A 72,089-nucleotide genomic window follows, 5' to 3' on the forward strand; every position below is an offset into this window, starting at 1 on the left:
TGTTTTTCTGGCTATGGAATTCTAGGTTGAGTTTTCAATTTTTCTTTCAATAATCTAAAATGTCACTCCACAGCATTCTGGCTTTCATTGTTTCTGATGATAAGTCTGCTACAATTCTTAGTTGTGTTCCTCTGTGTATATCTTTTTTCCTGACTGCTTTTAAGATTTTCTCTTTTTCATTATTTTTGGCCATTGGGTTATGACATGCTCTGGCATTTGTTTTCTTCATGTGTGTCCTGCTTGGCTTCCATTGAGCTACTTTGGTCTGTTTCCAGTATTCGTTTGAAAAATATTCTGAAGTTATTGTTTCAAACATTTTTTTCTCCCCACTCCTTTTCTGGTATTCAAATTACATGCATTTAGGCTACTCGACATTGTTCCGTAGTTCCCTGATGCTCTTCATTCATTGTTTTTAGTCTTTGTCTTTTATTTTGGGTAGTTTTTATTGCTATAGATGCGCCAACTTTTCCTCTTCTGTATCTAATCTCCTGCTAATCCCATACAGGATATTTTTTATTTCGGTTGTTGCATTTATCTTTAAAAGTTCGATTTGGGTCTTTTTTATATCTTCTATTTCTCTCCTTAGCACACGGGCAGATCTTCTTGAGCCTATGTGGTGTTTTTTGTTTGTTTGTTTGTTTGTTTTTTGAGATGCAGTCTCGCACTGTCGCCCAGGCTGGAGTACAATGGCCTAGTCTCGGTTCACCACAACTTCCACCTCCCCGGTTCAAGCGATTCTCTTGCCTCCGCCTCCCGAGTAGCTGCCATTACAGGCACCCACCACCACGCCCGGCTAGTTTTTTGTATTTTTAGTAGACACGGGGTCTCACTATGTTGGCCAGGCTGGTCTCTAACTCCTGACCTCAAAGTGATCTGCCCGCCTCAGCCTCCCAAAGTGCTGGGATTACAGGCGTGAGCCACCAGGCCCGGCCATATTTCTAATAACTGTTTCAATGTGTTTGTCTACTGATTCTATCATCTGTGTCAATTCTGGGTCTGTTTCTATTGGTTGAGACTGAGTTCTCCTCTGGGTACAAGTCACATTTCATGCTTGGTAATTTTTTATTAGATGCCAGGCATGACGACTTTTTACTTTGGGGACTAGATTTTGTGGCATTCTTTTAAATATTGTTCGGCCATTTTGGGGATGCAGTGAAGTTATTTGTAATCAGTTTTATCCATTCACATTTTGTTTCTAAGCTTTGTTATAGCAGATCCACAACAGCTTTTCAGCTAGGGCTAACATGACCCCAACTCCTGAGACACTATTCTTTTATGATGCTTGCCAATGCCATGTCTATTAGGAAGTCTTTCCACTCTAACTGATGGGAATGAAAACTGTCCTTGGCCTCATGTGAGCTATGGAAATTTTTCTTCCTCTTTCTTTCCGGTGTTTTTTTCCCCCAGTCCCAGTAGTTTCTTCACGTGTTGCAGATCAGTGCTCAAAGACTCCAGGGGACACATCAGAAGGTCTTTGGAGCACTCTCTCTTTTCAGTTGCCTTTCTAGGATTTTCCTCCATAAATTCTAGCTACCTTAGCTTTTCTGAACATCAATGGAGCCAGGCTGATGGACTCTGGATTACCCTTCCTTGTGTTTTGGCCTGAAAATGGTGGCACTTTAAGGGGACACCTAGTTTTTCTCCTTGCTCTCAGGGATCCCTGTACCATGATCTCTATTCTCCAAATACCTGAGAACTCTCATTACATTTTTACTATGACCCATGTTCAAGTATTAAGATGGAAGAGTAAATCTAGTTCCTTTTGTTCCATCATTCATCTAACATGCCAAATTTTAAATGGATGTAAAAAAGCAAAAGACCAGGAGGAACCGAATAGACTTCACTACTAGATATCAAGACTTACCATAAATAAATCCTAATTATGACAGGGATTTTAGTGAGTGGATGGAAAATAGACCAATTAAAAGCTAAGAAACAGACCCACACATTTATGAAATTGGACATATCTCTGGGGAAAGAAGGGATTATTTAATAAATAGTGTTAGGATTTATTTTTAATCTGAGAAAAAGATTGAATTTATCCCTGCATTATGCCACATAAAAATGTAAAATCCAGGTATGGTGTTGACTCTGGCACTTACGACCAGGTAGATGTGTCAAAGAATATTAAGTAGTAGCAGTGTTCATAATGGCAAGGTGGGAATAACCCAGGTACCCATCGATAATGAACAGATAATTGTGGTGTACTCAAAGAGAATACTATGTAGAGATACAAATAAATGAATTATAACTACACACATGAAGAGAGATGAATCTATAAAGTATGATCTGAGTTAAAAAAAATACAAGCCATATGATGCCATTTTATACAAAGTACAAAACAAGAAAAAAATGAAATAAAGATATTAAACACAAATACTTAAGTGATAAAACTATAATGAGAGCAATGGAATAATAAATTTCAGAATATTGGTTACTATATTTGGTGGGGCAGGACAGGTGATGGAGGGTTTTGGAGTGGATAGGGAGAGAGAATTGAGAAAATATGCAGAAAGTGTGAATAGTTTCTGTAATGCTCTATTTTTTTAAGTTGGGCAGTGGGGTTATGAGTGTCTGATTATTATACTTTATAACATAATACATAATTTTTTAGCATAGTAAACTTCATAGAAGCCAAGAAAACAGACACCCTCTATGGTCATATTCTCAAGTGCTCTGCAACTTCTAGGAGCCCTCCACACAGCTGGCTCTGGAGAAGTCCTCTTGTGTCACATGAGACCTTCACCCTCCTGCCCCCACTTAATTCTACTACCCCCTCTTTTCATAATGGGCTCAGAACACATCAAGTCCCCCCAGTCCTTAACACTACCACTGCAGAAAGTAATTCATCTGCAGTTTGCCTGCTTTTCTTTCACAAATGTGCCCATTCTATCTTCAGAGGGGTAGAGTGGCTCTCTAGTGATTTTAGAACAGCTGAAATAGCACAGATAGAATGCTGTGTTGGGCAGCAGGATGGGAATGGCTCAAAGCATCTATGTTAGTAATTGTGTAGCCAACGGTCTTCTGGAGGAAACTGGGGGTTCGGGAAGGGCTTCAAGCGGAAGACAGCAACAGAACTGGAATTTGAAAAGCAGGAAGAATTTTGATAGATGGGAGAAAGAAAATTCCCTGCAGAGGGAAATGTCATCACAAGAGAAAACTGCAAAGCTTTTGAAACACTGAGTCTTTCGGTTTGACTCGTTCACAGGGGAAAGGAATAGGTGGCAAAAATGGGATTGAGGTCACATCAAGGCGTTGGTATGGCATGTCAGGGAGTTAGATCCTGATTCTTTAGAACATGAGAAGGCATTCGAGATTGTCGAATAAATAGCGACATAACCAGAACTCTCTATGAAGATTTAAATAGGTATTCACGTATTTACTGTGGATAAGTCACTGTATATACACATAGTATGTGGGGCGGCGGCGGAGGGGGGTAGGTTAGGGGTGGGAAACAAACCCAAACCAGAAGCCCTCAGGACACAATGCTTGCCCTAGTGGCTCAGAATCCAGCTGCAGTTAGGGAACACAATCTAGAGGGGAGGAAAAAGCAACAGGACAGTTTACCAACTTCCCTGAAGCAGGTCTTTAGATTGTGGTTGCCTTATCTGGTGGCAATCAGTGTGAATAACCAGAGTGTCTGAATTAGAGCACAAAGGCAAATACTACCTTTCTGCCTTGCTCAGCACACTGTAAATAGAATTGGGTGGTAATCAGGTGATATAATGCTAGGAGAGTGTTCATTATGGATTCTCAGCAAATGCACATCCCCTTTCTGAGGAATAACAACGGGATCTGTGTCCATGAGTCCCATAGACCTCATTTTTAAAAGTCCAGGCCACTGAGACTTGCACAGACACACGGTGTGTGGGTCAGTGTGCTGCCCATTAGAGGAGGGGTTGGCCTTTGTTGGGCAGTAAGCTCTGAGGAAGGAATGTACCAACCTCTTTCCCAGACAAGCAGCGAGTTATTGATGCCAACCGTGTCCGATGGAATCCTCCTCTGCATTTCTTTAGCTTGGTGTTGCAATTGCCTGTATTGTGAACCCCCTCGGTTATCAGTCCGGATAAATGCACCAGTCTGCCTCGGGGGTGGCGAGATGATCTATTTATGTTTATCACTGAATACTGACTGAGCTCTTGATGACACGAAGCAAGCTGGGCCTCTCTTTCTCTCCACTTATCCATCATCCCCCGACCGCCAACACACCCTATCAAAAAGGAAGGGGCTGCCAAGACATATGCTAAAATTATATTGTATTTCATCTTACTTTGGAAGTAATGAGATCGTTTAACATGAAATGTAATTTACAAGTGCAGTGGGGCTTTTTTCCCCCTCCCCTCCCTTGGTAATAGCTTTAGACGCTGCATGCAGCTGACTGACACATCAGTAACAGGTAGAGAATGAAACCTATTCCTTTCAGAAAATGAGTGTTTGCTGAGAGAGCAGGACAGAAAGCAGTGATGACATGGGTCTTTCAGGACTTTGGCTGTTCCTCCAGCTCACCTCCCAGGAGGTTGGGATCCATTACTCCAGGCTCTGCACAAAACCACAACAGCAGACAGGAGGCTTCGAACACATGCACATTAAGCTAACTCCAGAATGAGACACTAAGAAGCAGCTGCAACTGCATTTTCCTCTGACCACCCCCTTTAGAAAATGATATGCTTTACATCCACACAGAAATATAGCAGCTGATTCTAATCAAAAGATGCCTAAGCCACTAACAGTTTCAGGTGTGTTTATTACCCCTGGAGGGGAATAATAGAGGACTCGGCAGCACTGGGCAAAGCTGGAAATGTAATCTTCTGGAAAAATGTCATGTTCAAGATAAAGTCACACTTCATAAGACAACTAATAGCTTTAGATTCACATATTTAAAGAGAATGTGGTAATTGTATGATAAAATATTAGCAAACCTCAAAAAATAGAGATAAAAATGCTAAGCATGTTAAGAGAATAGAAGATTATGGCACCAGCAGATTGGATTTTGATTTGCTTTTTAGTCACCCAAAAGTTATCACCTTTGAATGTGTTTTAAATTCAATCAACGTTCAAAATCATGCAGTAGAAGTCGAGTTGTAGCAGTGAAGAGTCACATACCTGTGTGCGTGGCTCCAGCAGGAATAGCTGTGCAACCTCAGGGAAGTCACTGTACATCTCTCTGTCTCATTTTTCTCATCCAGAAAGGAAGCTATGACCAGCACATAACTTATAAGATGCTTACGTGTAGTACCTGGTCCTTTTTTAAAAGCTCAGGTTCATGCATTTTGTAAAAGTATTAAATCACCCAACACATACTTGTTATTCCTAGTGTAGTCCGCAAACCGACCAGCATCCACATCGCCTAAGCGCTCATTAGAAATGAGCAGACTCTCAGGCCATACTCCAAACTCACCTATTTAGAATCTGAATTACAACAAGATTCAGGTGATTCATATTGCGCTTAAAATGTAGCGTTGGGGCTGGGCGGGGTGGCTCACGCCTGTAATCTCAGCACTTTGGGAAGCTGAGGTGGGCAGATCACCTGAGGTCAGGAGTACGAGACCAGCCTGGCCGACATGGTGAAACCCCGTCTCTACTAAAAATACAAAAAAAAAAATTAGCTGGGCATGGTGGCAGATGCCTGTAATCTCAGCTACTCAGGAGGCTGAGGCAGAAGACTCTCTTGAACCTGGGAGGCAGAGGTTGCGGTGAGCCGAGAGGGCACCATTGCACTCCAGCCTGGGCAACAAAAGCAAAACTCCGTCTCAAAAAAAAAAAAAAAAATTGCAGATTTTGGTTCAGCAGGTCTGGGAAGGGCCTGAGGTTCTGAATTTCTAATAAGCTCCCAGGCGATACTGTGCCACTGCTCCAAGGACCCCACTTTGGGTAGCAAGTGTTAAAAGAATGTCTGGCACATTGGAGGTGCTTAATACGACAGCCTACAGCTGTGATTCTTACACTGGATTCATCACACCACCTGGAGAGCTTGATAAACACAGATGGATAGGCCCCGCCCCTAAAGCTGCTGGTTCAGTAGGTCTGAAGGGGAACCAGTTTTGCAATTTCTAACAAGTTCCCAACTGATCCTGATGCTCCTGGCCCAGGGACCACATTTTGAGAGTCATTGGTCTACAGACTGGAGTGGAAAACAGTAAAACAAGATTAACTGTGAAAGCATAAGGAAAAACAGGATAATAGCACAGTATGATTTTTAGTTACAAATAATCTACATGTTAAGAAACCTAGAAGGAAACGTACAAGGGAGATTGTTTTATGGAATTGGAACTATGGGTGAATTTGAGGGTATTCTATTTGCCAAATTTAATTGAAAGTAAAAGGTCATTTTCTATCAAACCACTCCTTTCTTCATACGTTATTGCTCCAGATGCAGCAGCTCTCCTGAGCTCTGACCTGTCTCACTTATGTAATACAATGAGGCTACTGGCTTTTAGACATAAACAGGTTGATTCAGATTGAAAACAGGAGGAAATTAAGCATGAGAGAGTCAATGATGAAAACCGTAGGTATAAATCAACAAGTGGGTAAGCATATGAAAGGCTGCTTATCCTCACAGATTCTGCAGGGTGGATGTGTCCATAGTATTCAATGGGATAATTTGTTTACTTGTTTTATTATTTATGTCCTATTGCATTCTGAAAAGGTTTTAAAATGTTTTAAAAATGCATCCTGGCTTTATCAACCTCAAGTTGGTGAACTTTTGAATATTAAGTTTCCATGGCACAGGATGTGCAGTACTAAGAGTCACCATCATTGCCCTTAGCAGTGGAGCTGTGGCCAGGCACTGTCCTTTGCCAAGAGGCAGCCATCTCCACTGAGCATGGATTGTACAAGGCCTGGCTCATGTCCAGTCCCAAGGGCCCTAGCATTTCAATGCAAACTTCCCCTCAGATTTCAAAAGGCTCTTACACCCAGTAACTGCAATCCAGTTGATGCTCAATAAAGGTTTGCTGTTCTTAAAGGGTAGCTATCCCATTTGCTGAAGAAAGAGCTGATGCCTCAGAATTGGGGGCCCAAACAAAAGCAAACGATAATAACCATCATCATCACTAAAAACAACCTACATTGGTATTGGAAGTCATTACAAGAAAACAAGGAAGAGAGATATTTATTGTAGTGATGCTTGGAAAAGTGACAGATTGTCAACAATTTAATGCCCAGCATTAAGTCAATAGAATATTACATGGCCATTAAAAATTATGTCTGTGAAGACCAATGAATAATTATGGTATTAGCCGGCTGCGGTGGCTCATGTCTGTAATCCCAGCACGTTGGGAGGCTGAGGTGGGCGGATCACAAGGTCAGGAGATCGAGACCATCCTGGCTAACATGGTGAGACCCCGTCTCTACTAAAAATACAAAAAATTAGCGGGGCGTGGTGGTGGGCACCTATAGTCCCAGCTACTAGGGAGGCTGAGGTAGGAGAATCGCTTGAACCCAGGGGGCGGAGGTTGCAGTGAGCCGAGATTGCGCCACTGCACTCCAGCCTGGGTGACAGAGTGAGACTCCATTTCAAAAAATAATAATAACTATTATTATTATGGTATTATAACAAAAATATTTTCTAGGCTAAGTTTTTAATAAAGGCTACAGACTGCACCTAGAGCTTGATTACAGCTGTATTTTAAAAATGTCCTACCCAGGAACACCTGGAAGAAAACTTTGCAAAATGTAGGCATTAGTCATGTTTGCAACTCTTTCAAATTTTGCTCATTTATCCAAAATTTTTGTTTAATAATTATGCATTAAATTGAAAATAAAAATGAGCCTTTTTAAAGATCATGGTTTTAAAAATGTTATTTTCATCCTGATAACATTAACAGGAAATAGGAAGATAAGAAATCATTACTCTATAATTACCATTATGCTAAAACATCTACATGTTTGAAAAATAGAAATGCATTAACACTGATTGCTTCTTTTGGGACTCAGAGCAATTGGGAGAGGGGTAGGATCCTCTAGTTACCAAATTTATTCACTGTGGTTTGAGAATGAAATACAAAATATGAATGTATGAGTAGATTTGCAGCTCGTATGCACAGATTTCTCAAAGATGCACCTGAAATTTTGGGAATTAATCTTTATTTAAAATAAAATAAACAACAGCTTGTACTTTGGCTTACTGCTCCTGTTGAGGTGTTCTCAGGCTGTATCCTTGCCTCTCTGAACCACCCCAGTACTGGAGACTGTGCTCCCACGTGAGGTAGCATGAACAGGGGTTCATTGGTTTTCTCACCTGGAAGTGAACCCAGCCAAGGAGTATGACTCACTCCTCAGAGCCTCAGGAATAGTCATAATGGCTGTGAACCAGAATCTTGTCTCCTAGAAGCTCCACTCCTATAGCTGTTGGCTAATGTGTCTTTGTGGCCATCAGCTCTGTAACATACAAACTTCATGGGACCATGAGTGACCCCATATTTGGGGCTTAGGATAGGTACATGCAGAGAACAGAAAATATCATTGTTTTAAACATTTAAGCCAAAGTAGTGTTACATACTTCATCAGTCAAGGTTGATGGTGAATCTTTGGAGGGCCTTACTCAAAAACAAAAGTTTCATCCTGAGCATTGAGGCCCTAGGAATTTTGCAAGCAGACTTAGGAAAATTGAACTCATTCATGTTGTAAGGCCCACAGAGATGCGAAAACCTGCTCATGCCAGTCCACAAATAACTTCCTCTAATAGTTCCCATTACCACACAGCAAGCCATTCACTGAAAATATGCAGGACAATGCAGAAATTCATTAATTAATTCATTCACCCATCAAATATTCCTTGAGTCCCTTCTGTGTGCAGATGCCAGGTGCTAGAAATAAAGTGGTGCTTAAAACACGGTAGCTGCCTTAAAGCAGTGCAAGATCTAGATTCAGAGACAGAAAAGGTAGTTTCAGTGGAGTGTCACAAGGCCTTCCATGAGGACAACATAAGAGTTAAGGAAGGACAGAGGGCTTGCTGGAGGACGTGGTGCTTCAGCTGAGAGGGGAAGCCCGAATAGATTTTAACCTGACAAAAGAGAGTAAGAGTGGGGAAGTAAAGAGGGGAAGAATTTTCTAGGAGGAAGAGGAGCAGAGTCAAAGCCTGAGAAGAAAGCGAACATGATGGATGCTCAGCATTGCAGCATTGCAGCAAAGTAGGGTGCAAGAGCAGTGTCAAGAGATGACTCATAAAAGACTTGATAAGCTGTGTTGCCCTGGTAGCACATTTCAAAGCTTCCTGCCTCCCCTACCTACTGGGGATGAGAAAGGGAGCTGATGTTGACAAAGCCCAGGACAAAATTGGGCCAGCATAATTGGTATGGAGCTTCCCCTGTAAATGCAATGAGCTTGAGAATTCCAGCCTGTTGGTGCATTCCCTTTGCTGGACTATTTGTGTTCCCTTCATTGGCCTCTTCCTTGGAATTTGCTGTCTTCTATCACTTTCTTATCAGAGCATCTGGTGTCTAAGGGGTGCTTAGAGCTGTCTTTTATTCCAGATGGGCCCTACCCTGTGGAGGCTAAGTGGCAACTGCACTGGAGCCCAAGGAAAAGGAGGCAACCTCCAGAGCCTGATATCTACCTGGTCTCTGCTTAGGGTCTTTTGGCTGGTGGCAATGATCTCACATGATAAGCACAAATTTCTGTTCACTGGGTAACATATAAACTGGACACAGAAGAGGCAGCTAAGGGTGTCAACATACCAAAGGACAGGTTGTATGGAATTTGAATGTATAAAAGTTGAAGGGTTGCTTAGATCTTTCTTGGAGAGTGGGTATGACAATGATATCATATTAGGATCTGGCACAAAGTAGGTGCTCAGTAAATGCATGCTTTCTTTCCTGCCCTTCACGGCTAGCTGAGCTCTAAAGTTCACAAAAACTTAGCCAAATTAACAAGTCAGCTGTGACAATCAGTTGCAAGACACAAAACGGGCCCTAAAGAGGATAACAGGTTGGAAACATTTTAGGGGAAAAAACAGATCATTGCACCCTAAACACACATTTAGGACCTACACTTTCTCAGGCATTGTACAAGGGATTGTGAACCAGGTGAGTAGTTTGCCCTTGGGAAGCTATCGGTCTTATGGTGAGCCAAGTCCACACAAAGGATATTATTATTTGACATCCATGCACATAAAGAGCCAAGAGATGGGATGACTTGAAGAGGCATCCTCTCTCTCCCAGCTGGGAAAGGTATGGAAGGCTTTGTGGAGGAGGGGACATTTGAGGAGGGAGAGGTAGGATTTGGATTCTAGGGCATAGTATCACTGGAATAGCTTCCAGGGCAAAGGGAATAGAATGAGTCAAGGCAGACATGAAGGAAACATGGGGAAGAGCAAGCAGTTCAGTTGTTATAGCACATGAGATATGCCAGATGTCAGAACCAGGGGAAGGCAGGTTGGCAAGTCCCATTGGGATTAGATGGCGGCAGGTCTACAGGGCCAGCCTTCACGCTTACTCCAGGAATCCATCCTGCTCTGGCTGGAGCACCCCAAGGACACTGTGGCAGGACTGGATGTAGTGGATGTACATGGCTGAAGATAAATGCTTGTGACCACCGGCTCTGCACATGTTTGCTGCATAATGATGGAGCACCAACCCAGGCTTCTTCCTACCAACTGCATTGAAGGAGCAGTTGCACTATTCCCAGCTCTGATAACTGCCTGCCTGGCCCCTTTTCCCTTTATCACATTCCAGAAAACTGCTGTCGCACTCTCTAGGGTCAACCTGTCCCAGGCAATGTGGTCAAAAGACACAATCAAGACCCAGGACACAGAACTGCAAGCAGACCTGCAGCAGAGCCCGCCTGGGATGATTAATTACAAGAAGCAGCTGCATCCCTGACCGCTGCTTGGCAGACTCGGGGTCACAGCTGTGCAAAAGTAGCACCTGCTTTGCTTCAAGAACTTCTTCATGCCCGTCAAGCAGCCTTTTACAAGAAGACAGCAGAGTACCTAAATATGTGCCTCCCTTGAACAAGCCACGTTCCATGTATTAATCTTGCCAAAGGACTTTTTATTCCAGCATGTTTCCACATCTCAATTTTTACTGTTCTTACATCCTAACTAGCCTGTGGCCAACAGCTGTCATATTCATCCATTTAGATAACACTCAGGTATTTCCTCTTCTTCCTTAGCCTGGAACATTCCTGATTGATGGTCATTATATTTGCCCTCTTTCAATCCTCTTCACATCTGTATTCCATATGGTAAGAGGAAGGCCCTCCTACCAGGGGTGGTGATCGACAATTAAAATTACAAGATATATTTCCAACTGAATGCCTTGTTAAACAGCTATAAGAAACCTCAAATAAAATGACATGCTGCTGATAAAAAACTATTGGCCCCAAAGGGATGATCCCAGGGAGAAACATACATTCCTGGCTAACACGGTGAAACCCCATCTCTACTAAAAATACAGAAAATTAGCCAGGCGTGGTGGCTGGCACCTGTAGTCCCAGCTACTTGGGAAGCTGAGGCAGGAGAATGGTGTGAACCCGGGAGGCAGAGCTTGCAGTGAGCCGAGATTGCACCACCGCACTCCAGCCTGGGCGACAGAGCAAGACTCCGTCTCAAAAAAAACAAAAACAAAAACAAAACAAAATATTCCGTGACCAAATCTTCAACATAAGCAATAAGGAGGCACCTGCTTTAAAAATTACCTCATGAAATCCAACAGCAAGTGGCGCGTTAAAGAAAGTCAGCATTATTATCATTGGCAGATTAAACTGTGCTCACAAAAGACTCAAAGATGATATAAAAAGGCCTTCACTGCTAAAGACGTTTTCACTTCAAAGTGCATTGTCTAAAAGATTAGAACATTTCTTTTTCATAGAAACAATGATGGTGAAGGTCCCAGGCTATTCAATAAAATTCTGTTAATCCACAATTATAATGAAGAACAACATTGCCAAGCCACACCACTTCCTATTCTCCAACACATTCTGCTCCCCCATCTGGGTGCCCTTTGCTTGTGTATACCTGTCAAATCATACCTAATTGTGGAGACACGGAACAGGTACCTCCTCCTCCAGGAAGCCTTCCTTACAACCTCAGACAAAAGAAAGCCCTCTCCATTGCATGTTTCCGGAGTCCTCTCCTTTATCATTTTCTATAACAGTTCTTACATTGTGTGTTATACAGGCATCTTATTTGTCCTCTTCAGCTGGGAGTTCCTTGTGGGAAGAGATTATATCTTAATAATCTTGGACATCCTACAGCCTCAATGATGATGTCTTAAGAAGGCTAGCTCTTTCGTAAAAGTGTTTAAACTGAAAAACAAATGGCTGCTGTTAAACCAAACAGAATAATGAAGACTAAATGGAACTTTAAAAAAGTGACTGATCATGCCTGATCTATAGTTAGGTGCACAGGAAAGGCTAATTGTAAACTGAAAAACAACAAAGAATTTTTTTAACACAGCATTCCATTGTATGTTTATGCTATACTTTATTACATTAACCTTTAATTATTGAACACATCCAGCATTTTTTTCATTCATGAAGAATCCTGCAATGAACATAAATGTACTATCAATTCTGTGAATGAGTATTATTTTAGAATAAATTATTGGAAGACATACATGGGCATATGCACTGTTAAGAGTTTATGCAAATTGATGCTTCTAAATGGAAATTCTTTTAAAGTTCCACCAATAGGTATAAGTTTTGCTGTTGTTTTCTGGTAGATTATTTGGCCCCAGTTAGGGACATTTTTTAAATCCACAGTTTGTTAATAGTTTGCTCTTGAATGGGTGCTGAATCATATCTAGGGCTTTATCCAGGGCAGATAAAGCACCTGCCCTGGATGTTCTTCTCGGTTCAACCCTCAAATCCACACTGTCCACCTTTTCTAACCCGCTCTGTGTGAGAAGGGTGGCTTTTTTGCCCTCTGGCTATTGGTTGCGGTCAGCCAATGGGAAGGACCTTCAGGAAATCTAAAGGGGTATGGGTGGGGGAAGAGGGAGAAATTCAGCAAATACGCTTTCCCGGCATCCTCCTTAGTAACTCATCAGTAGCTTCATTTCTCTACCAAAGACCACAGATTCTACTAGATGTTCCCACACCACCATTTCTGAAAACCATCCATCTCCTTGCCTTTCAGGCCTTGGGGGTCAGGGGATGTGCAGGTGGCAGCTCCCTACTTTTCCTGGGCCTGGGATGCTTCACCATGTCTTATTGGGTTCCCTTAACCCAACAGCACCTCTGCAAAGGGTTCCTTTGTTAGACTCTCCCCATTCACCCTTCTGAAATTTCCATCTATTTTTTGACAAGATTAGACTAACATTGTAATTGGTACCAGGAGTAGCTCCAGGAGCAGAGTGGAAGCCCTTAACCATGAGCAACAACATAGACACAATTTCTAAAATGAGCAGGGGTGTCTTTTGTGGCAATGGAAGTATTTTGACCCACAGCATCTATGACTAATTGAATTGTAGGGTCCCTAGAAATGAAATCGATGGGTAGACTTACTCAAGTGTACTTGACTCATGTGGAAAGAAACTTTCTGGTTCTGGTGAGCAGAATCCTAATACAATGAATCCTAATACATGGAATCACTGTAATGGGATTCCATGGCCTCTTGCCCACTTTCCAGACCTAGGCCAGTACACAGAACCAGAGTAGGCTGGATTCTTTGAGGAAGAACTCTATAGTGCGACCACATGTATACAGTGTGCATCTACCTCCAGGCCTTCCTCAGAGGGCCCTGCATTTATTTCCAGGGTGACTATGCAGTAAGGAAAAAGAAATATCCAGACTTTCCAAGGGCTATAAGAGTCATCTCTGAGCCGATGTCAAGCCCTAGAAATTGAATTAATTTCTCAGTGGGTCTGGTGGGACCCACCCTGATTCATTTGTCCAGTTCCAGCATGTAGAAGGCCATCATCAAAGATCTGAGAAAGACAGGGGTCCTGGGTCTTACCATAGTGGCCATTTATTTAGCTTGTTGGGCCTGTACAAAACTCAGATAAGTCTGGAGAATAACTGTACATTATCACCTACTTAATCAGGTGAGGATGACAACTGTAGCTTTGGTTCCAGATGTGGTAATTTACTGAGAAAATCAGTACAGCCACTGGCTACAGGTATGCAACTATTAACACAGCAAATGCCATTTCTTCGATTTCTGTTGAAAAAGATAACCGGAAGAGATTTGTCTCCACATGTTTTCCCTTGAGACCATGATAACTCCCCTGCTTCTTTGTCATAATATAATGCACAGGGATCTTGATTATTTTGATATCCCATAGAACATCATGTGTGGGCACTCCCTCAGTAACAGTGTGCTCATTGTACACGGTAAGGAAAACTTCCCATCATGAACTGGGTAGCATCTGAGTCACCAGATCATAGAGGTGGGCACAGCACCTGTAGTTACATGGAAAAGATCTAAATGAGACTGACTCAAACAAGTACAGAAGGTACAAGTAAATGGCATGAGCACGTAGCTTTCTCCCCGTCAAGGTGCCTCTTCCTTATGCTTCACTACTTCTCCCTCTACCCACACTGATGACCTCATAGGGAATTCCTGCTCACCAGTCTCCAGTTTATGGAGGGGTTTTCAGGGTGTAAAATCCACTAGGAGTGGCCTTCAAAGAGTGGTGAAGGGAAATCCTCATTTGGGCAGACTTTGGGTAGTACAGTCAGATGGCTGCCTATTTCACCTGGAAGAGAAGAGCAGGAGTAAGGCTCAACATTGTCATTGGCAGAGGTTAACAGGTAAGTGACTGGCTAGAAACTTGGAAAGACCAATACTGGAAAATTGGTGATAGGGAAGCCTGGGCTAGAGATGTGTGGGTGGGTCTCTCAGAATGAGCACAGAGAAGACAATCATTTCTTACAAAAATGCCCACCAGAGGGCATCCACTCCAGTGCCAGCTCTCAGTAATGACTAAGTGTGGATGCCAGTTAGCCTCTTTCCCCAGCCACCCCAGTGCTTGCTCAGGCTCTTATCCCAAGTGGCCCTGAAGGTATGGCTGGGGTCAAGAAGCCTGGACTTTCCCCAGCGAGGCTTATTTGGTTCCTGACACCACTGAGTTCCCTATGAGCCAATGGCAAGTATGGCCCTAATCCCTGAGTATACCAAGCAGCCACATAGGACACATTGATTCCATTGCTCCTTTCATCATGGAGGGGGCAACAAATTTGGCCTCACCATGATAAATGCCTATTCTGTTAATAGACTTACTTTTCTTGCCTATTGTGCTTCCACATGCATCATGATTGGTGCCTTATCAGCTGCCACGTTACCCCAAACAACATAGTCTCCAGCAAAGCAGTTGTTCTATAGCAAAAAAGTATAGCCTTGGCTGGGCACGGTGGCTCACGCCTGTAATCCCAGCACTTTGGGAGGCTGAGGCGGGCGGATCACGAGGTCAGGAGATCGAGACCATCCTGGCTAACACGTGAAACCCTGTCTCTACTAAAAATCAAAAAAAAAAAAAAAAATTAGCTGGGCGTGGTGGCAGGCGCCTGTAGTCCCAGTACTTGGGAGGCTGAAGCAGGAGAATGGCATGAACCCGGGAGGCGGAGCTTGCGGTGAGCCCAGATCGCACCACTGAACTCCATCCTGGGCGACAGAGTGAGACTCTGTCTCAAAAAAAAAAAAAAAAAAAAAAGTATAGCCTTGAGATTTACTATGTGCCCCATCACCTAGAAGCAACTGCCTTAATAAAATGGCAAAGGTTTGATTACAAGAACTGGGGGGAAACAACATTCTGCAAGGTTGGGGAGCTACCCTACAGGACGTAGTAGATGCCTTTAATTAGCAGCCAATATGCAGGGCCACTACAATAGCCAGAATGCATGAGTCTGGGAGGTAAAGTGTGGATGTGGGAGTTGTCTCTCTCCCTATTTTACCAAACAATCCACTGAAGAATTGCTTTCCCTTGTTATGACCTTGAGTTTGATGGGGTTGGAGTGTCTGGTGCCTAAGGTAAGAAAACTCCCGCTAGAGATCACAGCGATATATCAATAAAATTATAGCTTGACACTGAACCCCAACCACATTATTTCTCATACCACCAAACTAACAGGCGGAGGAGTCACTCTACTGACTGGGGTAATTAATCCCAATGGCTACGGGGAAACTGGGTTGCTGTCGTGCAATAGAAGCAAGTGAGACTGTCTGGTAGACAACGGTTCACCGTATTGGCGGAAAATTGCAGAAATCCAGTAAAGACAGGACCACCCAGAGCTTGGATCCTGTGGAAATGAAGGCTGGCATCATTTCACCAGGAAGGAAACTCATTCATCAGAGTTGCTGGCAGAAGGTAAGGGGAACAGGAAAAAGGTGGTGAAAAATAGAGCTAGGATGATCAGCTTAGGCTTTTGACCAGTTAGCTGCTGTGACTTACGTTCCAAAATTGTTTCCTGCCCTCCACCTTTTGGGCCTGAACTTACACTAAAAAAAAAACAGGCGAGGTTTCACATGGTGATACTATTGAAGTCATATCAGCTCAGATAATTTCTTTAATTTTCTCTTCTTCATCTTCTTCTGTTTCTCCTCCTGGAACTTCTATTCTGCTGACTGAGTCCTAGCTCTATTCTTGATTATCTTTATCTTTTTATTATTATGGCTCTATTGATTGTTTTTATCTTTTATCTCTATTAATCGCTTGATTAATTTATCTTTTCATTTGTAATTCTCATCTCTGACTTTTGCTTTTGCATTCCAAGAGAATAACATTAGTTGGTCTGATTTCTAAGACTTTTTCTGAAGTATCCATTGTGATATTTAGGCTATTTTTTCTTTTGGAAATTATGTGTTTTTCCAAGATCTGTTTTTTCTCAGCATTGCCCTTTCCCATGGCTGTCTGCTCCTGTTTTATAAACATGATCTCTTTCCCAATCTCACTGCAAATATGAATTCAGTGTGTTTGAATTCCTGTTTTCTGGCACTCTGCTTGATCCACCTCTTCAAGCTGCTAATTTTTGTTCATTTTTATGAAGAAAAGTTGAGATCAGTGGTTTGAGGAGTAACATATCATAGTCCCTTGGAAAATGTTTTTTCAAAATACATATACCCAGTTTCCCTTTTTTTCTTCCAGTGCCCCATTTCCCCACTCCCAATAAAAGTATAACAATCTCCAGTAAAAGCTGTCTAGATAAAGATATTAATAAAAAACATAATCTATCTACATAATTCTGATATGCTTCCTTCCTCCACATGGAGAATCAGCAGGCTAGTGTGCACAGCACACTTAAATGATGTGAACTCTGGGAACTCAGGCCATTATTTGATTAACACGTTGGTTTACTGTGATAGTAGGTATGTAGGTGCTCTGTGTGTTGGCAGTGGTAGCTCATAAGATAAACTTCCTTCCAGGGACAGCAAGCCAGGAATGTTGTTGGAGTCTTAGAACAACCTGGTTATTCCCCAGTCTCTCTTTCTTTGTAGCATTAACTAAAAGGGCCACATATCTCAAACGCTGGAGCCCCAAGATGGTAGAGCACAATCAGTTGAGAATCCATAGTGACTGCTGATCCCTATGAATCATAAGCTTTTGCTGTGTTAAAACACCAAGACTATGAAATTCTTGTTTTAACACAGAATAACTTAGTGTATTCTGATTATTTAGTATCTTGAGTGTTGTTTTCCACATGACACATCAGAATTTTCCTATACCCTTAAAGACTATACAAGAATGAGACTTTGAATGGCTCCACAATATTTCATCGTAAGTTTATGTACTGTAAATTTACTGACCTAATCCTCTACTGTTGAACATTTGGTTGAAAACAGTTTTAGAAACTATAAACAATGTTGTAACAAACTCCATTGTGTTTGGCATTCGTTCATTGTCAAAATTTCACTAGTGCTACTCACATGATTAGAAATGATTACATACTGCTACAAATAACAAAATATTAGTGTACCATAGATTTAAGAACTATAATGTTTTTATTTGAAGATGACATGATTGTTTACATGGAAAATTCTTGAGAATCTACAAAACAAGTAAAACTAATACATTTATTTAATAAGATCAGACCATGTAAAATATGCATGCAAAAATCAATTGTATGTTATGTACTAGTGACAAACAGTTGAAAATGGAATTAAATAAAAACAATTAAACAGAGAATACCACAAAAAACATAAAAATTTTAGGATTTAATTTGTAAATACATGCAATATCTCTACATTGAAAATTACGAAACATAACTGAGAGAAATAAAAAATAGCTAAATAAATAAACATACCATTTTCATGGATCAAATACTCAACATTTTTAATATGGCAGTTCTCTCCAAAGTGATATATAGATTCAACTAATCACAAGCATAATCTTACCTGGGTTTTTATAGAAACTGACAAGTTGATTCTAAAATTTATATGGTAATTCTTGCCTCCCTGACAGTAGCTCAGCCTCCAGGACTCTCTTCCAGCATGGCTGAAGACACCTCTTCACATAAGATGGTGACAACAAATCACAGGCGCAGTCTCACCAAAATCACAGATCAGTTGAAAATCCTCATCAATACCTTCAATCAAAAACCTTACCCAGGTTATGCTACCAAACAAAAACTTGCTTTAGAAATCAATACGGAAGAGTCCAGAATCCAGATTTGGTTTCAGAATTGAAGAGCTGGATTCCAGAAAAGACCAGAACCTGGGACTTTAGAATCAAGCCAGAGCCATGGGCAAGATCGACCTGATGCAGAGTTTCAAAGTAGAGAAGCCAGATGGTGTTGTACCACCTACAGCGCCTCTCAATTAAGCACTCTCATCAAGGCATCTATGAAAAGCCCATACCCTGGGATTGATTCCAGAGAACAAGTTGCTGAAGAAATTGGTGTTCCAGAGTTAAGAGTCCAAATCTGGTTCCAAAACTGAAGATCTAGATTTCATCTCCAGAGAAACAGGGAACCTGTTGTGTCCTTAGAACAAGAAGACCAGGGGCAAGATTTCTGAGGGACATCAAGGTACAGAAGATACACAAAATGGCACCAACCTCACTAGCAATTCTCATTTCTATAGAGCCAGAAGGTGGTGGACACAGTCAAGTTCAGTGTATTTGATATTATCAACTTGGGCCCCAAATCTCTCTCACAGTCTTCCTGGGAGTCTATCCTTCTGCTGAAACTGCAAGCTAAGCCCTCTGAAGATGGTAAAGGACACGGCCAGGTGCGGTGGCTCATGCTTGTAATCCCAGCACTTTGGGACACCGAGGCAGAAAGACTGCCTGAGCCCAGGAGTTCAAAACCAGCCTGGGCAGCATAGCAAGACCCTGTCTCTATTATAAAAAATGAAATAAAATAAATAAAAAGGACTGTAGGAGGCAGAGACAGGTACAGGAGGCACCACACTACCCTATTGACACAGCCTGGATCCAGAGTTCAGCGGACCTTGAGACAATGAAAATAAACTTATTAATAATCAAAATAAATAAATAAAAATAAAATGTATATGGTAATTCAAAAGACTTAAATATCAAAGTCAATCTTGAAAAAGAAGAGAAAAGTTAGAAGACAAACAATCTAAATCAAAACTTACTATAATGCTATAATGATCAACAAACTCGTCCTGGTATGAAGATCAACAAATAGATCAACAGAACAGACTGGAGTTCAGAAATAGGCCTATAGTTACAGAACGTGATTTTTACAAAGGTGTCAAATCTTTTCAACTAATAGGGTTGGAGTAACTAAAATCCATATGGAAAACAACAAACCTTGACCCCTTACCTCATACCACACTCAAACACTAATTCAAGATAAATCAGAGACCTAATTATGAAAGGTAAAATTATAGGGCTTCTTGGAGAAATCACGGAACATCTTTGCAAGCTGGGGGTAGGCAGAGTTTCTTTAGACAGGTTACAGGAAGGCAGTGACCATAAATGGGAAAATTTTTATAAATTAGACTATCAAAATTAAATACTTTTGATTAAAAGACATCATGAAGAAAATATATACTAGACTACAGATAGGAAAACAATATTTACTAAAAACAACTCAATACAAACTCAATAATAAAAGCCAAACAATCGAATCAATAACTGGAGGAAAAAAAAAAAACATGTGAATAAGAAGATACGTGCATGGCCAATAAACATGGAAAAAGGTTCTGAAAAGCATTTGCTATTGAAAATGCAAATTTAAACCACAATAGGACACCAATCAACACTCACTAGCATGGATAAAATTAAAACGAGTAACATCAAATGGCGGGAAAGGTGTGGAGCAACTGAAATCTGTGTACGTTGTTGGTAGAAACGTAAAATGGTGTGACCACTCTGAAAAATATCTGCTCAGTTCTTTATTTTTTTATATTTTATTTTTATTTTTTAGATGGAGTCTCACTCTTGTCGCCCAGGCTGGAGTGCAGTGGAGCGAACTCGGCTCACTGCAGCCTCCGCCTCTCGGGTTCAAGCGATTCTCCCTCCTCAGCCTCCCAAGTAGCTGGGATTACAGGCGGGTGCCACCACACCCTGCTAATTTTTGTATTTTTAGTAGAGACAGGGTTTCACCATGTTGGCCAGGCTGGCCTTCAGCTCCTGAGGTCAGGTGATGCTGGGATTACAGGTGTGAGCCACTGTGCCTGGCCTGATCGTTTCTTTAATAACTAAGCATATATGTGTCAAGTTGGCTAGGCCATGGTACCCAGATACGTGGTCAAACACCAATTTAGATATTGCTGTGAAGTTATTTTTTGGAGGAGATTAACATTTCAATCAGTAGACTGTGAATAAGGCAGATGACCCTCTGTAATGTGGATGGGCCTCATTCAATCTGTTGAAGGCCTTAAGAGAAATGACTGATGTTCCCCCAAACAGAGGAAAGCCTCCAGATTGTCTTTGGATTTGGGCTACACCTTTAATATTTCCCTGGCCAACCCTGCTGGCCTACCCTGCCGATATTAAACTTGCCAACCCCAGAGTCATGTGAAGCAATTCCTTAAAATAAACACACACACTCTCTCTCTCTCTCACTCTCTCTCCTCACACATACACTCAAACATACACACACACACACACTATTGATTCTGTCTTTAGAAAACCCTGACAAATACACTATTACTTGACCCAGCAATTCTATACAAGAAAATGAAGTCAAATGTCCCTAAAACTAATTGTACAAGACTGTTCGTGTGGGTTTATTCACAATAGGCAGAAACTGGAAACAGATCAGGTGACCACTGATAGCAGAATGGATAAACAAACCATATTATATTCATACAGTGGAATACTGCTTAGCAGCAGAAAGCCATGAATTACTGATAAATACAACAACATGGCTTAATCGGAAAAACATTTTATCTGAGTGAAAAAGCCTTACACAAAAGAGTATTTATGATGTGATTCCATTTATCTAAAGAATAGGGAAAACTAATCAATGATGAAAAAGGAAATCAGAATAGCAGTTGCCTCTGGGGATGGGATGGAGGCCGGGGCTTACTGGAAACAGGAATGAAGGAGCTTTCTGGAGTAAGGGTATTGTTCCATGTGTTAATGGAGGTTGGGTTATACAGGTGCATGCATCTTTCAAAGTTCATCAAATAGTACAGTAAAATTAGATCATTTCATTTTAGGTAAATTTTATCTTAAAGAAAAAAGAAATATAACTAGATATTAAACTCTAGGTAGCAGTATACATGGTGAAGTGTTTAGGGGTGAAATATGCTGATGTTTGAATCTCACTTTGAAATGCACTAAAAATAAGAGAAATTAATGGATAGAGAGATGGATAGGTATATCAGAATAAGTGTAGAGAGATGTTAATTGTAGAAACCAGATGGCAGGTGTTTGCTATACAGTTATTCCCAGTTTCCTACATGTTTGAAATTTCTCCTAATAACATGTTGGAAAAAAAGAGAAGTTTATTTCTCTTCAAGAAATAAAGATCCAGAAGCAGGCAATCCTGGACTTAGATGGCAACTCCATCATGACTAGCAATTCAGCCTCCTTCAGTTTTCTTCTACTTTCCTTAGCATGCCACCTCATAGCTGGATCTCTCAGCAACTATTCCACTCTGCAGCCAGCAAGACACTCACAGCATCCAAGCAATTCTTTCCTGTCTCTCCTGCCTCATCATTATTTCTCTCTCTACTGGATTGCTGTCATCAGCATACAAAACTGTAGTTATTTTTCTCATCTGAAAAAGATTCTTCTCTTGGCCAGGCATAGTGGCTCATGCCTGTAATCTCAGCACTTTGGGAGGTTGAAGCAGGAGGATCACCTGAGGTCAGGAGTTCGAGACCAGTGCGGCCAACATGGCAAAACTCTGTCTCAACTATAAATATAAAAATTAGCCGGGTATGGTGGTGCATACCTGTAATCCCAGCTACTCAGGAGGCTGAGGCAGGAGAATCACTTGAACCCCAGGAGGTCACAGTGAGACGAGATTGTGCCACTGAACTCCAGTTTGCGCGACAGAGCAAGACTCCATCTCTCTCTATATATATATATGTATATATATTCTATATATATGTGTATATATATATGTGTATATATTCTATATATGTATATATATTCTACATATATGTGTATATATGTATATATATTCTATGTATGTGTATATATACACATATATATATGTATACCCAACTTCCTCTTCTTTTAGCTGCTGTCCTGTTTCTTTGCCCTCCTCTATGCAAAAAAAAAAAAAAAAAAATCCTCAAAAAAATAAAGATGCTTCCCCTGTGTGATTCCGTCCTGCGCAGCTGTTCTCTTGAGCAGTGGTTGTTTATATCCATCCACCTTCTCTCCCATCTAAGTGTGTGCCGCCACCTGATGGAAGATTCGATGGGCATGTATGTGGACATGAGCCCCCTGAGGCCCCAGAACTATCTTTTCGGTTGTGAACTAAAGGCCGACAAAGATTACCACTTTAAGGTGGATAATGATGAAAATGGACACCAGTTATTTTTAAGAACAGTCAGTTTAGGGGCGGGTGCAAAGGATGAATTGGACATTGTCGAAGAGAGGCAATGAATTACGAAGGCAGTCCAATTAAAGTAACACTGGCAACTTTGAAAATGTCTGTACAGCCAACGGTTTCCCTTGGGGACTCTGAAATAACACCACCAGTGATCTTACGGTTGAAGTGTGGTTCAGGGCCAGTGCATATTAGTGGACAGCACTTAGTAGCTGTGGAGGAAGACGCAGAGTCAGAAGACGAAGAGGAGGAGGATGTGAGACTCTTAAGTATATCTGGAAAGCGGTCTGCCACTGGAGGTGGTAGCAAGGTTCCACAGAAACAAGTAAAACTTGCTGCTGATGAAGATGATGGTGATGATGATTTTGATGATGAGGAAACTGAAGGAAAAGCACCAGTGAAGAAATCTATACAAGATACTCCAGCCAAAAAATGCACAAAAGTCAAATCAGAATAGAAAAGACAAAACCATCATTAACACCAAGAACAAAAGGACAAGAATTTTTCAAAAAACAGGAAAAAACTCCTAAAACACCAAAAGGACCTAGCTCTGTAGAAGACATTAAAGCAAAAATGCAAGCAAATGTAGAAAAAGGTCTTTCTTTTCCCAAAGTGGAAGCCAAGTTCTTCAATTATGTGAAGAACTGCTTCCGGAGGATTTACCAGGAGGCTATTCAAGATCTCTGGCAGTGGAGGAAGTCTCTTTAAGAAAATAGTTTAACAGTCCCCGGTATGTGATGTTCCCCTTCCTGTGTCCATGTGTTCTCATTGTTGTGGGGTGGGGGGAGGGGGGAGGGATAGCATTAGGAGACATACCTAATGCTAAATGACGAGTTAATGGGTGCAGCACACCATCATGGCACAGGTATACATATGTAACAAACCTGCACGTTGTGCACATGTACCCTAGAACTTAAAGTATAATAATAATAAAAAAAAAAAGAAAAATAGTTTAAACAATTTGTCAAAAATTTTCTGTCTTATTTCATTTCTGCAACAGTTGATATCTGGCTGTCCTTTTTATAATGCAGAGTGAGAACTTTCCCTACCGTGTTTGATAAATGTTGTCTAGGTTCCATTGCCAAGAATGTGTTGTCCAAAATACCTGTTTAGTTTTTTAAGATGGAACTCCACTCTTTGCTTGGTTTTTTAAGTATGTATGGAATGTTATGATAGGATATAGTAATAGCGGTGGTCAGACATGGAAATGGTGGGGAGATAAAATTATACATGTGAAATAAAACTCAGTATTTTAATAAAGTTAAAAATAAAAATAAAGACGCCTATGTTTGTTGTTTCTGGTTCAATATTCTGTGGTCAGCCCTTGGGGTTCATCTTGCTTGCTGCATCTGCAATACTCAGTGTAGCACGTTGATCACTGTTTCCTCCATAATACAGCTTCCTAGACACCAAAGTCTTGACTTTCTTCCCACTTCCCTGTTTCCCTCACAGTGCTTTCTCAGTCTTCTTTGTAATTTACCCCTTTTCCTGGACATCTCAATGTTGGAGTGCCCCAAGGCTCAGTTCTTGGACCTTGTCCTTTCTCCTTCCCATCCAGTTCCAAGAACTTAATACCACCCTCTTGCTTATGACTATCAAAATTCCATCTCCAGTTCAACCTCTCCCCCAAAGTCCAGACTCATAGATCCAACTCTTACTATCAGATATTAACTTGCACATCTAATAGATATATTACACACAACATGTCCACAACCAAATTCCTGGTCCTTCCCTCAAAGCCTGTTTTAACCTCAGCTTCCACTATTTTCATGATAGCAGCTCCATCTTCCAGGTACTTAGGCCAAAAATTGTGTCATCCTCTTCTCTCTCCTTTGCTCATACCCAGTAGTCAATTCATGAGGAAACCAAGCTGATTCTGCCTTCAAGATATACCCAGGACCCGATCATTTCCCACTGCCTCCTGGCTGCTCCCCTGGCTCAGGTTACTACGATAGCCTTCTAACTGGTTCTGGTTTCTGCCTTTGACCCTGCAACATTCTATTTGTAACAGAGCGACTTAACTAATTCTTTTAAAATGTTAAGTCAAATGACATCAATCCTCTGCCCAGAACTCTATGTGGCTCCCCGTTTCTCTCAGAGTGAAATATGTTGTTCGGTAGCCTACAAGGCTCTGTGTGGTCTGGCCCCCTCATTTCCTCTGGACCTCACTTACCCCCTGGTCTACTGACTCCAGCCACAGTGGCCTCCTGCCACTCCCGGGATGGTGCCAAGCATGCTCCAGCATTGGGGTCTTTCACTGGCTATTCCTTCTGCCTGGTACACTCTTCCAGATATCTCCCTATTCAATGCCCTCTCCTACTTCAAGTCTCTGCTCAGACATCACCTTCTAGATGATTCTCAGCCTCACCATTCTGGGCAATCTTGAAACTCCTCCCCACTCCCACCCTGGGGACTTCTGATCCTTCCTACCATGCTCTGTATGTTTCTTTCTTCTGTTGTGCATATCCCTTCAAACATGCAATTAATGTATTTATTTATTATATTCACACCTAGAGTCTGTCTCTTGCACTACAAGTTGAATTCCAGAAGGAGAAGGATTTTGCTTTTTCGCTTATGTAGATGCCAAGCACTTGAAACAGTGCTAATACAGAGACCAATATATGCTCGTTCAATAAATAAATGAATAAATGAAGCACACAGAACTGCATGGTCAAACCTCCTTAAACCCCTTAACCTCCTACGTCTTATACTTCTATGATTTAACCCAATACATTTCTTTCCTCCACTAAGAATAGATTTTTGTTCTTCTGATCAACACTACACCACCCAGTGAAGGGCCTTGTAATTTATTCACCCAACCAGCCTTCAAATGTAATTAGGACCTATTAGATGAAGAGGTGGACTTGTTTTAAAAAGCAGCACAGCATGAGCAGTCCATTCTTAAATCAGAGGCTTGTAAGCAGTAGGCGTTACAGTCAGGAATACAAAAACCAAAAATGAAACAGTTGTTGCTCAAATACCTATTAAAGATCCCCAGGGTGATCTTTATGTAGAACAAAAACAAAACTGAAACTAAACAAAAACCAACAGCCATTAAAAAGAATAGGTCACCTCTCCTAATTCTTGCTCAGCTTCTAAGGAATTAGATTCAGCTCTTAATATTCAACTTTTTCTCTCCCCTCTAGACCTTTTGGGCTTATTTTCTGTCTTACGGATTTACTTCAAGCAAAAGTAACAACCATAACCATCTGTTGCATAAAAATGAGAATTATACTTTCAACCAAAAGGCAACTTGCTGTTGCTGAGATTTGCCACTTGTCCCATGTAGCAAAGATCCCAGGTGCAGCAAAAGAAGGAGCTACTTCAGGTCTGCTTGAACACCCTTCTTTTTATGCTACTCATGCACTGGGATCAACTGTCAGGCCTCCAGCCCCAGAACACATTAATGACTAGAAACTCAGAAGCGATACTCCAGTGATGTTCCCTGTAGTCCAAGCAGTTTCCTTGAGTGTGGCCAGTTTATAACTTCTGCACAACTTGGAAGCAATGCAGGACTCTCAAAAATGGCTCCAGGCACCTATTCATTGGTTTTTTTCTTGTGATATATTTGCCTTTCCACTTGCAATCACTTACAGTTAAGGAAGGGGTAATACATTTAGCCAATGTCAAGATTTAGACAATGGCAAGAGTCTAATGTTGGCCACCATCTGCAACGTTTATGGTGTCACAATGGGCAGAGGAAGACAAAGGAACCGAGATTGCAAATATAATACATGAGTCACGAAGGTCTGGAAAAGCCACATCTTTCTTTCTTTGTTATTATTGCTGTTGTTAATTCATTAAGTGATTGATTTTTATTGCGTTATATTTCCAGTATCCCTTTCAGCCGAGTATAAGGCCATTTTCTTGGTTACTAGGGCAAGGTGAGGTCAAGTTTGTGCATGTGTGGGTATGTTAATAATTCATATCATACCGTGTAGACTATGCAAATAAAACATGGGTCAGCCTCTTTCCTAAGTCCTCCAGCTCAAACAAGAGCAACTCCCATCTCAGCATATTACTCCCTGCTGTCAATGTCAGTCTCTTAAAACATTATCATGACAGAAAACCAAAAGATTTCGTGAAAAGCTCTTTCAGCTACTTCACACACCATGGAGTGTCAGTCTGGGTGAAGCATTGCTTCTCACTGAAGATATTGTAACAGTTTAGCAAAATCTAGCAAGTCAAATTCTTTCCAAAGGTAAAATGTTCTGGATTCATCTTAGCCTGTTCCTATCTAAACTGACAGATTTGCCCATGAAAATCACTTGAAATATCTTTATATGGAGAGGCAGGAACTATCTTTTGTTCCTTAACAGTTCTTAAGAGCAAATAATACTTGAGTTTGCTCTTCCTGAGAAAAAGAGGAAGAAAAGATCAAGAAAGTGAAGGCGGTAAAAGCAGCAAGAAATAATCAAGAAACTGATAACTATATTTCCTATAATGATCAGCTATTACCTAACAAGAATGCATGGCTTTCTTCTCTGCTCTACTCTTAACCAATGGCTGGCTTGTACTTGGTGACTCCTAGGGCTCAAGTAGGCCATATGACAGTGGACAGTGACCCTCAAGCTGCTGCAGTGCAGGGCGTGTCTGAGGATGGTTCACAGGGAATGCCATGGGCACACGGTTTCTGCACGATAGCAGAGGTTCTTCTCTATTGCAAGTATCTCAAATTCCTCCCACTGTCACAACTGGTTTGAGAGACTCAGAACACGGCACAAGGGCAGGAGGTCCACTCAGGACAGTTGTTATTGCTGTGTGTAACCAACAGCCACAGCCAAAACAAACTAAAGGAGATGGTGTAAACCCTTTCAAAAATTCAGTTGGTAAGGGTTTCTATTTATAGGGCTGAGCAGTTTTGGATGGAGAGAGAATTCTCTCCAGTTGGCACTAGCCAGTCCAGAACAGTGGTGTGGGTATGAAATTTATGTGGGTTGGTGGATGCTATAAGACCTAGAAGACCAAAGGAGATGTGACTTGGCACAGAAATACTTCCTCTGCAATCTGTTTCTTTGTATGCTTTCTTTTGGGAAGAGTGCCTCTTTTCCTACTAAGGCTTCCAATAATTGGCCCACCTTAAGCACCCAGCATGAATTCTGTTCTGTAATAGTGATTCTCCTCTCTACCCTACAGAAACACCATGCTGAGCCTCCTTGTGCCCCACCATCTGTAATTCCCTCCTGCCTGTTCAAATCTCCCCTGTCCTTCAAGGCCCAGGTGAAGACCCTTCTTCCCCGTGAAGCTTTACAGATGACTTCAGCCCACACTGATCTCTGAGTCATATGGCACTCAAGAGTCTGAGTCATATAATTTGCCACTTTATTACACATTATTTAATACTATCCTATAATTCCAGGTAGAACTATAGGATAATTTGTTGGTTTGTCCCCCAATAAAACTGTACTCTGCTCAAAGTCAGAGACTGAAACTTTTACTTCTTTGTACCCCCACTGTTGCTGGCAGAGCCATGGACACATGGTAGACAGTCAATAAAAGACTAATTGGATTGTTCCCAAGTTGCAAATCAGTGCATACATTAAGAAGGCTAAGCCAAATAAACTCCCTCCATTAAAGTCTTCTAAATTACATATAGATCTAAAATTCTAAAAAGCAGGCAAATGACAGAGGTAAGTCACTGAAGGATAAAAATTATTTCAGCAATAACCTCAAGTTGCAGAGACAATGTAGTTACAGGAACAAGGGAGGGAGGGAGGGCAAGATTTGATTCCAAATTGACCTTTATGATGTATTCAAAGGATATTGAGAGAAAGCTAAGGATGAGAGCAGATAACAAGCGAGGTGCTACCTTCCAAGGTGGAAGGATGGCAAGAAAAACAAGCACTAATTGTGAGAGAAGGAGTATATGGGAGAGCATTTCAGAGAGACAGAGGATAAGAACTCCATGCACAGAGCCGTGAGAACTACATTTCATTCTGACAGCCTGCTTAGCCAAGAGATGCAGATAAATTAGTAGTTAAGTAGAGGTGAACAAAACAATCTCGTTGATTGGGAAATTCACAAAGCACAAAAGGAGTCCTAAAAAGTCCAGTTATGGAATCTCTCATGATCCATACTGACCACTCTCTGAATCAAACCAGGCTCCTCTTTTGCCTGGAACCATGGACAGTGTTTTTAGCACCTGCAACATGCCTAGCACTTTACACACACCACGTCCAAGCTGCACAACAACTTAACATAATGTTTGCAGTGTCGCTTGTATTTTACCGATGAATACATAAAGGCTCAGAAAATCAAAGTTATTTGCTTATTCATCCATTCAATGAACATTTAGTGTTGGCTTGTTTTGGTGCCAGGCACAGTCTGTTAAATAGGGGTCAAGGCAGCAGTGTCTGCTGTCACAGAGATTATGTCATAGAGCTCAAGAGTCTGGCTAAGGTTTGGACCCTGTCTGGTTCTAAACCACACATGTAGCCTCTTTTCTATTCTGCCCTTACAAGGAAAGCCTACGGATGGTTTTCTTTTTAAACCTGTCATAAACATGATAATAACATGGTTATAAAAATATTTTGTCTCAATAACACTTCAATTGAAAAGACTATTTAAACCACCACAGGACATATGAAGTATGTGGAAAGAAAGGAAGACTTTTCTTACCTCTTATTTAAATTACAAAAGCAAGGCATGAAAGGCTTCTAGCAGTAGGGCAGATTGAGAAGACACACGTTCCCCCCTTTCCATGACAAACAGAAATCATGGGCAAAGGGTAGCAACAAATTGTAAAACCAAGCTTGGTAAGAAAACAAGACAGAGAAACCCCAAGAGTCCAGAAAGAGGAAAAGATCTCAAAGCCAAGTGATGCAGTAAATGGGAGTTCATTGACTATGCCTCCTGTGGGTACTTCACCCAAACATCAGATCTGGAGTTAGGGTTCTGACACTTGAGTGAGGTGTAACACCTAGGAGTTGGAAGCCAGGTATAAGCCCCTGCATGGAGCCTGGAGCTATGAAGAGCTACTCCATTCTCCAGTCAAAGCAACAAAACTTTGTTCCTATGAAGGGAAAAAGAGCAAGAAAACTTGTCCTTCTGGGGTCATGGATGGGAAACAAAAAGAAATAGAAACTCAGAAACTAGAGATGCATAGTCAGAAATTATTCCACCCACTTGATAAAGAAAACTTCCTGCTAAGAAAGGAATACCCAGCTAGTCCAGACCAGTAATACTCTTAGGACCCTTGCGAATGCAAAACCAAAATCCCACTGCAGACACATCTCCACCACCCACTATGAAACAAACCCGACTGGAGATGAGTTAACAATAAAAAGTATAAATCCAATGTGAACATGAAATACAATAAGGGTGAGTTTGCAAGGGCATCAAATGGAGAACTGGAGCTAACAGGACAATTTGAAAAAGACTATAAAATTGTCTTTAAAAAGACTACTAAAAACAAGAGAATGAAGGAGATGGGAGAAGCAATCAGAACTATAGTGAAAGAATGGATCAGAATTTTATAAAAGACGTATTTTAAAGAGAATTAAGAGGAGACTTAGAAATGAAAAACTTAACCATTGAAATTAAAAACCCAAAGCACATTCCTTAAGCAGATTAGACAGCGGGTAAGAAATTAAGTAAACCAGAAGAAAGCGCTAAAAAAATACTCTAAATACAGTAGTGAGAAATAAATAGAAATTATAAAAGAGCTCTTAAGAAACATGGAGAATAAAATGACAAAATCAAACGTAGATCTGATACCAGTTCTGGAAGTAGACATTGAAAAAAAAAGGAGAAGCATTATTCAACAAAAATGGTCAAAACTGTTCTCAAGAAGAGACATAGGTCTTTGAAAGACACACAGAATCATCAGCAGAAAAATATAAGTTAACTCCAGCAACATTATATTGAAAGTGCAAAATATCGAAGACCAAAAAAATCTTAAAAGCATCCAAAGGGGAAAAAAAGCTACCTATAAAGGAATGACAATCACACTGACATCATATTTCATATTAGCAACAACAGACGCCAGAATTGTTATCTCCAAAGGGCAGTGGGAATCTAGCTATCAAGCTAGTACTTTGAACCTAAATCATCCATCCCTATGTTGTTCAATATGGAGTATGAAGTCACTGGTCAAATGTGGCTATTGAGCCCTTGAAATGTAGTTAGTTTGAATTGAGATGCACTGTAAGTATAAAATATACTCTGGATGTCAAAGGCGTATTGTGAAAAGAATGTGAAATATCTTGTTAACAATATTTTATATTGATTACATGTCAAAATGGTGACATTTTGGATATGTTGGGTTACATAAAATATATTATTAAGTTCACCCATTTTTGGTTTTTTTACTTTTAAAACCAGCCCCAGTGATCTCCATTCATTCACTTAATAACATTTGCCACCTTCCTCCAACCTCAGGCTATTTGCAAATTGAAAATAATCTCTTAATTAACTCCTTGGCTACTTTGTACTTTTAGCATTTCCTTGGTTTCAAAGTATACATTTATCTGTAGAACCATTTTATCCACGTCTGTCTCCCAACTAAAATAAATGTAAACTCCATAAAGATAGAAACGATACCTGTCATAGCCAGTCCTGTGTGCTCAGCCCCTAGCATGGCGTGGACCCAGGACTCTATGTCTTAGTGGTAATTAAGAGTATGTGCTTCAGCATCAGATGGAATGATTTCGAATCTGCCTCCACTGGGGCCGTCTATTTGACCGGAAGACACGTCATCTGACTTTTCTGAGCTTTGATTTCCTTGGTTTTAAAAAGCCTATTTTCCTATTCTTTAAGATTTTAATGAAATGAATGAAATAGCCCATCGGTTGTCTCCTTCACTCTGATGCTTTTTAATACGTGCCTGGGACTTAATTTATAAAATGAGTGGCAACATGGAGGGGTCAATGCATTTGAAGGAAAAGTTGAGTGTTACTCACAGCTTCCCTAGAAATGAGGCATAGCACATTGTGCAGGGTCACGTGGGGAAACATCAGAGTCACTGAGGAGGGAGGAGGCAGGGGAAGGCATGGCCACAGCTGTTACTGGGGTTTCTGTGGGAAACCCAGGGCAGGGTAAACAGCTTCGGATTGGCTAGTTTGAATAAGCCCGGCAGGCTTTGGTGGCATAAAGCTGCCCCTAGGTATCTGGTCCCTGGCCCTGAGTTGATGTAGGGCAGGGGAATATTGGCTTGTTACATGAGTGTTCAGTGAAGAAGGTGACTGGGGCGTGGCTATGGATCAGTGGGTCAGCATTTGAAAGGCAGGCTCAGAGATAAGCCATCGATGATTTCCAGGAATTAACTAACCCTGGGCGGGGCAGCTTCTCCACAGTCAGCAAGGCCCCCAAGATGTCAAGCATTATAAAATATAAAAGCACAATTAGTACACCTTTGAGCCACTGTTGTCTTTCCAAAGAGTAACAATTTGCATGTCACAGTGGCCACTCCCTTGTTCTGGACACAGTTTTGCTTATTTAGGTTTCTTCCGCTTGCTCTGAGAGATGACTTGTTCCTAAACCACCCTTACCTACTTTCCAAAAACCAGAAGCTAATTGCCACAGTTCTGCCACAATTCTAGTCTTAGTGCTAGAGCACTCCCCAGCTTAGCCTGTCCCAGCTCCCAGGAGATGCTAGAAGAAATTATTGTTAACTATCCTGCAAGCTCAAGGAAATGCTATTAAGCATGCCAAAAAAGAAAGAAAGGGCCGGGTGCAGTGGCTCATGCCTGTAATCCCGGGAATTTGGGAGGTCAATGTGGGTGGATCACCTGAGGTCAGGAGTTCAAGACCAGCCTGGCCAACATGGGGAAACCCCATCTCTACTAAAAAATACAAAAATTAGCCGGGCGTGGTGGCACATGCCTGTAATCCCAGCTACTTGGGAGGCTGAGGCAGGAGAATCACTTGAACCCAGGAGGTGGAGGTTGCAGTGAGCCAAGATTGCACCATTGCACTCCAGCCTGGGTGACGGAGCGAGATTCTGCCTCAAAAAAAAAGAAAGAAAGAGTGAGAGAGAGAGAGACAGACAGACAGACAGACAGAAGGAGAAAGAAGGAAGGAAAGAAAAGAAAGAAAGGAAAGAAAGAAAGAAAGAAAGAAAGAAAGAAAGAAAGAAAGAAAGAAAGAAAGAAAGAAAGAAAGAAAGGAAGGAAGGAAGGAAGGAAGGAGGGAGGGAGGGAAGGAAGGAAGGAAGGAAGGAAGGAAGGAAGGAAGGAAGGGAGGGAAAGGAAAGAAGGAAGGAAGGAAGGAAGGAAATAATATTTTTTCCATTGTAAGTTACAGAAATGACTCACAGTGGCTTGGGCAGAAAAGAACTTATTATAAGGATACAGAAGTATCTCAGGAACCCACAGGCAGCCGACCTGAGGAATGAACTGGATCCGGGATGCCATGTAGATACTCTTTCACCTCGTTCCTCTTTGCTTATCTGCTCTGTTCTTCAGACTGATGTTCTCTGCTGCTTCACTGCACATTGTGGATCGAAGGTCCACCACTACAGCTGACTGGCCCAGTTTGGGTGAGATACCCATCTCTAGTCTAATCAACTGTTGCTGGGGGTGGCAGGGGTGGCAAGGAAATTATAAGCCGAACAGACAAAGACGATCACAGTGGTTGAATAGTTTGGAAGGTTAAAATGCTGGCTAAACAGCTTCTCAGGGCACAAAACTAGTATGCATTATACATTTTTAAGACAGTGATGGCCGGGCACGGTGGCTCACGCCTGTAATCCCAGCACTTTGGGAGGCCGAGGCGGGTGGATCACAAGGTCAGGAGATTGAGACCATCCTGGCTAACACGGTGAAACCCCGTCTCTACTAAAAATACAAAAAATTAGCTGGGCGTGGTGGCACACACCTGTAGTCCCAGCTACTTGGGAGGCTGAGGCAGGAGAATCACTTGAACTCGGGAGGCAGAGGTTGCAGTGAGCTGAGATCATGCCACTGCACTCCAGCCTGGGTGACAGATTGAGACTCTGTCTCACAAAAAAAGACAGTGATATAGTATGTAGTATTAACCAAACTTACGGAAATTCGAACATCTTTTTTCCCAATGATTCATTAAATATTAGGGAACTAGTGTCCTATAGAATTCGTACAATTGCCAAAGGTCACAGGTTGTGGCACATCTTTGATTTTCCAAAGTGCTTTACTACGTGGCAGGAGATCAAAAGATGTGATTTCTTGATATTCTGTGTGTATATCTTAAATAATCGTTGGGTAGATGGGGGCATTGAAGGTTAAGGGTACTTCATGAGAACAGACACAAGAAGAAAGTGGGAACTTTGAAGTCCCTGCCTAAAGTAGAATCATCAAAATTTGAGCAGGACCAATCCTCATACCCAGCTGTCTCATCTTAGAAGCTCCAGAAAAGCTGATTGACTGGCCCAAGGTCACACAGCAAGTTAGTAGCAAAGTTGAAACCAGAACCATAGCATGACGAGTACCGTTGTTAACAGCAGGCCAGCCTTGGATGCATTCAAGGTAGAGATTTGACTTTTCAAATATTTGCAAAGCCTGCTTTGAGCTAATTGGTACTGTAGGAGTGCCTGGATTTTATGATAAGTGGCGCAGGGATTCTGCATTACAAGTTCAGAGACTGAATCCATGTTTGCCAGCCCAAGCTGAGCCTCAAGAGACTCTGAGATCACATTCTTCGCTGCCACACTGACAGCCACAGAAGCCGCATGTACTCAGAGTACACTCACACTGGGAGCCCTGTGGAGTGTTTAATCCTTAATTTAAATCCTAATGATTATTCAGCCTATTCGAGAGTTTAACTCAGTCATCAAAGGTTAAGGTGCCTCCGGGTTCTGCATTCAACAAGGCAGGAAATTAGTTTCTTAGCCCCGAATCCAAGCGGAAATAAAGATGGGAAAGTCAGAAACTGACTCTACCTTTGTTCAAATGACCCCCGCTAAAACTCTACGGAGAGTTGCACATACCATCAGCAGCCCCAAAGCAAAATATGTCATCCATTGGCACCAAGAGACAAAGCAAGTCCTTCCAGGGGGCTTCAAGAGTTGCTGGCTGGTGGTAAAGACCTCGTGCCACCTACCCGCCCCTACCCCAGTGCCTGTCTTTACCTCCAATACAGAAAAGGGAGTGACATGGGAAGCCCATCTTTGGCCATAGTGGAGCAAACAGCTTCCAGTATGAAGACTTTGCTTGGCCCAAAGCTTGTGCCACTGACTGTTTTAAAAGTGGACTTACTCCAGGCTACCCTCTTTGGGTCCCCTCCTGTTGTATGGGAACTCTGTTTTCACTCTATTAAATCTTGCAACTGCACTCTTCTGGTCCGTGTTTGTTACGACTCAAGCTGAGCTTTTCCCTCGCCGTCCACCACTGCTATTTGCTGCCATCACAGACCCGCTGCTGATTTCCATCCCTCCAGATCTGGCAGGGTGTCCTCTGTGCTCCTGATCCAGCGAGGCGCCCATTGCCACTCCCGATCGGGCTAAAGGCTTGCCATTGTTCCTGCATGGCTAAGTGCCCAGGTTGATCCTAATCGAGCTGAACACTAGTCACTGGGTTCCACGGTTCTCTTCCGTGACCCACGGCTTCTAATAGACCTATAACACTCACTGCATGGCCCAAGATTCCATTCCTAGGAATCCGTGAGGCCAAGAACCCCAGGTCAGAGAACATGAGGCTTGCTGCCATCTTGGAAGTGGCCCGCCGCCATCTTGGAAGTGTCCTGCCACCATCATGGGAGCTCTGGGAGCAAGGACCCCGGTAACATTTGGCAACCACGAAGGGACCTCCAAAGTGGTGAGTAATATTGGACCACTTTTGCTTGCTATTCTGTCCTATCCTTCCTTGGAATTGGAGGAAAATACCGGGCACCTGTCAGCCAGTTAAAAAGGATTAGCGTGGCCGCCGGACTTAAGACTCAGGTGTGAGGCTGTCTGGGGAAGGGCTTTCTAACAATCCCCAACCCTTCTGGGTTGGGACCATTCGTCTGCCTAGAACCAGCTTCCGCTTTCAATTTTCCTGGAGAAGCCAAGGGCTGACCAGAGGCAGAAAGTTGTCATCCTGAACTCCTGGCGTTAGCCGGTTGAGATCTTGGCGCAGCCAGAAGCCTCTACTCAACAGTCACCCATGAGTGTGCCCCTACCTTTCTTTCTGACCCATACCTCCTGGGTCCCGACCATGACTTTCTTGAAAGTGTAGCCCCAAAATTCTCCTTACCTCTGAATCTACTTCCTCTGATCCCTGCCTCCTAGGTACTAATAGTTCAGACTTTCATTTCCTCTAGCAAGTTGTATCTCCAGAGGGATCTAAGGAAGCTCTATGCTGCATCCTTACGCATCTAGGCTATAAACCCAGGGAGTCTTGTCCCTGGTGTCCCTCCGATTTAGGTATACAGCTCTCGACATGGGCAGTTATGTGGGACCCTTTCCCCACCACCTTTGCCAAGGCCCCAAGTTTGTAAATGCCTAAGAGGAGAGAAAGAGAGGGAGACAGAGAGGAGGGAGACAGAGGCAGAGAGGATAAAGAGGTAGAGAGACAAAGAGGGAGTCAAAGACAGAAAGAAAGAGAAAGATAGAAATAGTAAAAAACAATATGCCCTATTCCTTTAAAAGCCAGGGTAAATTTAAAACCTATGATTGATAATTGAAGGTCTTCTCCATGACCCTACAACACTCCGATACTACCTTGTTGTCAATGTAAACAAGGGCATAGCCTGAAAACACTGAGACCACTGGCAACCCGTATACTCTGCTTTCCCAAATATCAGAGGAAGCAGACTGGTTTACAGTCCTGGACCTTAAGGATGCCTTTTTCTGCATCCCTGTACATCTTGACTCTCAATTATTGTTTGCCTTTGAAGATCCTTCAAACCCAATGTCTCAACCCACCTGGACTGTTTTACCCCAAGAGTTCAGGGATAGCCCCCATCTATTTGGCCAGGCATTAGCCCAAGACTTGAGCCAGTTCTCATACCTGGACACTCTTGTCCTTCAGTATGTGGATGATATACTTTTAGCTGCCCGTTCAGAAGCCTTGTGCCATCAAGCTACCCAAGCGCTCTTAAATTTCCTTGCCACCTGTAGCTACAAGGTTTCCAAACCAAAGGCTCAGCTCTGCTCACAGCAGGTTAAATACTTATGGCTAAAATTATCCAAAGGCACCAGGGCCCTCAGTGAGGAACGTATCCAGCCTATACTGGCTTATCCTCATCCCAAAACCCTAAAGCAACTAAGAGGGATCCTTGGCATAACAGGCTTCTGTCGAATATGGATTCCCAGGTACGGCAAAATATCCAGGCCATTATATACACCAATTAAGGAAACTCAGAAAGCCAATACCCATTTAGTAAGATGGACACCTGAAGCAGAAGTGGTTTTCTAGGCCCTAAAGACGGCCCTAACCCAAGCCCCAGTGTAAAGCTCGCCAACGGGGCAAGAGTTTCTTTATATGTCACAGAAGAAACAGGAATAGCTCTAGGAATCCTTACACAGGTCCAAGGGACCAGCTTGCAACCCATGGCATACCTGAGTAAAGAAATTGATGTAGTGGCAAAGGGTTGGCCTCATTGTTTATGGGTAGTGGCGGCAGTAGCAGTCTTAGTATCTGAAGCAGTTAAAATAATAATGGGAAGAGATCTTACTGTGTGGACATATATGCGAACGGCATACTTACTGCTAAAGGAGACTTGTGGCTGTCAGACAACCGTTTACTTAGATATCAGGCTCTATTACTTAAAGGGCCAGTGCTGCAAATGTGCACTTGTGCAACTCTTAACCCAGCCACATTTCTTCCAGACAATGAAGAAAAGATAGAACATAACTGTCAACAAGTAATTGCTCAAACCTACGCCACTCGAGGGGACTTTTTAGAGGTTCCCTTGACTGATCCTGACCTCAACTTGTATACTGATGAAAGTTCCTTTGTAGAAAAAGGACTTCGAAAAGCAGGGTATGCAGTGGTCAGTGATAATGGAATACTTGAAAGTAATCCCCTCACTCCAGGAACTAGTGCTCAGCTGGCAGGACTAATAGCCCTCACTCAGGCGCTAAAATTAGGAGAAGGAAAAAGGGTAAATATATATACAGACTCTAAGTATGCTTACCTAGTCCTCCAAGCCCAGGCAACAATATGGAGAGAAAGGGAATTCCTAACTTCCAAGGGAACATCTATCAAACATCAGGAAGCCATTAGGAGATTATTATTGGTGGTACAGAACCCTAAAGAGGTGGTAGTCTTACACTGCTGGGGTCATCAGAAAGGAAAGGAAAGGGAAATAGAAGGGAACTGCCAAGCGGATATTAAAGCAAAAAGAGCCGCAAGACAGGACCCTCCATTACAAATGCTTATAGAAAGACCCCTAGTATGGGGTAATCCCCTCCAAGAAACCTAGCCCCAGTACTCAGCAGAAGAAATAGAATGGGGAACCTCATGAGGATATAGTTTCCTCTCCTCAAGATGGCTAGCCACCAAAGAAGGAAAAATACTTTCACCAGCAGCTAACCAATGGAAATTACTCAAAACCCTTCACAAAACCTTTCACTTAGGCATTGATAGCACCCATCAGATGGTCAAATCATTATTTACTGGACCAGGCCTTTTTAAAACTATCAAGCAGATAGTCAGGGCTTATGAAGTGTGCCCAAAAAAATAATCCCCTGCACTTCAGGCCATACATTTCACTCCCGATATCTTTAACCTCCTTGTTAAGTTTGTCTCTTCCAAAATCAAAGCTGTAAAGCTACAAATCGTTCTTCAAATGGAGCCCCAGCTGCAGTCCATGACTAAAATCTACTGTGGACCCCTGGACCAGCCTGCTAGCCCATGCTCCAATGTTTATGACATCGAAGCCACCCCTCCCAAGGAAATCTCAACTGCATGACCTCTACTACACCCCAGTTCAGCAGGAAGCAGTTAGAGTGGTCATCGGCCAACCTCCCCACAGCACTTGGGTTTTCCTATTGAGAGGGGGGACTGAGAGACAGGACTAGCTGGATTTCCTAGGCCAATTAAGAATCCCTAAGCCTAGTTGGGAAGGTGACCACATCCACCTTTAAACACGGGGCTTGCAACTTAGCTCACAGCCGACCAATCAGGTAGTAAAGGGAGCTTGCTAAAATGCGAATTAGGCAAAAACAGGAGGTAAGGAAATAGCCAATCATCTATCACCTGAGAGTACAGCAGGAGGGACAATGATCAGGATATAAACCCAGGCACTCGAGGTGACAACGGCTACCCTCTTTGGGTCCCTTCCCTTTGTATGGGAGCTCTGTTTTCATTCTTTAAATCTTGCAACTGCAAAAAAAAAAAAAAAAAAAAAAAAAAAACAGTAGACTTACTCCTTGATGCCTTCTATTACCTGTGGGAGTAGATCATTTAATGGAACATGCTCGTCAAAATGATGGAACTCAGAATGCTTTTTACCAAGCACCAGCCTTCCAGTTAAGTAGTTTATAGACACGTGCACTCAGGGATGGAAACATTGCGGGAAATGGAAGAGGCTGGGGAGATAAAAGCCACAGCAGGAAGACTCCCCTAGAATACTACATTGATGTTTCTTCCAAAAATCCACATATTAGGCCCTACCAGCATGACCACCTCTTTCCCCACATAGCCCTCACCACCATGCCCAGAAAGACAATCACAGAGGCCATTTTACTGGTTGTTGGATTAGAGCAAATTGTGCAGGACAGGTCAACACTCAATGACATTTTCCTGATTGACTGGTTAATACAAAAATATACCCAGTGCCCCTGGAATTGATGGAGAAATGTATCATTATCTAAGCAGATGCCCCACTGTGCACCCAGCCACTTCTGAGCAGAGGAGGCTAGCCCACAGAGGCCTCCTTCTTCAATCCATCCTTAAGTTGTGTCCCAGAGTGCGCCTTCCTTGGCCCTGTGTGATAGGGTTAAGTTTGCCTGCATGTGTTGTACCTTTATTTGATTTTCTAAGTGTCACCTTGTGGCCATCACCTCCATGATCTTGTGTGAGCTGGTGACACCATCCCAATCCAATAGCTGGATCAGCTGGAGTGTTCAAGGCCATCACAAGATCTCCCTTCCCCTGCAACCCTCATCACTGTCAATTTAATGAGGAATCCAAACACAGAATGACCTTTATTTTTGTTTATATAATTTATTTCCCCATAGCTAAAGAAATATTTGTTCATTCATTATGAAGTATTTGGAAAATACAAGTGGAAAGAAAACTCTCCTGCAAATCAGTCATAACTCCACCAAATTAAAAGATGATTGAATAACCCTTTCTTTAGTCTTTTCACTATACACATATATAGAAAACTAAGAGCTAACATTTATTGAATGCTACAATACATCTACTACTTAGCTAAAGGTTCAGATATATTATTTCACTTAATTCTCACTACAGCTCTAGGCAGTAAATACTACTTATAATCTTCATGTGTAGTTTTACTTTGCATACAATTTTGTTTGCTAGGTTTTTGTTCTTTTAACATTGAAACACAAGCATTTTCCATTTTACTAAAATTTTTCTGGTTATCATTTTTAATGATTTCATGTTTTTTATTTAAATTTTATTTCATACTTTTAGTTTAAAACATACATTAAAATGTCTTTAAGGGTTTGTTTCCATTTTATTTTTAAAATACTGCTGTGATGAGCATCTTCATGGATAACTGTCTTCTATATTTAATATTTAAGATAGCTTCTCCGAACTACTAGATCAAATGGGTATAAATATCTTAAGTAGTTTATTCAGTTATTTGCAGACTGATTCTTTTGATTCAAAACAATTTTATGTAATTTAAAGAACATAATATCCATCACTATCAGAAGTTATTAGCTACATTACCCTGCTAAGAGTAAAATAATTTTAAAACTCAAATAGCATTTCACCTCAAACTTTCACACAAAACTAAACATGCTACCTATTATCAACTACTAAAAACTTTTCAAAAGTGTGTTAACATAGTACAAGCTGTTTGTGGTGTTTTGGTAAATACAAAGAGCATAAAGAGTCTAAAATTTATCCATAATCTCATGAGCATTCAGAGAGGTCCATTTTAACATTTTGGTGGATTTCTTCCCATTTCTTAACAGATTAGATAGATACTACTGTGTAATCTATTTTACACACTTTTCCATTGAATATTACACTACATAAACCTCTTAAACGCTCTTGATCCTTGAACGCAAGTGTTCCCAGGAGACTTGTATCAATAAATAAGTCCTGCAGCCTTTGGAGAGCTGCCCCCAAGCACCCCAAATGTTCTTTGCAGATCTGATTAGGGGCTGATGTGCAAAGGTGGTCCTTCCTCTACTACGTCCCGGATTGCAAATAGAGGAAGGTTCTCTCGGTGAATATTGCTGTTGTTTCTGACTGGACAGCCGAGCATTTGCTCTTATATCAAACAAAGTACCCATCAGCTTTCTGCTGATCTGGAGAAGGTGGCAGATTTCAAAAAAAAATAAAGCTTTGACCAGGGACGGACTCCTGTGGGCTGAGCAGCAGGAAACCTGCTTTGAAGATTGTAACTTATCAAGCCAGTCAGATGGAGTATGCTGCTGTTGGAGGTATTTTTAGAAGCCTAATTCAGCTGGGAGAGGGTGGAGGGGAATCTAGATTTGTACTCAGGTCCAGTGACAGGCAATTTAACCTAGTGAAATCATCTTCTGACCTCAGCTCCGGGGAGAGGACCCCACATCGACGGCTGGGCAATCCCTAACCTTCAGGAGCAACTGTCTGGGCTCTTGGCAAGCATGCAGCTCCGGCTTACCCGGAGCCTCTGCTCACAGTTCTCGAGCTGCGGTCCCCATTTCAGAGCTAGGAGATGCTGAGGCTCACAGGAGATCAGAAACGTGCCCTGCACCCTTGGCTGTACCTGGTCTCTGCTGTTCATGGATGCTTAAGAGCAAGCAGGCTGCAGCAGGTGGGACTGGCAAAGACCAAGGCAAAATAAGCTTTTCAACTGTAAAGGAGCAGTAGCTACCAAACGTGCTTCCCAGGGTTTGTCAGTTGGTACAACTCTCATAGAAACATAACCCAATCAAGGATTCCTAGGAAGTTAGATCTGGAAGGGATCTGAGAAATAAGATGGGTCAGAAATCACTCTGCTTTTCCTAGAGCTGAGTCCCACCCCACTGAGGCTGTCTCCAGCAGTGCATTTAAAACATTTGGAGGTGTTTCCCAACTTTAAAACTCAGGAGATTTTACATAAAATCTGGATTTCTGGCTTACCTGGAAGAATTAGGACATCTTCCAGTACCAGGTTCCTATTATTGCAGGACAGCAATAAGCCACCCTCTGCAGGAGGAGCACCAAGTCCCCAGGTTGCCACCATCTCCCCCATTCCCTATTACGATTCTTATCTAGCAAGATCCGTATATGCTAAGACCCATTTTGACGGATGAGCAAATTGACCTCTGGAGATTTTTGCAATGTGTCCAGTGTCAGACAGCTTGTGAATCTCCTTGTTGCGCCCCTCCTGGCCATGTATACTTCTGCTTATAACTACCTTCTATTCACAAGGTCTCTGCAAAGTCTTCAGTGTGGTCCTCATAAACAACTAGGATTTCCTCCCTTCCTATGAAAGCCCAGCTTGAGCTCTCATCATTGCTGAAGTGAAGCCCTCCCTCTATTAGCAAGGCAAATTGAACGGGGTAGGGATGGGGGAGAACAGAGCTCTTAAAAGAAGATCAGGGTTCAGTGACTCAAGGCTTGAACTCATTTGTAATCTCTCTAACCTCAGCTACACATTAGAATCAGATTCCCCAACCCCAACCCAGACCAACTCTATCAGTATCTCTGAATCCAGGTGTCTGTATTTTTAGAAGCTTGTCAGATGATTCTAATGTGCATTCACAGCGGGGATCCACTCCTCTGATCACGTTTCCACGTGGCTGCCCCAGCTTCCCTTAGTACTCACATGCCCTTTTGGGTAATTTAGTTTGGGGAGTTCCCCTTCCTCATCCGGAAAATGAGGAGGATACATTGGATGCATGATTTCTAACTTGGGATGCTTTGTTCCTTGACATCCACAAAGGGAATTATGAGATCACCGAGTGCCTTTCAATATTGCAAAATGTCTAGTAGAAATCACACACTCATGTTAAGGCTGCACACATTGATGAAGATGTTACATTTCTTTGCTTTTACCTGCAATTATATTTCCTCAATGTAGTGCTTCCAGTTTCAAAATATGGGGTTTGGGGAGAGAGGGAAGAATGTCCCTGGTGATTACAAATGGAGAGAGAGAGAGAGAGAGAGAGGAAAGAGAGAAAGAGAAAGAGAGAGAGAGGGGGAGGGAGGTAGGGAGGGAGGGGAAGAGAGAGAGAAAGAGAAAGAAAGAAAAAGGAAGGAAGGAAGGGAAAGAGACAAAGAGCGAGTGAGTTGGGCCTCATCGTAATGATTTCACAGTTCCTTCTAATTCAGCATTCTGTGGTTTGATGATAACCCAGGGAAGAGAAAAATGACTTCTGAGGAAGCAAATATACTCTTTGAACACCCTTCTTGTAAAGAGAATTACATTCTAACATAATACATTTTAGTCCCCCTTCTTTGTGGAATGTTCTAATTAATACCTGGAAGTCAACACACCCGAAAAAAAAAAATAGGTCCTAAATTCAGGGACCTCAACCCAGGAGGCCTGGTTTACTTTAATGAGCCCACCAGTTTGACAGCCACAATTGGGGAAGAGGACGGGAACAAGGACAGTGTTGTCAGGATACACATCAGCGGACAGTGACAAAAAATAAAACATTTTGTTACATGATAGATAAGTGCTTCCTGACAATCTGCCTGCTTTTATCTCTTTAGAGCCTCCCTCCTGCTCTACTCTCACCCAGCTGTTAAATTATTCTAGCCAACGCCACCATTTCACCAGTAAACATTTTCCTTGCCTGAAACTAGGAGGAATTTCATCAAGGAAGCAGACGCTGTGTTCGTTAAGCTGATTTTTGTCTTTGCTGTGTCTCCAAGGGAAATGCCCCCTTGAGTTTCCTTCTTGCATATGCAGGCAGAGCTGGTGACCATTGCTAGGCAACGTGTCATCATACATATTTCATCAGTGAAAGAAAGTCTATCTCAGAGAAGCCATCCTTCATCTATTCTAGGGCTTCCATTCTCCTTTATAAAAAGAATAGGAAAAAGGAATAGAAAGCCACCACCTCTATGTTCCCTGGCACCCGCGAGGAGGAATCAATGACAAAAGAATCAAGTGGAAAACTTAAAACCTAGGCAATAGCAATAGTTAATTTAGAAAACGTAATGGGGGGGTGGAAATTCCATTCATAATATTGTCTTAGCCAGCTTGGGCTGCTATAATAAAATACTGTAGACTGGATGGCTTAAAGAATAGACATTATTTCTCACTGTTCTGGAGACTACGAAGTCCAAGATCACGGAGCCAACAGATTCAGTTATTGGTGAGGGCCTTCCTCCTGGCTTGCAGACAACTACCTTCTTGCTATGTATTCTCACACAAGTGGAAAGAGGAATCTCCGATATATTTTCCTTTTCTTATAAGAACACTAATCCCATCAAGGTGGCCCCACCCTCATGACCTCATATACCATCCAAAGGTCCCACCTAGTACCATCACCCTGGGAATTAGGGCTTCAATATGTGAATTTTGAGAGGATACAAACACCATGCCATAACAAATATCAACCCAAACTTTCAAATGATGCTTACCAAAATTTTGCGTTGGCATATTAATATGAAGAGAATAAATAATTCAATGGTGTTGAAGGCACTATAAATACAACTTTAAAAAACAATAAGGCTGGGTGCGGTGGCTCATGCCTGTAATCCCAGCACTTTGGGAGGCTGAGGCAGGTGGATCATGAGGTCAGGAGTTCAAGACCAGCCTGGCCAACATGGTGAAACCATGTCTCTGCTAAAAATCCAAAAAAATTAGCCAAGCGTGGTGGCAGGCACCTGTAATCCCAGCTACTCGGGAGGCTGAGGCAGAGAATTGCTTGAACCCGGGAGGCGGAGGTTGCAGTGAGCTGAGGTTGCGCCACTGCACTCCAGCCTGCATGACAGAGCGAGACTCCATCTCAAAAAAGAAAACAAACAAAAAAAACAAACAAACAACAAAAAAAAAAACAATAAATACCTAAACAGAGGGGTGACAAAAATCTGGAACCATAACCAGAATATGAAGACTGGTTTTCTTAGGCAGTTAGCACTATGGATGTGATAGACAGAATTCTAAGGTGACTCCCATGATTCCCACCACCTGGTGTATGTTCCCTGTAAATTCCCCTTCTCTCGAGGGTGGGCAGGGCTTGTAAATGTGACGGGATATCACTCTATGCTTATGTTATATTATATGGCAAAAGGGATTTTTGGACATGTAATTAAGACCTGTAATCAGCTGAGTTAATCAAAAGGAAGATTACCCTGGGCAGATCGGACCTACTCAGGTGAGCGCCTAGAAGGGGTCTAGCAATGGGAGATGAAAGAAATCAGAGAGCTCCTGTGAGCCTGGAGTAAAGCATGAGCCAGACTGAGCAGAGGATTCAGCTAAGCTGCACCCAGACTCCTGAACACAGAAATGGAGATAGCCAATGTGTATTGTCTTAAGCTAACAGTTTTTAAAATTTTGTTTTGGTTTGTTCTTTTGAGGCAGGGTCTCACTCTGCTGGCCAGGCTGGAGTGCAGTGGCATGAACATGGGTCACCACAGCCTCAACTTTCTGGTCTCATGTGATCCTCCTGCCACAGCCTCCCAAGTAGCTGGAACCACAGGTGCACACCACCAGGCCCGGCTAATTTTTTTTTTTTTCTTTATTTTTTACAGAGGTTGAGGTTTCACCATGTTGCTCAGGCCAGTCTCGAACTCCTGGGCTCAAGCAATCTTCCTGCCTCAGCCTCCCAAAGTGCTGGGATTACAGGTGTGAGCCAGCACACTTGGCCTATTTTAAGCTAAGTCTGGGGTAATTTGTTACATAGCAATAGAAAATGAATATAGTGAGTGACTGTTGTGTTTTCTGTTTTCCATTTTTTGAAATTCCCATGTATTACTTTCATAACAAACAAACTGAAGACAAAGTTGAAAACTCCATTTGGAATACAGGATTTTTTTAAAGTACATCATTGTTGGCATCCTGAGGCAAAGGGAGCTTCTCAGAGTTTCCTGACACTTGGGCCACATTCACAAACTTCCTTTCTCACCATCAATAAGTAAAACAGGTTTATCATGACACTAATTCAGAACCTATTTTAAAAGGACTGTGCCCGTATGTTTATTGCGGCACTGTTCACAATAGCAAAGACTTGGAACCAACCCAAATTCCCATCAATGATAGACTGGATAAAGAAAATGTGGCACATGTACACCATGGAATACTATGCAGCCATAAAAAAGGATGAGTTCATGTCCTTTGCAGAGACAGGGATGAAGCTGGAAACCGTCATTCTCAGCAAACCAACACAAAAACAGAAAACCAAACACCACATGTCCTCACTCATAAGTGGGAGCTGAACAATGAGAACACATGGACACAGGGAGGGGAACATCACACACAGGGGCCTGTCAGGGGGTGGGGGGCTAGGGGAGGGATGGCATTAGGAGAAATACCTAATGTAGATGACAAGTTGATGGGTGCAGCAAACCACCATGGCACATGTATACCTATGTAACAAACCTGCATGTTCTGCACATGTATCCCAGAACTTAAAGTATAACAATAATAATCAAAAAATACTAATAGCAATACAGTGAGCCATTGGTATGGTTAGGTAACCATATCAATATGGCATTAAATGTAAATGGACTAAGAACTCAAATTAAAAAGCAGAAATTATCAGCCTACATCACAAAAGCAATATATAATTTTATGCTGTTTACAGGAATATGTTTTATATATAAGCAATTGGATTAAAAGTAAAAGAATGAGAATATTTACCAGGAAAATCGTATCACCTTGCTAGACCCAGAAAAAAACGTGACAAAGTTCAGCACCCATTCATGATAAAAACTCACAAAACTAGAAATAGAATGAAACCTTCTCAACCTTGAAAAGTGATCTATGAAAAGTTTACAGTTAGTATCATGGAAATCATGCAAGAATGAATGCTTTCTCCTAAGGTTAGAAACAAAGCCACGACGTTTTGCTTCAAACATTTATCTTGTATTGGAAATCCTAGCCAGCACACTATATGAAAAAAATATTCAGTAAAAATTGAAAAGAAAGCAATAAAACTATTTCCCACAGTATGCTTATGTAAAGGTCATAGCATTTGAGATCAATGTACAAAATCTAATTGTGTTCCAATAAAAATATATATAAAATTAAAAAAGGAGTGTGCCTTATAATGTACCTTATTCCAGAAATAAACAGAGATCAGACTTGGGTGTCTATGAAAAATTGTTAGAAAAGCACATGGGGATGTATACAAATAAGTGTCCATCACTGTCTCGCTTATAAAGATAAAATTCAGAACACGTATGAGCACTAGTAATTGCAGATTGATTAAAGTATGGTCCATTCATTCAACGGAATACCATGCACCCATTTTAAACATTACATAGCTGTGTATTTATTAATATAGAAAGATGTGCATGATATAATGTTATGTATTAAAAAAAAACAGGTTACAAGAACTCATAACAGCATGGGCCAGGCGCAGTGGCTCACGCCCATAATCCCAGCACTTTGGGAGGCCAAGGCAGGTGGATTGCCTGAGCTCAAGAGTTCGAGACCAGCCTGGGCAACACGGTGAAACCCTGTCTCTACTAAAATACAAAAATTTAGCCAGGTGTGGTGGCACGCGCCTGTAATCCCAGCTACTCAGGAGGCTGAGGTAGAATTGCTTGAACCTGGGAGGCGGAAGTTGCAGTGAGCCAAGATCACACCACTGCACTCCAGCCTGGGTAACAGAGTGAGACTCCATCTCCAAAAAAAAAAAGAACTTATAACAGCATGATCTCAATTTTTTAAAAAAAGATACATAGGGATAGATATATAGATATATAGGGATATATAAACCAGGATCTAGAGAAGGAAAGAAAGAAAAGTTGCTTGTAAGGGTGTACATCAAGGGGATAATAATGGTTACATCTAGTGGTTGTTTTATGGTCCTTTTCTTTTTGTTTATTTAGACTTTCTAATTTTTTCAATAAAAATAGATTAATTATGTAACTTTTCAGATACAAAGAAAAAATTAACTATCTAATAAATTAAAGACACAGAAACATGCGTGAGGCTGCTCATTAAAAGATTTCAGTTTCTACTTAGTAGTCAATAGCGGTTGATGTTCCTCAAGTTTTATTAACTAGTGGCAATATTCCTACTTGCCCTCATATTTATGGCAATGGTTCTATTTATTGATCCTTTTTTTTTTTTTTTTTTTTTTTTCAGATGGAGTCTTGCTCTGTCACCAGGCTGGAGTGCAGTGGTGCCATCTCAGCTCATTGCAACTTCCACCTCCCAGGTTCAAGCGATTCTGTCCTTCAGCCTCCCGAGTAGCTGGGACCACAGGCCTGCGCCACCACACCCAGTTAATTTTTGTATTTTTAGTAGACATGGGGTTTCACCATGTTGGCCAGGATGGTCTCAATCTCTTGACCTCATGATCTGCCTGCCTCGGCCTGCCAAATATTGATTCATTTTAATAGAGGACTGGTCTCTAGAATAGTCTCATAAATACGTTTTTCTTAGCACTAATGACATATTTTCCAGATACAAATTACAGGGACCAGTTCTCAATCACTGTGTTGTTATCACAAAACATGTAGAAAGCACCGAGAATTCCATCTCCATCATATGTATTGATGCTTTCATTATGAGGTACCCAGCAGAAGACATTCCAACTGAGAAAATGAACCCTTTCCATCACCTGCCCCTCACCTTACACCGACATCTAAGTGATGAGCTCACTCTTCAGGTTCGGAGTCTTCCTGCTGTGTTCAAAGTCATGGGAACAAAAGGCATTTAAAGTCCTAAAATCACTGGCGATGTTGACCAATGAGACATCTTCCTGGTGAGGTGAATGCTTGGCTGGAAGAGCACGTCTGTGTACATGAGAGAGTAGAAAGACCCCTGCCACAGGGAAGCTGTAAGTGAGGGCTCTGCCACCAGCTGGAGAGCCTAGTCCAGTGGTTCTTAACTGGAGATGATTTAGGCCCCCAGGAGACATTTGGCAATGTCTAAGGATATTTTGATTGTCACATGGGTGGGGGCTGTGTTTTTGGCGTCTAATGGGTAGAGGCCATAGATGTTGCTAAATGTTCTAAATTCACAAGACCACTCCTCACAACAAAGAACTTTCCAGCCCAAAATTTCAGTGGTGTCCTGCTTAAGAAACCCTGGTCTGGAGTGTCAGAGAGATACAAAGCTGGTGGTATCAAGGGCCTGACCAGGTGAGAGCAGAGCTCTCTTACAAGCTAAAACCGCCCCAAAACAGAGCAACAGCCAAAGTTAGACCCAATTCCACCTGATACTGAATAACCGGAAGTAGACTGATCCTACTCACGCAACTAGAAAACCAGACAAATATATCAAAAACAACACTATTGTCATCCGACAGCTAAGGACTGTCATCCCCGAGAGAAAGAAACAACTGAGGTTAGCCCTACGGTTGCTCAGGTTACTGCTGGAGGCATTTTCTAGGCTGCAGCACAGGAAAGGGACACCCAAGTAGAGTCAGGAAGTCTCCCTGAGGTGAGGAGATGGAGCAGAGGATCCAGTGAGGGCAGGGCTGCTGGAATTATGGGGAGGCAGCACAAGTCTATGCAGAAAGCGTCCTGAGCCCAGCTGAGTACTGATCTACACATGCTTAAGGGGAAACCACCTGGGACTGGAAAAAGAACCATCAGAAAGGAATACACAGAACAATTCCAGGGCTCACACATGGCTGGGTATGGTTTGTGTTCCCACTAGCCAAGGTGGAAGAGCTTTTAATGCACGTGATAATGGGTAAAATCCTCAGAAATGCATGGACTTAATAGTGGGGGCAAATTGGCCCTAGAATAAAGGCTGCCCTGAGCCAGACCTAACAAAATGTAAAAGCAAGCCCCAAAGGACTAAGAAGATTCCAAAGAATTTAACTGCATGCCAAAACAAAATTCAATACTTTCTGAAGGAATACAACAAAATCTAGCCATCAAGAACATAAAAATCACAATATCCAGCATCTAATAAAAACTTACCAGACAGCCCAGGTGTGGTGGTGCATGCCTGTAGTCCCAGCTACTTGGAAGGCTGAGATAGGAAGATCGCGCGAGCCCATAGGTTGAGGCTGCAGTGAGCTGTGAACCCACCACTGCACTCCAGGCTGGGTGACAGACCAAGACCCTGTCAAAACAAACAAACAAACAACAACAAAAAATACCAGATATGCAAAGAAATTTACCAGATATGCAAAGGAAAATATGACCTATAGCCATAGGAAAAAAATCAATCAAGAAAGAAAGACCTGGAAATCATAGAGATTATGGAAATAAGAGACAAGGACACTAAAATAACTTTTACTGTCATGTTCTATATATTCAAGAAGATAAACATGACCAAGATGAGGAAAGAAAAGGAAGACATAAAATATTGAGAGTGCTGATTTATTTCTTCATCTCAGCACTTAGGAACATGGTGTTGTGCTAGGCTCCGGGACAGCAGAGATGAGTAAGCCACAGCCCCTGCTCTTCTGCAGCTTATTTAGTAGAAAAGGCAGATGTTGAAACCATTAAATATGATAGGATGTGATAAATGCCATTGTAGTTTTGGGCAAAGTGTTGGAGGAACACAGCAAAGTGGAGTGTAACCATATATGGTAGGCAGTAGGGGGTAAGATGAGGGTCCTTTATCCTTAAGACAAATAGTAATAGCCACATTTATGCAATAGCAAAAATAATTTGCCAAATATTTATTGTGTCCCAAGAACCATAAGAAGCTTAGGGAAGAAACGAAGAAATAAAAACAGAAATGAACCCCTCCTCTTCTAAACACAGTATTTACTGACCACTGAAAATCATCCTGTCTTCACAACAACTCTGCAGGCGCACTCTGGTGGATCACATTAATGTTCCCCAATTTTTAACTGCCTTCTGTATCCATTCCTTTTGACTTGTACCTGAAGTTCTTTCCATCAAAGGATCAGAACTGATTTTCCTGCCCCACCACTTTCTGTTTGGCCACATGACTTGCTTTGGCCAATGGAAATGTTACCAGATGTGATATGACCAGAGACTTGAAAAATGCATGTGCATGTGGGCTTATTTTCCCGCATATGTGCCGGTAGCATGAGGAGAATATGCCTGAAACCAGGAAGACGATGAGAGACAAATGGCACAGAAGCATTACAACAACCCACAGACCTGCAGTAAGAAGCAGTTCACTGAATAGAGCCCAGTCTACATCAGACGAACCCCAGCCAGCCCACAGATGTATACGCCAACAAATGCCTATTGTTGCATGCCACTTTTATTTTGTGCTTGCTTGTTAGGCAGCAATATCTGACTGACATGCATCATCAGATGAAGGATGAAAGTTAGGTGACACAGCTAGAGTGATATTCCTAGTAAACAGTAGAACTGGGATTTGAATTTACATCTGCCTGACTCCAGAGCCAGCATTTTAACAGATTGCTGCTTCCCAGAAACCTCACTCCTGGGAATTTTCCTGAAGGCAATGATTCCTAAAAAGGTTATCTGCACATATATATTTACTGAAGTTTTGCTTATAACATTAAGAAAAATGAAAACACCCTAAAGTCTGCAAAGTAAAAGAAGCAGTTAAGCAAAGTATAATCTACCATCTTGAAGAAATGGCTTGTACTTATTAAAATGAAAATTATGAAAAATATGTAGCATTAGAGATCTATATTCTAATGTTAATCTTGGAAACCAAAATCTATTTTGTAGGTCAACTAAAAGTAAAATCGTGCGCATAAATATGCAGATTTGTGTATGTGTTTGCATACATATATGCAAATAGACAAGGGCAGAAAAGCAGTTTATAAAATGAAATCAATTTCAGAGAGTCGCGGGATTAGAAGCGATGTATTTTAGTCTTTAAATTTTCCATTAGAGTTGTTATAATAAAAACAGTGATTAAACTGACACACACATAGGTTTGATGTCACTCCTAATCCACTCAAAGGACTTACACAGCCACCCACTGCCAGGCTTCCAGCAATCTGGGTGTCACCGAGATTTTTCTCCCCAATCCTGTTAGCAATGGGCTTCAGAGTGCACCTTTACCATTACAAACCCCAACTACAGGCTTCTGAGGCTTACACTTGGCCTTAGGGAAGAAAGAGAAAAGGCCCTCAATCCCAAGAGGTCTTGCATTTGGCAGCCAGGACAGATTTTTCAGTTAATAAGGTCTTTCAAGTCAAAGTTGGAGCCAATTATTATCCCTCATGGTCAACCTGGTTAGAGGACAAGGAAGGGATGTGAATGTGCGGGGCATTTGCCTCCTCCCTCCTGCCTTTCCAGAATTCAGAGATAACTTGTACAAGAGCGCTTATGGGTGCCAGGGCTCTCCGCTGGACACGTGACACACAATATCCCATTTAATCTACAAGAGGAAGAGAAAGTCCTGAGAGAGACTCACATGGTAACAAATATCCATTGGCCAAAGAACCAAGCACACTTAAAAATCAACACAAAGTTAGTCATGTGGATGAAGATTCATATTTCTCTTTACTGTCTCTTAACCACCAGTAGGTAGTAAATAGATCTGGAGTCTGAGAGATTCAAGTTCAGATCTTGACTTTGCACTTCTTTGCTGTATGTTTTTCAGCCACTTTCTTAATAATCTGCAAGCATGTTTCTTCATTTGTAAAACGGAGATTAGAATAATAACAAAACATGCCCTTCCAACCTTCCAGAGAGGTTTCAAGGATAAAATGGTGTATGTGTAGGCACTGTGCCAATATCTGTGGCTATTTTGAGAGATTCTTGCAGTCATGATTTACCAAATTGAGTCTCTCAAGGTATGATAACTGTTCATACACTGGAAGGTCAAATGTGGGAGGAGCTTAAATTCCATCTGTGTACCTTCCCTACAGCTTTCATGTTAGGCGTTGATGATGGGAAAAGAATTTGAAAGGATCTGCTAGCTGCCTGCCCTCTTGTCTTTTCTAATCCCACTTCAAGGTACCATGAGTGTCAGAGCAAATACTGCCTCCTCCCTTTAGAATGTTAGCAGTACAAGCCAAGTATGCTAAAAAATGCTTGATAAGGCACAGTACACTTAGACTTACCTCCTAGATTATTCCCTATTTTATCACATTAATTATGTGTTTATTCTCTACAGAGCCTCCCTTTTTCCCTTGTATTAGTTTCAGTATTCACTCAACAACTGGGCCATATCTTGGGCTAGCACTGGTGCTACAGGTCATGGGAGGCAGGGACTCTGCCCTTCTGAATATGATGACCTAGTAAATGTGAAAACTACCTAAATAATTAAATACAGCATAAGATGTGCCATCTCAGAAGCAAGTCAGGCTTCTATGGGTTGGAAGAGTGTAGCCCAGAGAGAACAGCAGGGGCACAGGTTGACAGGAGTGAGAAAATGAAAGCTTTTTAAAAGAAGATATCAGGATTTCTTAAACCAGGCAATTTGATTAAAAAAAATTATTTGGATTGTAAGTGGCCCATAAATTAAACAATACCAATTTATGGGGTTTTGCTTTTGTTTTAATTGAGTATGTTGCCTTTTTATCCATTTTTGGAATGCTCTAAGGTTTCAGTTGCTAGGACCTGGATCCCACATTGAGATCTCAAGAGTGAAATCTCAGCGCGTGGCTTCCGTGTCTCCACCCTGCTGTCTTGTCATTCTGCTCATGTGAGAATGGACCACGTGCTGCAGCTGCTAGGTGCAGGATGTGAGCGGGGAAAGCCGCAGAAGAGGGGGCTTAGAAGAGTTAGCTAGGGCCCGACCTGGAGGGTCAGAAGGAAGGCTTTGGATTATATCCCTCAGCTAATAGGGATCCAGAGAACTGTAAGCAGGACGGTGACCACAACAGCTGTGCCCCAGCCCTCAGAGATGTAACCTAAGGGAATGCTTCCCACAGGAAACATACCGTGGCAGTTATCGGAGCTGAGAGTTGAGAGAACGGGATCCTAGCAAATGACTTGGCACCTATGCAATCTCTGCAGCAATGTCCCCATCACATGTCAGAATAAAAACATTCGCCTGGTTCAGTGCCCCTAAAATCTCCCACTAGAAGGAGCACCTTGGAGAGTGAGTGCGTCAAGGGAGCTGAAGAAGAAGAGCATCCCCTAAAGGCAAAAAGAAGATGCAGTGATAAGCAGGGTGAGATTTGGAAAAGGGCAATGGAAAACCAGCGGAGAGATAGCCCAAAAATGGGTGGGCTCTCCACCAGGGCCCCAAGAGCAAGGAGATGGAAGGAAAAACTTCAGTAGCTCATTTTCTGACAGAACATGCCTAACTCCCCAAGATATCTGAAAGTCAAGATAAGAAACCAGCATATTTGAGACCTATACAGGAACTTCTGCCGCAAATACACTGTGTTCAAGACGGCTTTAGCAACGAACCACCAGGTAAACTAAAACGAGGTGGGCCACAGCTTCCATTGGTCTCTGTGCCCAGGTGGTTTTGGATCCCTTGGAGCAGCGCTAATGGACACCAAGAGTAGGAATTATAGGAGTCTAGATTGGTAGGTGTGACAAACTAAAGTATAATACTCTTGCATACTGAAAAATCCACAGATACAAAATTAAAAGGCAAATTTAGAGAAGAAGAGCTTTATGCACAAAGCTGTGTTTAATCATTTTATTTATTTTCCTGAAAAATTTAAGACAACCTAATAATCCTACAATCGGCTTTTAAAAGGTAGTTATGAAGACTGGTAAATGTGGAAAGTGCTCGCAAATGCATAACTAAGGAATAGAAACAGAACATGACATTTGGAATATACAGTATAATTTTATCCAAATAGCAATAAAAACGCTATGCATGAAGAATCTAGAAAGAAATTTTAAAATATTTGTTCCTTCTTATTCCTTGGGTAAATGCTATTAACCAGAAGCTGATGGAAATGTTTTTGGACAAAATCCATCTGTTTGAGATTCATCTTGCTTTTGGAGTCTGATCTCTCATCTCAGTTTGGGAAAAGCCATCTATGAAAATACATATTTTTTTTTTAGCCAGAGTGACACTAATCTTTTTTTTTTCCTTTTGGGGGCCAATAATAGATGCAGCTACTAGAGCTACCACCAGGAATCCCCACATGACATGGGCTCTGGCCGGCTGTTTCTTTCTCCTCTCTGGTACCTGCCATGGCCCCCGTGCTCTGCTCTGTGAAGGGAGGAGTGGGGAATGGGAGGGTGGAGAAGGTGGCATTGCATGCAGAAGGCTTCCCCTGCATTTGCGGGTGGGATTCAGAGTAGAACTGTTCAGCTGTTTGGCCCTATGAGGATCTAGCACAAAGCAAGCCCTCCATAAATGCTAGTTAAACTGTATTAGAAGCATAAACAAAGTATAAGTTTAACCAGGCTCCTGGTACAAACCAAATAAATGTACACAGAAGCCAGAGTTTATTTCAAGGGCCAAGGAAGAAAAAAACACTCTATTAGACTCTTTTGTGTCTTTCTGGAGGGAAAAAGTTGTCAGTTTTGCAAATGATTACAGCCCTTGACTAATTCTTCCATCGTATGCTCTGTCTGGCATGAGGAACTCACTTTGAGGTGGAGAATTGGAGGGTGAGCATAGATGAATGTGCCCCAGCACTGGGGGACTGCCAGCATGAGCAGCAGAGGCTTCCTAAAGGTCTCTGTGCCCATGTGGAGCAGGTGGTAGGGACAAACTGCTGTGTACCAAGAGGGGAGACTGAAGAATAGCAGAAACAAAGTTCCCAATGGAGTTAGAAATATGAGTGGACACAAACCTCTATGATTTTCTGCTGAGGCCCCTACTATAAAAGACTGCTTGCCACCTGCTTCTGGAAAAACAGACTTCTGGGTGCATTAACGTTATTTACAACTAGGCTGCTTCCACCTAGGCAAGCACTGATGCAGGCAGTGGGTGTATGGGAATTGTAAAGGCAAATGCAGAATAGCCCTGCTCTTAAGAAGCTTCCAGTCTGTAAAGGCAAATGCAGAATAGCCCTGCTCTTAAGAAGCTTCCAGTCTGCAAAGGCATCTTGGTCCTCCTGGGTATACAGAGACCTGAATTCAAATCTCAGCTGGGGCTCTGGACAACCACATAACCTTAAGTAAGTCTCAACTCCTACCCTGACCTCTTTGCACTATCCATAAAGTTGAGGTGATGTATTTAGGAATTCCCACTCCTCTGACCCGCTATTGGCATCCATCAGCAGAGTGCCTTTGCAATCTGAAAACTTCCTCCAGTATCACTAAGAACCAGGAGGATAGCCTCTCAACTTCCCACCGAGCATGTCAGCATCTCCACTGTGGCACCAAGGGAAAGGAAAGCCCTGGGCTCGGAGGGCTCCCTGAACCACAGCGTGACTGTTGCCCCATGTGTACGGTAATTCCAACAAGGGCTAAGTGGCTAGCAAATTTGGAAGGGCAGGGTTTGTGATTAGCTCTCCTCCCAGTATCCCCCATATAGCTCTCTATTGCATATGCAGCAAGTCTGAACCCAGTTCATAAAACACAGGTTTGCACACGATGAATCTTTATTTTACTACAACTCAAATTCTATTTGAAGCCCATTCTGCTTGAAGGCAGAAAATGCAATCTTAGCCAATACTGGGAAATCTTTGCACTTCAGGTTTAAACACAGACAGTTCAGAATTTCCCCTGTCCCCTCCCTTTTCCCAGGAGTAACATCAGAGTTCAGGGAGCCCCATGCAGGATCATTAGTTCCAGGTAGGCAAAAAGAAAGAGCTCATATTCCCCAGTCCTTGTTTCTCGATGCAGAAATATCTGTCGAGTAGTACTCCAGGTCCTTTTCCTCATGCCTCCATGACTTATCTAAAAGGAGCCAGGTTTATTTTTCTGTGTTTCCCTCTCTTTAAGATCTGTCTACAGAAAGCACCCACTCCCCTCTGCCCCTGCCAAAGAAGGGCTGCAGCTGGCTTGCACTTCTATGAATACGTTAGTCCATGGAACCCTGGCGTGCTGTACCTATTAGTAGGTCCACTGTTTCCACTGAACTCAGCCACATCCTCCCATCTCACCTTTCTCCCTTATAAAGGTGGTGCTTGGATTTAAGACAGCCCAACTTCTCTATCTCTCAATTATTTCTGAACTTAGGTTATAGACAGGGATGTTATCTATGAGCCCCCTCCAATCCTTATGAGTAGTGTCTGCCCAAGTAGGCATCTGCTGATGTGTCTGTATTTCTCTCTGCTCCCCAGAGCAGGGACTCAGCCAGCGTGAGCTGATGCAAACCCCATCATGTCTATGAGCTCGCCAGTGCCTGTTCTCTCTGATGACTCCCCTCTTGAGCACACGGGAACATGTGTATTCCTTCCCACACCCCTCTGACAACTCTCAGGCCTCCCTGACCCTGACAGCCCACTTTTCTTTATCACCCCCATGCCATGATGGTGCAAGGAAGTTGACCGCTGGGCTTCTCTGTACTCTCAGATCCCCAAATTCCTCTGAGAATTACATTGTTTCAGAGACCCAGACTCTATTAGTTTCCTAGGGCTGCTGTAACCAATTGCCTCCAACAGGGTGACCATAGCAACAGAAATTTATCCAGTTCTGGAGGCTCAAAGTCTGAAATCAAGGTATCAGCAGGACCACGTGCTCTCTGAGCATGCAAGAAGGGGATCTTTGCTCGCTGCTTCTAGCTTCTGGTGCTGGTGGCAATTCTTGGGGTTTTTAGACTTAGGAAAATATCATTTCAATCTTTGCTTTTGTCTTCATACAGCCTTTTCCCTGTATCTGTGTCTCTGTGTCCAAGCCTACTCTTCTTATAGGAACGCCAATCATTGGGTTAGGGTCCACCCTAATCCAGCACGGCCTCATCTTAACTTGGTTCCATCAGGAAGACCCCATTTCTAAATAAGGTCACAATCACTTGTACTAGGGGTTAGGATGTCAACATATCTTTTTGGGAGACAGTTCAACTCATAACACAGTCCCATCCTTGAAGTATATCTTAGAATTACAACACCTCTCCTTCCTTCCTTCTCTCTCTCTCTCTCACACACACACACTCACTCACACTCACACCTCATTTCCAACTCTTCTTTCTCTTGCAACTCAAAGATATTTTCAACTCCCAGGTGGGGAAAATACTATCTGTTGTAGTTATTCTACCAAATCTTCTTCCCTTAGGTGTGGACAGCAGTTTTTCATTTGTTTGTTTTATTTTAAAAGCCAGGAACTTGGTGCCTTTGTCTTCTGACTTCTGGGCCACCCCTTCCTTGAGGCCACAGGTTCCTCCTGTCTCATGGCAGGAATGGGAAGAAGGTTCCAGGGAAAAGGGCATGGGAGGAACCACATATTTCTCAATATCATCCTGGAACACAGATCTTTCGTTCAGAATATTTTCTGAGTCTTTCTTGATTTTCACCAGTTTTTCAGCCTTCTGCCACCACTGGGATCTTTTGGCTCTGAAAATTCTCATGAGGAGAGAGGATAAAAGACGAGAGGCCACATTTGCAGAAGTGACCCTCCTGCCACTTGTAAAGGCTTTGCAGGCTGTTAGTGAGAAAGCGGGAGCTTGTACACCTTCATCCAGAGATCTGAGTGTCCACTAATGGTGTGGCCGGAAAGGAGAGAAGAGCCAGTCCGACAAAAGACTGTCCCCAGTGGAGCCAGACAGCCTGTTTTAGAGGTTTATTTTGAAATGTTTGGCCCATGTCACCAAGGCTCCTTTAAAATATAGATACCAATAGAAACCACACAAATCTTCATGGTAGTTATATCAACATTTTTCCAGCATTTCCAAATGCAAGTCCTCTTTTAACAAATATAAAAATTTCATGGCCTTCTTTCGAGTTATTTGGAATTTCAAAGTAAATAAGAAATCATGCTGACCAACAGCAGAGTAATATTATTCGGACGATTTCTTCAATCTGCACCTCTCTCCCCTACGCCCTGGGGATTCTAATCTTTCCCACTAGGAGGTGAGAGCAGTGCCTCTCTTCTGCCTACTGATAAGCACCAATTTGGGGCTTTAAAATCCTGATCATCCCCTTAGATTTAGAAAACAAGGTCCTGGGAGAATTTGGTCCTGGACAGTTACAGGGGTTTTCAGTGAAGGAACAGTGGACCAAATGGGAGGAGTCTTTGCAGGGAAGAGCAAATCTTGCAAAGCTACCATAGCAGAGACATCAGGGCTGTATGAAAACGCCCTGGGTCTTGGGAAGGCCTTGGGGAAGTAGGGGCAGGGGGTGGACAGGGAGAGTGGAGAAAACACTGGACAAGATGTCAAAAGACCCTGGTTCGAGCCCTGCTGCTTACAAGTCATGTGACTATAGTCAAATCCCTCAACAAAACTGTTGTCTTAGGTAGTACAAGGCTGAACACTCAGAATTCACATGGGAACTAGGGGAGATAATTCCATATGAAGTTGTTCACCCAGTGCTAATTTCCTACTCACCGCCTTCCTCATTCAGATGAGCCTGTTAATAACAATCCAGTCACTGGCAGGAAGTGGAAGCCAGGCTGAATCCAGTTTAGAAATGGTCTAGTTCCCATGTCATTTCAGCACTAACCTTTTCTCTAGACATGGCCCACCAACTCGGAGGCAGGCTTGTTGTCCCAAGGCCACTACCACCATCACACGCTGGTGGCTTCGGACACCCCTGTTCACGAACCCTTGTGTAATGCCCAGAGTTAGATTCTGATGACAAGGGCCATTGCAGGCTGAAGTGGCAGACGCTTTGCCATCAAATACCAGCCTGAATGCGCTTTAGCTTCCGAGGTTCACACTGATGCTGGGAGATATTCTAAGCTCTCTACCCAGACAATGACAGATTGCTGCCTGCATATATTTTCTCCTCTTTTGGCAAAGTAAACGGAGTAAGTTCATTCAAAAGGAGAGAAAGGGGTGTTCTCTTGGGATGCTCAATCCGAATATAGTTCTGAGGGTTAAGGAAGGAGTTAATTCTGCTGTTAACCTTTAGAAGCAGGAAAAAAAAAATAGATGGGAAATAAGGTTGAGGTCTCCAGTTAGTATTTTTTTCTTTTTCAGAAATTCTGTCAGATTTAATTAAATCATCGCAAGTGCCTTTTAAAGGGCTCTGTGTGGTTGTCCTGCATGGTTGGAGGAACTTGATCCAAGAGGCAGGGAGAGCTTTGGTATCATGCCAACTTCTGTTCTTTCCCAGGCAAAAAACACAAGTCAGCCCAAAACACAAGTCAGCCCAGTAGTACTCATCATTATGTGGACCCAGAAGGCCATCAAACACAGAGCTGGCGACGGGTCCTGAGGCTCGGCAAAGTGTAGGAATTTTGCCAGAAAGTCCAATACGCACATCTTTCTCCCCTGAACTGGCCTAGCCTGTCTGCCGTGCTGTGTCTGTGCTGCATTTACTGAGTTCCTAAGCTACAGCTTCCCTGTCCTCTTTATTCTCCTGCAGCACCAGGGAAACAAAAAACAGGGCTGAAATTCCATTCTCTCGTTTAATAGACAGCCATTGAAAAAGAAGGCTCTATAGGTAAAAATATCATATTTAATATACATTATAATCTATGAAATAATACAGGTAAAAAATGATCATAGCAAACATGGATGAGCCTGGCAGTGTTCTAAGCACTTTGTTTTCAAAATATAAAACAAAACAAAAACTAAATGCAAAACTACGTGTGTCATCAATTGTGCTATCCGCCAGACCACCCTGGATCTCCCCATTCTGAGCACATGGTTGGATTGGACATCTTGTTCCCACTGTGGTTGGGAGGGGCCATGTGACTTATTCTGGCCAATGAGTTTTGAGCAGAAGTGAAGCATGTCATTTGCAGGCTAGAGTATTTATTGCTGCTCAGGACCCTCCAGTTGTCTCTTTTCCTCTGGCATAGTGACTGGCAATTTGGAGAATCAGTGTATCCTACCAACTTACAATGGTCATGTGGTACGAATGGGAAATAAACCATGTTTATTTTTAATTTGAGTCACTATTGTTTGGTTTATTCATTAGTGAAGACTAGTCTAGTCTCTCCGATTAAACTTACATAATCATAGGCTATTTTTGAAAAGATATACAAAAATTTGGCAACAGAAAGATAACTAGAATCAAGAGTGAGAGAGATTTTATACTCTTTTTTTTTGTACTATGTTTTGTTTATCATGTCCATACATGAATCCCTTCCTCTACCGCTAAATTGAAACAAATGAATAAATGAAATGTATGGAGCTGACACTATGTGCTAGGCATCCTGCCAGGTAATTAGGAGACAAAGCTTGAAGCTATTCTATTTTCCTGGCTAAGGGTCTATTTGGCTGATCTCCCTGATTTTTCTCTGATTATCTGTATCTTGCTTAAATGGATCCTCCCCACACCATACAATGCTCCTCTTACATTCAGATCCAGCACATCAAAGAGAACAGAGCCAGCATCTTTTTGGCCAGGTCAGAGAAGTCTCATGGAGCCTGTCCATTATCATCACCGATGGCTAACTTGGAGTGAGTTTGCGAAAGGCTGTAATGATACTCGCAGCCTCTCAGCTTGCCATATGGATGAACAGCACTGCAGCTGGTCACTTGAGGGGCCACTCCCTGGCCATTGGATGTGAGCCTGGAGCAGGCTGTGTCCTGAAAAATCTTCTGTTGTGAGTGAGCCCATGTGACAATTCTCCTTGCGGGAGATGGGGGCCAGGGTATGAGGTAGGGTTCATCATTCAGCTGCAGAAGCCCAACCACAGCAGCTCAACTAAATAAGGGGTGACTATCCCCTATAACAAGGAGTCTAAGGAGGCCTCCCAGAGGAGGTGCAGCAGCTCGTGTCCCAGGCTGTATCACACCTGCCACCTCATGGCCATAAGATCACGGTGGCTCTACCTTGTGCCTCCCATCAGCATTCCTAGCCAGAAAAAGAGGCAGAAAGGAAGCAAGAAGGTGTTAACAGCCGTGTCAGCAAAGCACGAAGTTTCTCAGAAATCCAATCTGTATTGGCTGGAAGTAGCCAAGCATAATAGATAAAAGCACTAACTCTAAAAGCTGACTGGGTTCAAATCCTGGCTCCACCATTTAATAGTTGCGTGTTCTCAGCCTACTTACTTAACCTCTCTGTATCTCAGTGTTCTTAAAGATAAAACAGGAATTACAGCACCTCCCTCCTAGAAAAATTATGGAAACTAAATTGTAAAGTGCTAAGAACCATGCTTTGTCTGTAGCAAGTACAACTTAAGTGTCTGCTAGATAAACACTTGACCAACCCTCCTGCAAGGGAGTCTGGGAAGGTGAGTACTTTAGCTAGGTATATTATTGCCCTGACCAAAAGCAGGAATCGGTTAATAAGTAGGAGAGGAAGAAAGGTACTGGGTAGCATTCAGCAATGCCTGTCATGGCCAGCAGGTTGGACAGGGGCTAGAGTTTGAGTCTAATGAGTAAGGTGACCAAGAGAGAAAAGAGTCAGAGGGCTAAAACCCTGAACCGAAATCCTTTGTTGGTATTGGGGTAGAGTTGGGAAGTAAAGAGCAATATGCTGTTCCTGAGTCTTGGTCTGAATGGGACCTTGGAAACACAGGCCTAGCAGCTACAGGAAGAGAAAAGAAATATGAGAAATAATAACAGCTCTCATTTATTGAACAGCTTTAGTTGCCAAGTACTTTACATATTATTCAGTGCTCATCTCAACCTCGGCATGATAGCATAATTTCCCCCATTTTACACATGAGGAAACCAAGGCTCAGAGAAGTTCAGTAAATTGCCCAAGGTCACCCAGCCCATAAGTAGTAGCATGAGTACCGAGGCCTCAGCCATAACCATTCTGCCTCTCAGTTTTTCATCAACTGCCTTGAGTGACAGGCCCCTGCTCAACACTGAGATGACCTGTGGATACCTGAGATTGTCCTATATGACACTGCATTTGTCCCCACTCAGAAGTACTTAGCTGCTGGATATGCTGGTATTCCAGCAGCCACTAGCTGATGGTGTCGGAGCAAGAACTAGGATTGGATGAAGCCTGGATGGGGAGAGCCATGGGTGGGAGGTTGACCAGGAGACCTGGTCGAGTGTGTGCTCTGAGACAGTGTTAGCCAGGCCTAAGTCACACTTTAGATCTGAAGCAATACTGTAATCACTGTGTCTGGCAGTGGTACCTGGAGAAGGGAGGGCCAATTAAACTCAAAGCCAGATCCAGGTCAGTGATGGGGGATGGTGGGTGGGGCATTGGCAGTGTGGGGTGCGGGCAGAGCCAGATTCCAGGAAAGGAGGCAAGGGAGGACTCTGCAGGGGTCAGGGTTCTGGCTCCAGAGACTGCTTCCATCCAGCGGGGAGCGAGAGGACAAGACGGAAGCTCTCAGGAGGGAGGCCTGGGCTCCCACTCATAGGCTGATATTCAAACATGCACAACCAGTAAGGCAGATGGGGGCACCTGAGCAGGTAACTCTGCTGGACTAGGAGCCTGGAGCCCCCTACTACGCCAGGAACACTGACCCTTTGGTCGTTAGACCATGAACGAAGTCTGGGTTGTCTCAGGAGGTCCCAGGGGAGGGGGAGGGGCCGGGACAGCCTGGCTTAGGCAAAGCCTTTAGACTTAGCAGTAATTTTCCAATTCCTAAGAAAGCATTCAGTGTTTTAACAAGTAGCATATCTGGTGAAATGTCAGCCCTACACTCACCAGCTAAATTCCAGACACCCTCCCCACCTCTGTGGGCGTTTATTACCAAAGGGCCCCTGTCCTGCTCGGGGTGGGCTCAGGACAGAGCAGGGCCTAACCTGCAGGGTCAGGGGCTTAGCACCCCCAGACCTAGAGGCAGGGCAGACCCATTTCCCCTTTGTTCATTCTTTCAATATTTCAGTCTGGAAAGGGAAGGGTAGAAGTTTGTCTGCTTTTGGTTTTCCACTTTGAGATATTTGTGGGGATCAGGCAGCTGTCTGGGGGTTTCCTCCCGGTGCCCAGTCCTGCCTGAGGGCTGAGGGGCAGGCACCAGTGAGCTCCAGGGCCCCTGCCTTCCTGGAACAGGTAGTGCAGAAGTTATATTCTCATCTTCTGCTAACTGCTCGCTTTCTTTAGGCAGTGAGCTTTTTCATACCAACCCAATTATGTTTCCACCCTGTCGCCCTCATATCCACCCCCATAAGCTGCTTTCCACCAACAACAATTTGAAAATTGATCTTTGAAATGACTCCTCACTTAAATCAGCTTCTGAGTTTTAAAGGGTAAGAAAATGTCTCTTACTCATTTAGACTAAAATAATGTGCCCATTAACTGCGCTAGAGACATGCAAAGTCTACTGCCTAGAAATTATCCATTAGCCTCGTTTCAGACTCTTCCACCTGCCACCCACCCTCCATGCAGCAGCATAGTTCTAAATCTCAAACATCATCTTGACATTCCCTCCTCCAAATACGAACTTTCAACGGCTCTGCCTTGCCTTAAGCTAAAAATCCAAATTCCTAAGCCTGTGATCTAACTTAGGTCTTTCCCATCACTCTTTCCATCTTTTTTAAAAGCATTTTCCACCATTTGCTCATTATCAAAAATAGTTCAACTCTTCTTGTGAAACAAAAACAAAAGAGTACACACCAGACACATACATTTTCCTTCCTATTGCTTTAGACCTCACTCTTAACCTAGGAACTTCTCTGGCTCCAGCTATACCAGACATGGCACAGGGTTAGCCCATTTCTTCTGTCCCTTCCCCCTGGAGAGACTTCATTCAGTCTCCACCTGTCAAATCCTAGCTGTCCTTCAAGGGAGGGACTTAAATGCAACCTTCTCTAAGTGGTCTTTTCAAATCCTCCTGGCTTAGAGGATTAGCCTCCCTGGGCTCTCCCTGTGCACCTTATTCTCATCTATTGTAGCAGACCAGCTGGCATCTCCTGTGCCCAGCTAATACTTCATTCTCCAACAATGTCTACTCTTCATTATGTCTTCCACACTTGCTGTATTGTGTTTTTGTGCCCCTGTATCTGTTTGTTTCTGGACTATCTTTTCTCCCCTTATCTGATCAGCCAAGTCAAACTCATCCTTCCAAAGCAGCATTTCTCAACCTTGGCTGCATGTTACAGTGCTCAGCCAATCAGCTGGAGGGTGTTCAAAAAGCTCTATACCCAGGCCTCAGCCCCCAGCAACTAAATCGAAACCTCTGGGCATGGGAGCCAGGCGTCAGAGCTTGTAAAAGTTCTCAAGCGATGTCAGTGTGCATTGGGTTGAGAACACCTGTTCTGGAATCACCTCAAGCTTCCACCTACTTCATTTAGATTAATTATTATTTGTATCCCTGGAGTTCAGCACTGTGCCTGTAACTGTAAGAGTATTTGTTGAATGAATGAATAAATAAATGGGTGAATGGGGTTTTTTTAAAAAAATGGATGGAAGGAAGGATAGCTGAAGGATAGATGGATGCTTACTCAGGAAGAATCATAGGCTGCCTTCCACTTCTAGACTTACTCCTGGAAGGGAGGTATCAGCTCCACACCCCTAGCAATGCACCTCCCTTACACAACACAGGTGTTGAGTAAATATTTGTAGACTTCAATTCAGCAGTGGCTTCACTCAGTTGCCAAGTCATCTACTGAGAGCAGTCATTGGCCAACTCCGTCCACAAAACATTTTGACCTAGACCAAAATGGAGCATTGGAAAAATGAAGTGATAAAAGCAGATCTCTGGAATTTTTGTGTTAAGTTTTCTTTCCATAACTTTTCTTAAAATTTTGCCTACCTACTACTGATTGTTTTGCTAGCAAGTATTGATGAATCAATATGATTAAGCACAAAAGCAAACCAATACAGGAAATCTATAAAATATGATTAGAAAATAACTTCTGGAGAATGTTACTTCTGATTTAATTGCTTTCCCTTTCTCATCTCCTTCCTTCCCTCTTACCTTCCTTCTTTCCTTTCTTTCCTTCTTTCTTCTTTTTTTTTATTGGTTTGTGTGTTTTTTGTTTTTGAGATGGCATCTCACTTTGTCACTCAGGCTGGAGTGTAGTGGCGTGATCACGGCTCACCGCAGCCTCAACCTCCTGGGCTCAGGTGATCCTCCTGCCTCAGCCTCCATAGTAGCTAGGACTACAGGCACATGCCACCATACCTGGCTTATCTTTGTATTTTTTTGTAGAGATGTGGGTCTCGTGATGTTACCCAGGCTGGTCTAGAATTCCTGGGTTCAAGCGATCTGCCTGCCTTGGACTCCCAAAGTGCTGTGATTATAGGCGTGAGCCACCACACCCAACCCTCCCTCCCTCCCTTCCTTCCTTCCTTCCTTCCTTCCTTCCTTCCTTCCTTCCTTCCTTCCTTCCTTCCTTCCTTCCTTCCACAAGTATTTAGTTAGCATATACTAGGTGCGAATCACTGTGCTAGGATTAAAGGCACAGTACAGACATGGTCTTTTCCCACATGAAATTCACTGTGAATAGTTGAATGTTCCATGATTTCCACAAGGTATGCTATGAGTTATAGAAACTCCCCATCCTCCACAAGGTTAGGAACAACTAACACATTAAAATTTCACAGCCAGTGCTCATTGAAGACAACAGGTGCACTTAACCATCAGTTTAAGTGGCTTATGGTTGGTGACTGAGCCAAGCCAGGGAAGGCAGAACCAGCTCGGCTGGCCTTGGACACTTCCTCTCAGGACTCTCCTTTACCTTAAGGAACCATCCATGGTACCCATGAAGATCCCGCCAGTCTCCACAGTCAGGCCAAACCTTGCCTGTTTGCTGTCAGGCCCCCAGATCCCTAGATCTTTCTGCGTTTTGTGCTGTGGGGCCTTCCAGCATCAAACTACTAGGACCTCTGGGAGTTTCCATCTCCTTGTCTATATAACATCAGGTTGTGGAAGGAGCCACAAATGTTAAGGGTTACAAAGGTTCAGTCTAAATGATTTCATATGCTGAAATCCTAACCCCCACAATGTGATGGTATTAGAAGGTGGCGCCTTTGGGAGATGATTAGCCCTTGGAGGCTAAGTTCTCATGAATGGACTAGTACCCTTATAATAGAAGCCCCAGAGAGCTGCCTCACCCCTTTTGCCATATGAGGATACAGCTAGGAGGCACCATCAATGAACCAGGAAATGGGGCCTCCCCAGACACCAAATCTGCCAGCACCTCGATCTTAGACTTTTCAGCCTCCAGAACTGTAAGAAATAAATTTATGTTGTTTCTAAGCCACCCAGTTTACGATATTTTGTTACAGCAGACTGAATATGCTAATGCACAGTGATAATTTTTCCCTGAAACCAGGAAAAAACAACACAGAAAACAGACTCAGAAACCATGAAGCGGTCAAGTGAGCTGGATAAAATTGTCCACAAGAAACCTGTCCTAAGCCCAGATGTCTCAGCTACCCCTTTAGTAGAAGAGGTGGTGCTCGCTCAAATCTGGGGTGAAGCAAATCTTCCACAAGCCTGCTTTCCATCCTAATTTGGATCCCAGTTTGTTCTTCTGGTCTCAGAAGTCCAAGCATTTCAGTGAAGCTGCTCTCCTGTCTACTCTGTCTCTGTCCCTAAAGCCCACTCATATTTGCCTTCAAAGAGCCTGGTGTTTCTGATATCCCACTGCAAGGCCTCCTTTACTCCTCCTGAAATCTGTGTGGCATGGTTTCCAAGCCTCAGGACAGTCTTTTCCTCTACGTGGAGCATGCAGATAATGTGTTTCATTTGTCTGAACTATGTGCTGGTTTTGTCTGTTGCCAGACTCTCGCTTTAAAGAAAGCTGGCCTGGCCGGGCACGGTGGCTCACGCCTGTAATCCTAGCACTTTGGGAGGCCGAGGCGGGGGGATCACGAGATCAGGAGATCGGTACCATCCTGGCTAACACAGTGAAACCCTGTCTCTACTAAAACACAAAAAATTAGCCAGGCATGGTGGTGGGCGCCTGTGGTCCCAGCTACTTGGGAGGCTGAGGCAGGAGAATGCCACGAACCTGGGAGGCGGAGTTTGCAGTGAGCAGAGATCGCACCACTGCACTCCAGCCTGGGCGACAGAGCAAGACTCCATCTCAAAAAAAAAAAAAAAAAAGCAGAAAGCTGGCCTGTGGACCTTACTGAGGCCTGGTCCCTCCCTGCAGGGTCTGGGGAAAGCACCCATAATGGAAGCCACCTTACCTGGGGGCTCTTTGTCATTGCCTCAGGCCTCATGAAGTCACTGCCGATCTCAAAGCCTGGACTTCATTGTGCCTCACCTCGCAAGTTCCAGTGATGTTCACAAGTGCCACATTTAACATCCAACTGTGAGAAAGGGTGGGGGTTGTGGGGGAAGAAGGCCTGTCCTCTGATTACATTATGGTCAAGTCATTTTCAGAAGCTTCATCATTCAAGTGCAAGAAGGAGTGGAATTTTCCAGAGGCCACTTAATTGCACTCTTATAGACTATGGTATTTTAAACATTAATACACTGTAATAAAAGAAACTAGGAGAAATTTGGATTAATCAAAGGCCGGAGCTGGAAGAGAGGAGACATTATGGAGATTGATGGCTTGGATTAGATAATCACAGAGAGATATGCATTCATTCAAGAAAGTAATTTTTAAACTGTGGCCCTAAACCTCTAGGGTCCCAGGGGATGCTGCAGGTCTGCAAGGATTATATAAAAGCTTGGCTCAGAAATTCCATTTATGTAACTATTTCTGAAAAGTCTAATAAAAACGTGCATACTCGAAGGTTACATTTCCAAAAGTTTACTATTATTTGAGATCACTGGTGTTTTCATTTACATGTTAACTGACAAACTTTATGGTAAATATGATAAATATGAACATAGAAAACAAATTTACTTGTGTCAAACACACAGTGTAGGATATCAATATGTGGTCTAAAAAATTCATTTTTTTTTTTACCACTGATCCTGGATTCCTCTTAGGTAGAAAATTGTCTTTATTTGCCCTCCCTCTATGTTTATACTTATTTGATTGTTTTATTAACTAGCACCCTTTTTCCTCATAGCCCATTAGTCACACAGCTGCCATTTGTCCCTCCAGACCCAATCCCCCAATACACTTCTTCACACTTCTTTCTGTCCAAGAGGCAGGCTTCAGTGGCTATATCAATGGCTTTCCTTGCCCTTTGGCTTTCTGTTGGATTGGCCCATGGGGAGCTCTAGCTGGACAAGGAAGAGAGGAGATGAGGTCAAGGTCCCTAGCTAGGTCCCTCAACCATGAAGGCCACTACCACTCTCCTGGAGCAAGAACTCTCTCTTCCCTTTGAATTCCTGTAGTAACTGTTCCCTCCTCCCTCCCTTCAGGCTGCGTTGAAGTAACAGCTCTACTTCCAGTAACTCCAGGTTTCTATACTACCTCTGGGAGTTTCCTTACACCCTCCCACACCTTTGTACATACACTTATCTTGAGTTATCTTCATTTAGGGGTGCCACCTGCTTCCTGCTGGAACTTTCACAGATACACCCCACTCCTGGTTCCCTTCTAATGATGAAAACCATCCCTATGTCATTCTGTGCTTCTGTTTGTACGTATTCTTGCAAAATAGTGTTGTTTTGTATGCATGTATTTCCGTTTTTTAACTGAGCTATAGATTTCTTTTGGCATTTTACCTTTCTCACTAATTACCATTTCTTAAACAGTTCATCCATGTTGCTATGGCTACAACTAATCTGTGGTTTCTAAACTGCTGCACCATACTCCGCTGTGTACACGCACCACATTTGCCTATCCAATCTACAGAAGACAGACAGCCAGGTTGTCTCCAGCTTTCTGGCACCTCAACCAGTGCTGCAGTGAAAAACTTTATATATGCATGTCCCTTGGGGAGCTGTGTAAGGATTTCTTTGGACTGCATAGCAAGGGATAGAATTGCTGAGTCATGCAGTGTGTATCTACTTAATTGAACTCAATTAAGTGAACCAGCTGTACTCTACAGAATGCCCATGTACGTCTGCTCTCCTGGGAGCAGTGCCCAAGGCTTCCCCTCCCTAAGTATCCACCAATATTTGGCATTATCTTTATTTTGTATTTGCCTTTCTTTGATTAGTAATAATTTTGAGCATTTCCTCAGATGCTTTTGATTTCCTCTTTCATAAATTATATGTCCACATCCTTTGACTATTTTTCTATTGAGGTTGCTGTTTTTCTTATTTATCTACAAGGGGTTCCTTGTATATTTTTAATGCACTGTTGGTTTTAGTTTGCTAATATTTTGTGTAGGATTTTGTTTCTACATTAATACATAAAATAAGACTATACATTTCTTTTCTCCTATTGTCCTTATCTGGAGTAACTTTAATAATATAAGAATTGATTGTTTCTTACAAGAATCTGATGACTCTGCACCATGTACACCCTGGTCTAAGTCACTACTATCTCCCACCTGGATTACCAATGAAGGATGGTTCGGTATAGGGGGTACAGAAGAACACTGGGTTTAAGAATGGAGCAGAGCCCAGTCATGAGCCCCTGTGTATGGTGTGATAATTATTTGCTTTTTAAATCTGTCCTCTCCTCCCTATTGGAATCCATTTCCAGTACATGGCTCATGTGTGCCAAAAAACAAAGTGTTTAATTTCATTGGTGAGTAGACCCGTTCTCCTGTTTTCTAGCTATATGATTTGGGAAGAGTCAAGTAACCTCAGTGTTGTATTTTCTATCAACAGAATAATAAAGATAAAACCATACCCCCTACTTGTGATGAGAGTTAAATAGAACAATGTACCTAGGGAGCCCATTCCCACTGACTGCCACAGGATGGTGGGCCTGTGTGGGTCGAGGCCAGTTCAGGGGTAATCCTCAGCCTTCTTCAAAACAAGGCTCAGGACATCAACTGGCTGGAAGCAGGGCTGATGTTTCAGGCTGCAGGAAATCTACAAGGTTGAGCATGTCTGGGTAGACAGGAGCAGGAACTCAACAGGGCAGTGCTCTCCCTAAGTTCCAGGGATCCCATACTGATTAGCATGCCAACAGGGCCCTCATTAGAGAGGAGCCCAGAAGGAAGGAGAGAGATTCCTGTGGTCCCTGGGCCTGCTCTCTCCACCCATATGTCCCCTCTGATGAGTGCATGCATGCGGCATTGATTACCAGACCACACTGTGGCGCAGTCTCTCCATGGAATGGCTCCACACAGGGATTTATTAGTAATTAAGCCTTGAGTAAATATTTTGCAAACAGGGTCTCTCCTGATGACTAGGAAGGGCTTTGGGAGGTGAGAACCCCATGGTTCTGGACCTTCAGGGCCTTCAGTATGGGCTTTCACATCCACATCATTATATGCTTGGCTACTTCAAGGCTGCCAGGGCCTCAGCTGGCTGATAACAACCAGTTACGAATGCAGCTCTGCCCTCTGGGTTGTGTCCTTTCCTAGAAGACATGGGAACATCTCTGGATTGTTGATCTTGCCTGGTGTGGGTCTGGTGGCTCTCTCGCGGTGCACATGCTTCCTCCCTGGAAGTCTGCAGGATGCAATCCACAGGCAGGGTCTATGGGGAAATTTCACAGCCTTGGGGAGAGCACCACATCTCCAGGACGCCATGGAGTTAACTCACATGGACTCATGTGAGTTACTCACAGTGACTTATGGAGTTAACTTCACATAGGATTTGTTCTGGCCAGCAGTTCTCACAGGGTGGGTTACTCTCAGCCCTTAGCAGAGTTAACAACCCAGAACTATTGATATTTTGGGCCAGCTGATTCTTTGTTTGTGGGGAATGGGGGTAGCCTATGCACTGTGAGGTATTTAGCAGCATCCGTGACCTCTGCCCACTAGAGGCCAATAGTATGCCTCTCACTCCCAGATGTAACAACCAAATATGTCTGCAGACATCACCAAATATCCCTGGAGGATAGAGCTGCCCCTGGTTGAGAACCACTATTAGAAAGGGTTTTCAGCTGATTTCAGCAAAAATACTGGGCCTTCTTGGGGGAAAAAGTGTAGATCAATAAGTTTTAAAATGATAAAGGGAAAGTTTGTTCAGAAAAATCCATTTATGCCTTTGTCCATTAATCAGCTCTCAGTTAGGCTCCTCCCATGCACCAGGTACTGTTACAGGAGCAAAAGATTTAGCAGGAATAGGACACATAGGACCCCTGCCCTCCTAAGGCTTGCCTGCTAGTTGGGAGGGAAAGATGAGTAATAAACAAGTCAAAAAACAAATAAGATTATTTCAGGTTCGGGTAAGTACTCCAGGATTGGTATGATCAAGAGTATTCTGAATGAGGGGTGGTAGGGGGTCAGGAAAGACTTGAATAATGAGATGGATGCAGCCACTGGACTATTTGGGAGAAGAACTTTTCAGGTATATGGAACAGGGATGGAAAAAGGAGGAGAGGGAGTTTGAGGATGTTCGAGGAAGAGAAAAGAGGCCAGTGTG

The 72,089-nt window shown here is 42.7% G+C and overlaps 1 long non-coding RNA gene and 2 pseudogenes across 1 annotated transcript, besides 1 other annotated feature; 2 read left to right on the forward strand and 1 right to left on the reverse strand.

Moving 5' to 3' along the window:
- Positions 1-13,887: 13,887 nt before the first annotated feature.
- Positions 13,888-14,633, reverse strand: LOC107987227 (uncharacterized). The gene is made up of 2 exons (XR_001751663.2): positions 14,512-14,633; positions 13,888-14,101 (listed from the first exon to the last, which is right to left on the reverse strand). It is a non-coding gene; the product is annotated as an uncharacterized LOC107987227 (long non-coding RNA).
- DUXAP6 (double homeobox A pseudogene 6) lies at positions 18,328-19,359 on the forward strand (annotated as a pseudogene).
- On the forward strand, positions 22,697-24,119 carry NPM1P5 (nucleophosmin 1 pseudogene 5; annotated as a pseudogene).
- Positions 42,133-42,633: an enhancer, noted in NCBI's record as "NANOG-H3K4me1 hESC enhancer chr15:92848478-92848978 (GRCh37/hg19 assembly coordinates)". NCBI's record gives its function as "activates a minimal SCP1, AML or CMV promoter by ChIP-STARR-seq in naive H9 embryonic stem cells {active_cell/tissue: H9 hESC(naive)}" and the evidence as "EXISTENCE:reporter gene assay evidence [ECO:0000049][PMID:30033119]".

This window comes from Homo sapiens, chromosome 15, assembly GCF_000001405.40.
Source record: "Homo sapiens chromosome 15, GRCh38.p14 Primary Assembly".
NCBI lineage: Eukaryota > Metazoa > Chordata > Mammalia > Primates > Hominidae > Homo > Homo sapiens.